Here is a 72,089-nt window from a genome sequence, read left to right on the forward strand (position 1 = left end):
CATTTCCTTTTGGTGTGGAAGTGGACTACATCATGTTAGCTGCTCTATCTGCTGCTTACATTTACCACAATAATAAATAAAATAGATGAAAGGTGTACAAAACCTGTTTGTTAGTGAAGAAGCAAAGAACAGGTAAAAGTAAATGATACATAATTTGCTGGTGTATTTATTCACAGTGAAAATGTTTAAACAATTTACAGCAAAGTAAGTGAAAATGTATTTCAACAGAATTCCAGGCATAACTACCTCACTTCTTCTTAAAGAAGGAAAACCTTAATGGTATATTTAAGGTGTTTTTTGTAGTACTTAGATCCTGAGCTCAGAACAGCAGGTTCTAAACAAAGGCCAGAGCTGCTAGTGGTCTCCTCACTCCTGGCACAAATGGTTTTGCTTTGTGCTTAACAAGCACACTTAAAAGTTATCATCATCTCATTAGAATATTTGGAAGACACCCAGAAAAAGGTATTAAAGCATGAAACAGCAACTACTGAAACACACTAGCAAATGTCAAGCAGGCAAATGTATTTACTTGCATATGATTACCCAGAAACTCAACAAAATCTCCCAAACATCAAGAGGAAGCCTAGAACACAGTTGTTTAAAACAGCTCCCATGATGTATGTACTAATAGATCCCAACCTATGGACAAATAGGTCATGTCTGTGCTTTGGTGATTCCAAAGACAAACCTCTACATTTATTACACATTTTAACAGGAAAATATGATAAGGGGTAGATGCTTTCATAGATTAGCTAGGGACCACCTAACATGGTTTCTGTAGCCACCTTGTTGGGTAGCTCACATCTTACAAAAAACCCACAGAAAGTGGCTATACACTAGTAAATATAAAAGCACAGGGCAATATTCCCAAGTTCGACAACATAAAGTTGTCAGTGCCTATATGACCCATCCCAACTAAAATACTCCCAAACTTTTTGTGAGCAAAACTAAGCAATGCAAAGATGAACCACTTTGTTTTGTCTGGGTGCCAGTTGTCATCCCATGGAAAGACACCAGCAGTGCAGATGGACTCACTCTGTGGCTTAAACAGCTGACAAACTGCTACCTCATTTTTGCATGCACCAGCACAAGACAGCAGAAGCCTGAGGAAGGTGCTTTGAATTCTTTCCTGGAGAAACCCCTGCCTCTGCACTGATTCTATAGTCAATCTAAGGAGATACGGGTCCTAACTTAAGACATCTATGTTTAGAAGTAAATACATGTTCTGCTTCCCTATTGTAATTCTGGCAATTGTAATTTTAGATTTCATGCTGCTCGACTCTACAGAGTCTTCTAACATGTGCAAGGAAAGAAAGGCGATTGAAACACAACATAATGACAGTCAATAAGCCAGGAAGCTTCCATTGTCTTTCCACATCCAGCACCTGCTCCAGTCACAATTCACAGCTTAATGTTTATAAAAAATTAAAATAACACAATGATGGTAATAAAGAGTTTCTCATAGTACTTCAGTGTTTTCCCTCATTTTATGCAGCTGGAGTTTGGATGTGACAAGAGTCACACAATAAAATGATATTAAGAATATGGCTGTTATGATTCAGTTGGAGCCTTAGCTCTAACAAACATCTGTGTCAAGAATGGTTCTGGGTTTCATTTTACTCAAGCCTGATGTGCTTAAAAGGACCATATTTTTTGTATAGAAATTGTCTGATATTACAGAAATTATTTAGCACAGAATTCCTTCTGGGAACAAATCCATTATCTTACAGACTTTCCAAAGCTAGATAATGAAATCAAGCCTCTGTTTAAAGAGGTTCATTGATAATTAGACATAAGCCATCTATGAGATCACACTCCTTTAGGTTCTTGAAATCATATGCCACATAGGGCTCTGAATAATGTTCTTGAGAATGAACAATTCCTGTTGACTTCAAGATTCCCTTGTGCTGTTCTGAAAATCTAATGCATTCAGATTTACGAAGGGAGTTACACTAAATTCTGATATGGCATAGAATGTCTGCCTACTGCTATTCCTTTTCTGCTACACCATGTCTACTCCTGCAGGGAGAGACGCATGTAATAGCTATTATCAGAACCAGTTACCTACTTCAGCTATTATGGTGTTTAGATGTGGACGTCAGCCCTATTGCCTGTAATACTGTGATGAACTGTTGCAGTCTTCAGAATCTGGTAAAGAGACTGACAACCAAATGGACACAGGAATGAAGAACAGATGGAGGGAAATGACCCACCACCTAAAAGGCAACTGATTTGTGGATTTTATTAGTATTCAAAAGGATTCATTCTCCTTTGATATTGTAGGGAACTCTACACCCTACTGACCTTGAGACATGGCTGTTTGAGCGAAAGGTCTTTGACTTTTTCAGCCATTGTGTGATGAGATTTATAGATTTTTATAAAAAAAGAACCAAGAAACTCAATACACTCCCTTTTTCATGATCTCCTGAACTTCCTGAACTGCCATGCTCTAATATTTGCCATGAATTGCCCTCATTGTGCCATTTCCTCTTTTTTGTTTCTATTCTTGTCTTAGAGCAGGAATAAGAAGCTGGTGGAAAATTATCAACATAGTGGTGCAATTTGCCTATTTTGGTATTATTTCTAGTAATTTCTTTCCTTTTCTCTTCTTCCCCTTTACACTTAATTTTCAAGGTCACAAGAAGGAGTACTAACAGTTAAAGGTGATCCCTCCATTTAATCTCTTCTCCCTTTAGCTTGTGGCTAGTTCCCTTTTCTAAGGGATGTATATTTAATCCTAGCCAAAAAAATGGAGGGACCGTTTTTGAATTTTATTTTTTATTTTTTTTCCTCATTGAAAACAAGCAAAACAATGTTCCCTGGAAGCATGGAAGCCAAACAGAAACTCCTTGCCAAAGAGTGGCTGTTAAGTGCAATTGCTGGAAACAGTCATGCTGCTTTTTTTTTTTTTTTTTTTTCCTGAAAAGTAAATGGAACACTTTCAGGTAGAAATCTATCCAAAAGACAGATGTGACTATGAAAACTACAAGATACAGCACACACTTGGTTTCCCTTAGGGGTCTCCAAGCTTTTGTGTTTCACAATTTCACATAATTACTTAATCACAAAGAACCTGGAAGGAATTAAAGGGAAGAGGGGAAAGTGGTCGGCCTGCCTGATTTTATATCATATCAGTGCTGCGTGGGAAGAGAGGTCACTTGTACTGTGACTGTATTTTCTGTCTTGGAGCCAGATCTGATTTACTCAGAAATGTTTTAGCATTGTTCAAGGAGTGAAAGAAGAACCAAATCATATTCCTATCTGGCTTCACAGTGTTTTGTGTTGTCATGGTAGCGTAAAATGTTGTGATACTAGGGAGTGGACGCTAGGACTTTCATGTCTGCTATAACAGATCTGATATCAGCTCTGTCTGATCATTAGCTAGGCATGGGAGGGAATCTCAAACACTTATTTCAATCTGTAATAGCTAGAAAGGTCTATGAGGTGCTAATCTGACACACTGCCCTTGTGTCCCAGCAGCACTAACCCATCTGGTGGGGAACCCTGGAAAGTCCTGACAGCTGTGTGCATTACACAGTGAGACTCTGATTTCTGTATGTCTTATTCCTTGCTAATCCATGTTAGTCCTTTTCTGTCAATCTTCAAAGTGTACTTCAATAAGCCTTTCTTTGTATAGGTTATTGGTGAAAGAGACAGGATCTGACAGACTGAGATTTATTTGCCTAGGTTGTTCCAAACATGTGGTTTGAACAAAGCCACCTTAAACTGGGAAGAGCAGACTTGTATTGTGACAAATCATATCATACTACTTGCTTTTAGGCCTAGCAGACAGTCACTGGATAATTTTATTTACTAATACAAACATCCTGAAATAACTAAGTATGCCTTGGTGACATTTTTAGGATGGAGGTACTTGCTCTCAGTTTTCACCTATTTCTGTCCAGTGAATGCACAGAAATGAGCTTTCAGAAAACTGAAAGCAAACAAGGCGATGGACATCTTTGGTAAGACTCATGTCCTCTTGATCTGGATTGAGTGCAATACAGAAATAACTATTTCCAGAGAACTTGGAGAAATTGCTGATTTCTGACTCCTGGCAGGGGTGAAACTGTGGAACTGTTCAGAACTTGAACTTTGGTCTTTGAGGGACTTTAAACACAACTTAGGCTCTGTGTAGACATCTAAGTGATAGGGACTTAAGTTTTACACTTTCGAATTCTGTTCCAGCTCTCTGTCAAGCACTTTGGCCTGTCACATGAGGACTTCTCACGTGACTTTTCAAGCACTTTGTGCTTCCATTGAATCTGACCTTTTGTCAAAGCTAAGAGTGGTTAATTATTATGCTAGGGTTTTCACTGTATGGACAATAACCTCTTTCTTTCCTTAAGGGATTGTTTGTCCAATTATTCGGTTTTGCCCAATATTGTTAAGAAGCCTTGACTTTGGCTTCTTGAAAAATAATAGCTGTTTCCTGAGCCCATTCAAACACTAAAATCATTGTTAAATTTTAATAATGGTCTCAGAAAAAACTGTAGGGTTTCACCAGTACACATTTATTCCAAATATAAATCAGCATAAATGGTTTCAATGGTACGCAGTCCTATGAGCTTAGCTTAATAAATTCACTGGAATGTTTTGCACTCATAAAGAAAATGGAATAGAAATGAAGGAAATGCAAGGTCTAGAGATTTAATTAGTTGGCAATGTATGGGATTCAATGATAGCTGAGGAAAACAGTCTGATCACACACTCTGCTGTGGTAGGTGAACTGTGCCAAGAAAATTTCTCTGACTAGTGTGTATAACTTGCATATGACTCAGTAAAAAGTGAGTATGTGTAGGTGTACAAACTTTTGTGCATGTAGTCTTACGTACAGAAAAGCATGTATGTGGGGCAGAGTTACTTAAAATTACTAATGAGTCTGTGTAGAACACACTTTCCCAACTCCTATTATTCCAGCGAATATGTAACACAGTTCTTGGGTGACTTTCGATGAAGATTCAGATTGCAGTTCATATTATATTCATAGGAATGATTTGGACAGATCTGTTTTACTGCTTTGATTTGGGATATTTTTGTTTTGTTTGGGTTTGGGGGGGGGGGTTAATTCTTGCGCTTTTATGGGGGGCAACATCTTTTCATATTTTATCCTGCAATGTTTTGAATCACATTATTATTTTTAATAATATTGAGATTCAGTTTAATTCTGTTATTCCAGACAAAATTTGTTTTGCCTTGTAAGCCAAGCCATCTAAATTTAAATCCATGTGTAAGACAATTTTCTAAGCACCCATTGAAGTCACTGCAGGTCTACTGAATTCAGTTAGCAAAACATAAAAAGTTATTTAGATGACAAAAAAATTAAGATTACTTGAACAACTGGAAACTTCCCTGACAATACTGATGAGGCCTTGTTTGAGTTTAATAAAGAGTAGACTCTTTTGTATATGCCTATACATACATAAACAAAGAGAACACCAAGACAGGACCTGTAGTTTTATATAAAATAAAAAAAAAAGAATCACTTTTTGGATAAAAATAAAAGCCTTTGCAATGCTTGACATTAATCTTTACTGTCCAGTTTTGAATTTACAACTTAGTTTAACATCCAAATGGTAAATACATAAATTACAAAAATTAAATATAACTCCTTGCCAGCATTAATGTCAATCACCAGAGAAGACGTACTATGTAGTCTTGTCAAGAAAGCCTGTCTGATGAAAAATAAAGGCTTTTATATTCAAATGCATCAACTGCCTCCCAATTGCATCTAGATTTAGATAGATACTATTTACTTATACTGTAATAGAAATCCAGAAAAAGGCTAACATTTTAGATAATAGGCTGTCTGATTAACCTGTCCCTTAGGTTGGTGGAAGCAGTTGATTGCTCTGTAAAGATTTTCAAGATCTGCCTTTCATGTAACATGGGACAGAACAGACGAGGCAAACTTGGGCATTTCCTGGGAATGCTTGGAGCCAAAATCTGCTCTAGTGGAGACGCAAATAGGAAGGGCAGACAGTATAATGGCTCTACTATAGCAGAAACCTTGAACTTTCTGAATAGACAGCTTTCTCTGTCTATGTCTATAGTCTTCAACAACTACCTAAAGCCAAGAAATCTTTCTCTGAAGGTGACACAAAACTTCCTTTTTTCCCACATCTTTCTTACCCAAATTCAGCTGGCAGTTCACGCAGCTGACCTAACTGCTGCCTGGTGGCTATGTATTTAAGTGTGAAGCCTCCCAGCCCCTCTGGAGTTGAGATTTCATAGGAATGGCTCTTAAATTAAACATCCTTATTTGCACAAGATCAGTCCTGCCTTCTTTTCTGCTGCACTTCAATCCCTCAGGATCCCAGGGATGCTAACAGGGGGGCTTGCTACTTTGTGCAGTTCTGTTTAAGGCAATCCTCAGAGGAGTGGTAGCTAAAGAAAACTGTCTGCAACCTGGAGTCTTAAAAATAGTAGCAGATGCCTGGAGCGCTGCAACCAGCTGGGCTGCAGTTAACAAAAGCTCATGAAAGATTTTAAGGTCAGGCCTGTACTGTGGGAACAAGGAGGCTGTGGTACGTTTGAACTGGAGACTGAAAAATGACCCACAGTGGGAACTCTGCTCTGATTCTTTTCAGAGAGTTTTAGAAAGGTTGTTCTGCTTCGCTCCCTTGTTGCCTTCAGTCAAACAGGCTGGAGATGTTTACCACATTCCGAGGAACATCCCTTGTCAAAATGTTACTGCTTTTGCATCTTTTCTTCTTCCCACACCTCATAATATTTCTATTCTTTATTTCGGATCTTCTTCATTAACTTCTACCCCAGTATGATTTGACCTTCTGATTCTTACTGAAATATGTCATTGGACCAGTCCCATTTTTGCTTAGTACCTGGCCCTGATGATGATGTATTTCACAACTTTGTCACTGCCTTAATGGGAATTTGTTTTTCCTGCTCTCCTCACTGACTTTCAGAGCAGGTGTTCGTTGTTCATCAGCACACCATAAAAATGGGAACTGGGCTACTCAGTGTCCATCCATCTTACAGGGCTTCTGGCACACATCAGGATATAGAATCATAGAATCATATAACCATAGAATAGTTAGGGTTGGAAAGGACCTTAAGATCATCTAGTTCCAACCCCCCTGCCATGGGCAGGGACATCTCACACTAAACCATCTCACCCAAGGCTTCGTCCAACCTGGCCTTGAACACCGCCAGGGATGGAGCATTCACAAACCTCCCTGGGCAACCCATTCCAGTGCCTCACCACCCTAACAGGGAAGAATTTTGTCCTTATATCCAGTCTAAACTTCCCCTGTTAAAGTTTTAACCCATTACCCCTTGTCCTGTCACTACAGTCCCTGATGAAGAGTCCCTCCCCAGCATCCATATAGGCCCCCTTCAGGTACTGGAAGGCTGCTATGAGGTCCCCACACAGCCTTCTCTTCTCTGGGCTGAACAGCCCCAACTTCCTCAGCCTGTCTTCATACGGGAGGTGCTCCAGTCCCCTGATCATCCTCGTGGCCCTCCTCTGGACTTGTTCCAACAGTTCCATGTCCTTTTTATGTTGAGGACACCAGAACTGTACACAATACTCTAAGTGAGGTCTCATGAAAGCAGAGTAGAGGAACAGGATCACCTCCTTTGACCTGCTGGTCACGCTCCTTTTGATGCAGACCAGGATATAGTATCTCCCTTGCACACTCTGTATACTCTGGACTTACTCTGTTCTGCATAAAATGCTTTTCTGAAATTGAAGCCTCTTCTCCTTCTTTCTCCTTTTCTTCCAATTCTAATCAAAATAAAAAAAATCTCTGACCATCACAGAGACTGGTAATTCCAGCATACTCCTACTTGGCAAAGAACTGGAATATAAATTGGATTGAAACCTGGACAGCTGAAAAGAGACATCTGGGAGGAGGGAAAATTAGAGGTCAAACATTTGGTAAGTAACTAAAAGGAAGGATAAGGATGAGTAGCACTTCAAGAAGCTTGGCCTGAAATACAGCCGGCCTTCATGAAGCAGCCTGATTAGCATAACAATTCCTAGGTAGCTGGTGACTTGGGGAGACATATACTTTTTTATGTATTTGTTTTATTATTTTTTTTTACCTTTCTTCCAAGCTCTTTCTTTTAATGTTCTTAATTTGCTGGGCATAATGCACCCCCAGGTTTCTGACCCCAAATTCTAACTAATCACCTCTATGAGAGATACACGAAGTGATATAAGGTCCTGAGGAGTCCTGGGAAATGAAAGCCTGGACTCAACAGGAAAGGCAAGCAGCAGATGGAAAAGCAGAGTTTAAATTTGGATTCTGTGGAGGTGTGAAAGAGCAGCATCTGGGACTAACTGGGGTGTAAGGCAGTGCAAATAGTTGTCTTGAATCCAGTCTGGTCTCGTTAGGCTAGTTTATGCTTTTACACAAATAACATATGCTGTCCTTTTTGAGAAACACCAGTTATTGCCGTATAAATGGAAAATGCTTTCACCTTATATTTACCTTGCTGATTTCTTGGGACCATGGTATAATTTTGTGCTATAATATGGCTATTTCAGCATGAAAAATCCCCCCTACTTCCTTCCTTATGGAAAAAAAACAAAGTTTTATAAATGCTATCTGATTACTAAAGGTACAAGATGCAGTGGAGAGACAGTGGAGACGATGCAGAGGAAAGAGAAGTCTGAAAGGAGGAAACTAGACAGACAACCTGCTTTGGAGTCAGGAAGCAAATAACCAAAAGCTTTAATTTGTGAAGGTCATCTCTTAATTTCTCATGTGTTCCAAAGAACACACACTACGTGCCGTCTGAGTCTGCTTTGCTGTAGACATTTTTTGGTGGTCCTATGCATTTATGTGTCCTGGATCAGCCTCCTCTCTCATTTTCAGTACTGAAAAGCCCAGCAGCATTCCCAGATGTACAACTTTGACTGGAACCATAAATAATGTAGGGTTTTTTTAGTTTCTATTATGCTCTTTATCTTGATTTTCTTTACATTGTCTTTTGCCACAGAAGAAAGCAACCTTCCTTAAATATATCGGGTTTGAAAAAGATGCCTTAAAGCATTATATATAGCTGCTTTTCCTTCTTAATTTTTATCTAGGTCTTTTTCACAGCACACTGTAGAAATTACTAGCCGCCTCACAATTGGCTGAAAATATCTGTATGCCCTGTTCCATTTCTTGCTTTTACCCAGATATCGTTAGAAATTGAAGCGCCTATCAAAATTAGGTTGGTAAACAAACAGGGACATAGCAGAGGTTTAAATACCTGAAGGCAAAGTTCACATGTTGTCCACTGAGTGACAAACATTCAATGACATTGCAGTGGTGAAGGACATGCAAGTAAGCCTTTTGCAGATGGAGATCTGCAGAACATTTGTGTGGAACAAGCACAAAGAGAAAACCACATCCCCAGTCTGTCAGGACAGGAATTAAAGCCTGTGATCTTTTTGCAGATTGTTACCAATGTAATCTGTGAGCAGCAGAAAGGCACATTTTAGGGTGAATAGGTTAGTCTGTTGCTTGTAGGCATTATGTGACTGGGGAATACGCCTCGTCTGAGCTAAAGTTTGAGAAGGAAAACTAAACCCAGTATTTACTCCAGCAAATGTAATCTGTGAACATTTTTTCGTTGGACTGAGTCATTTCAAGGCCTTTGGAACCTGGTACAGCTTTGTCAGATAGCTTAAAAAAAGTCTTTGTCTGACATGGGGCCAAAAGAAATGACGACAGCTAGATTAGGTCACAGGTGTGACTGAAAGGTTGACAATGGTTGAAGTGGGAGAAGGAGACTAGGAGAATGAGACCAACAGGGAGGTATTGCTGCCCACACAGGTAAGTCATTCGATGGGAAAACTTCACCAAGCAAAGACTTACTGTAGTGGAAAGTGTATTGTATTCAGACTTCATGGCTGCTGTGTGTCAGAGCTCTGAGAGACAATTGATTTCCTGCATCATGGAGATTTATTACATTAAGTTCCTTTAGGTGCTTCTTGAAAACCATCCTTTTTGCTGTCTGGGGAAGAGGGATGAACAGAACATTCTGTGGTTCAGCAGAGGAGAAATGCTCTTTGAAGACAATAAGAAAGCATACTGAAGATACTGGGAAGGGATAAAACCTGTAAGGCTTGTCAAGATTAATTACTATGATGTTGGCTCAAGTGTGTTGAACACAGGTGATGTTTCTCCCAGGAGTTGTCCCTGTCCTCCCTGACGAAGTCCAATTCTTAATCTCCCAGTGTGACAGAGGCAGTTTGGGGATGGAGATTTCCCTCCTTCCTCTCCCATGGCTGGCTCCGATGAGGTGCAGAGACCCTTTGACAACTTGACAAACTGCTTTCAGTGACATCCAAGAGTATTTCTCAGTTAGGCTTTTCTCTCTCCAAACAGGGAGGACAGCCAATCTGCTTTACAAAGTGGCTCTGTGTTGTCCCTTTGGCATCCGGGGATACAGCTTTTTAATAGTTTGAAGGACTCTGCTCTTCAAAATAAAATAGGTTCTGCAAACAAACAGAATAAGGAGACAGTGAGACTCAAGTGGTTTGCCAGGATATTTAGATGGGTGGGATGTACAATGTGTTTTCTCCACCCCTACTCATAAAAAGTTGGAAAGTGGGGCTGCCTCCCTTAATAAATATTGTCAATGAAGAAAGGAGCTGGGGAAGGAAGACTTGTGGTCAAATAAAAGGAAAAATAATTATTTTAAAATTTATAGATTTGGAGCAGTTCTCTTATATGGTGTCCCTTAATGCTGGTCTCTAAAAGGCTTTGGTTGCCTCATAGCAACAGAGAGTGTGAACTGGAGTTTCAAAGTGGATCAAAGAGGTTTTTACATCTCAAATAAATTTGCAGCTTCCATATGTCCAGAGATTTTCTAGTCTCCTCTGTCACTGTCATATCTTAGTGCTTGAAATAGCATCCGGATGTGCGTGTGAGGGTGTATGCTCATGTGTATATAGGAGTGTTTGTATGTGTACCAATCTACAAATATAATTTCCTAGCCAAGACGTAGAGTGCAGACTGCCAGCTTGGTGTTAAGCCAATATTGTTGTGTTCTGGGAAAACACACGAGAACTTGTATTTGGGTTATGATAAGAGTTCAATTTAATCACAACAGAAGCCAAGTCATCCCAAATTACAGCTTAATGCAGGCTGTGATAGCAGTGAAGTTGCAGCAAAGAACATGAGCTTTTCAAAAAACATGAGCTAATGTCTAGAAAATAGGAGCGAAGGAAGGGCCCTTGGTTTTGATCTGGCCCAGCCATCAATTCCATTTCTGGTATCAGACAAATTGTGTTAGGCAATATTTGCTGTCCAAAAGGAAAAAGAAGCAATGTTCATGTAAGAGCTGGAAAAAAAAAAAAAAAAAAAAAAAAAAAAGGGAGGGGGGGAAAGATGATATTTGCTAACATTCAGAGTACGTTAGTGTCAAACTCTAACACACACCTACATACAGGTGTGGAAGAGCAACATCAAAGTTTGATTTTTCTTCCCCTGAGGAGAGATTTTCAAATTGGACTGAATTAGGAACTCAAATCTCAGCATTATTTTCTGGGGAATTCTGTTCCTAATTCACTCATGTTTCTGAAAACCTCACCTATGATATGTCGTTGCCTCAGTTTCCCTCCCTCTGACTTGGACAGAACTATGCTGAAGCAGAAAGATGTATGTGGAAATCAATTGCCTGTGTTTATCCAGTAATTATGACACTAGCAGCAAGCTCCCTCTGAATATTTTAATATTAAAACTGCAAAATTAACTTTTTATTACAAAGGTTCTGTGAAGTTTAATTACTTACTGACTTGCAAATACTCTGGGGTACAGTTTTCAGATCATTTTTATTCCCATTATATTCTAGACACTATTACACAGGATGAAGTTATAGACAGTATTTCTAGTTTAATACCAGTCTCTGGTTTTCAGAGTTTAAACATGGTCCCTGTTTCACTGTAGTTCTAAGGGTGGTTTTAATATTCTAAAAAAACTATGACAAATATCAAGGCAATGCCTTATCAAGATGTACATCATACGATATAATGTGTAACTCACTGAAAGAATATTCTGGTGTCCTGCTTGTCCTCTTCTTTCCCATCCACATTGTGAAAAACTTATTTTTAAAAAATGTCAGGTATCTATAATTATTTTTTTTCCATTACTCAAAAAGTGTCATGCGTACTGGCTGTAGACAAAAGACCACAACATTTTATTTTCTCAATGTTGCATTAACTCTTCTCATGAGAGCTATTATTGAGGTAGGAAAAAAAAACCCAGTAAAATGTTGCTTTGAAAAAGTATGTAGCTGACTTACTCTAATTTCCTTGTCCAAGCTGGAAAAGAAGGATAGACATCATATATTTGAGTGTGATCAGGCACTTCTTCCTTCTTGAAGCCTTTTGAAGATCTTTTCAACAACTGTCTCATTTTCCTAACGTAACAAGTGCTTCAAAGCAGGTGAAGATACAAGTTATATTGTTTAATTCTTTTAAAATACATTTTTCAAATCAGTTGCTCATTTTTTTCAGCTGTGATGGCACTGCTCTGATCTCAGCAATGGTTTATAATAAACCATGTTGTATAAATAGCTCTCTCTTCTTTCACAGCTGTTCCTCTTCATCCTTTTGAGAATTAAACTCTCGACTTTGGTCAGAAGTCTGCCTTTTTGCCAGGGTTGAGTGGAATGAACTTCTGACCATTTCAAATGCCTACTAAATCCAGTAGTAAGGGACTTAAGCGCAACCAGACATGTTCTTGTGAAATTGGTAGGGTTGCATATTTGTCACCCAACAACTAGTAATTGCCCAAGTATGTACTGTTAGTGTGAATAAGTGAAACACATTGAAGGCTGAGTTACCTTGCATTCATAGCTGGTGAGAACAGAGCTACCAGACTGGATCATGCACCAAAGTCAGCAAGCACAATTAAATTTTACACCATGGACTAGAGCTTGGTATGACAACTGATGTTTCAGAACCTTTTCTGCTAAAAAAAGCATTGGCTTCCTGTTGGTTGGTGGCAATTCAAAAAAACCACTGTGACTGGAATATTCTCAACCCTTATGATAGAGCTGAGAGTCAGTGATATCGACTAAGAGCAAATTTCCACCTTTTTCCATCAGTGAATTGTTACAAAAGCAAGAGGTGTAGCTTATCAGGACAGCAGATGAAAGATCATCTCTTGCTTTCTTTTAGGGCAAAGGAGATTCCAAAAAAAGAGAAAAAAAAAAAAGAAAAAGAAAAATAAAAAAAAAAAGAAAAAAGGTTGTTTATTCTATATCAAGTAATAAATAGACTTGAAAAATGTCAGTGTTATTCGCACAGTCTTTTCAAAAAGGTTTATAAAGTAGTACGGCAAATGTATACTATGATAACACCTCAGGGGAGAAAAAGAAATGTTTCCTTAAAAAAGATAACAAACCAAAATCCAGTCAAGCCCTTTCCGTCCCCTTTGCCCTCAAGAAAAAACTGATTATATATGTACTGGGGAAACGGAGGAGGGAAAAAACCCCTAACACCAAAATCAAACCCCAAACTCTTCATCTGGAAGTTTTTTGAATTCTATATTGCACATTTTACTACCTGGAGACAACTTCTTTCTTTGCTGATATTCAATTAGAACTTGAGTAGCACCAAATGGTCAGAGGCAAGCAGTTGTCTAATAACCATGAGATGCTTGCTGTGAACACCAAGGTCTACAGTTCTGGAGACACTCATTCCAGTTGAGACATTCAAGTGTCCTGTCATTTTAATAAAGCTGTTGCTGACACTTTACCCTCTTACCCTCATCCAAACTTCAGATCATGTAGTCACTTTGGTGTGATAAAAGGACAGGGTGTCAAGACTGATTTCACTGCTTGAAACTTCCCAGGAAATGAGATACACAGTACCATTAAGTGAAATGGTGAATCAGTCTAGAAGGCAGATTTCTGCTTTTTCCTTACTGTTCACATGAGGCGGAAATGTGTGTTTCTTTGCACTCATGAGTAATACATCTCACTGTAACTAGTAGTTGTTCAAAATGCTGTTTATTGTTATTACACAATAAATGCTGAATATTAAATTACCTAATTATCATGTTGATTAGTGCACCTTATTGCTATGTGTCATGTAAGACAGATAAATAAGGAAAATTTTGAGCCTCCTTACTCATCCTCCAAGAACATCCCTGTCGTGGTTTAAACAAAGTCACACAGCTCGTTCACTCACTCCCCCCTTCTTTCCCTCCCTCTTTCCTGGAGGGACGGAGAGGAGAATCAAAAAGAATGCAACTCCCACGGGCTGAGATAAGAACAGTTTAGTAACTAAGGTATAACACAAATCACTACTGCTACCACCAATAATAATAATGATAAAGGAAATAACAAGGGGAGAGAATACAATACCACAGCACTAGCCGACCGATAACTTCCCCCTCCCCCCCGCCGCCCCAACCGAGCACCAACTGATACTTTGTCCAACCCTGCAGGCCCTAGCCCTTCCAGGTCACTCTCCGTTACATCCTGGGCATGACGTGCTGTGGTAAGGAATACCTCTTTGGTCAGTTTGGGTCAGGTGTCCTGTCTCTGCTTCCTCCCAGCTTCCCCTCCTCCCTGGCAGAGCATGAGGCTCAGAAAGTCCTTGGTCAGACTAAAACATTTGAGTGGTAACTAAAAACATCAGTGTTATCAGCACTGTTTCCAGGCCAAAAGTCAAAACACAGCACTGCACCAGCTACCAAGAAGGAGAAAAACGACTGCCACTGCTGAACCCAGGACAACGCCAGAGGAGAATCACATTTGCCACAAGTTCTGCCATCCATATATCCTATGCCAAAAATTTCCCAGAAATGAACTAGATTTATAAATGGTTTCCTGATTCTGACAAGACTTAGATAAGTTTACAACTCCACTTTGTTTGCAGTTTATTTCTTCCTGTACAAGTCTCTGCCCAAACCCTTGTATGAAGTGGTGTTTTGCTAGTGTGCGGGTATCCTGACCTAGTGAGAGAGGAACGACAGAGGGAAATTACTACACTTCCCCCTTTCTGATCAGAGAACGGGAAGTTTGATGACTTTTGCTGTTTCAGAGGTCAGTTGGTTACACTGCCCATTCCTAGTACTATGGTTCAGTCATTCTCTACCTCTCCTTTTGTCTTTATGAGAAACAAAACTCGGAAGACCACAAAATCAAGATAATGCCTGCAGTTTAACTTCCTTCAGGCTTTTGATCAGATAGGAGAAAGTAATGGTAGAGACACTTTCTTTACAAAAAATATATAAAATCTTTCCAGACTACATATTGATCTGGAAATCCTGTAGTTCTACAAATAGTGATCACTTCAGTGAGCAGGAAGGACCAGGAAGTTGCAGAAAAGCAGGAGGCTCAAGTCAGCTGGCGGCCATTATGCTACACGTATGCCCAGCTGATCTGCAGATCTGTTGGCTGTAAGCCCCAGATGTGATAGGGACTGAAATGAGAGAAATTCTTTTTGGTGGAGGATAGAAGCTATAGATCCTACCTAGGCAGGGTCTCTTCAACCACACCTTGCCTAGAGCAGTTAAACCACATCCCAAGTCCCTACTGGCATCGCCGTGGTAGAGTATATGGCTTTAAAAGAAATAAACTGAGGCTGTATCTTACTTCTTTTTTGAGCATTTAGTCACATTTAGGTCCCAATGAAAAAGAAGTTTTTGACATGATACTGGGTCTTACATGGCATTCAAAAGAAATTTTAAAATTCTGTTTTATTTTCTTTGTGTCACAATACATTTATAAACACTGCAAGTTTGCTATTAAATAAGAGTGACCAGAGGGAGCTCAGAGAAAGCTGCTAGAATAAAGAAGTTGGGCAAGCAAGGTCTCAGAGAGAAACCGTAAAGAATAAAGTATGCAATTCCAGAGAGAAAGGGAGATTGGTGGTTAGCTGAGGATGGCTAAAAAAGATGTCACTTAAGCATAATTTATTCCTTATCATCATTATGGGCAGAAGAAATGGCTTTACAGCAGGGAAGAATTAGATTGAATATTAGGAAAAACTTCATAACTAGAATTAAAACTAGGCTGTGGAGCTGGTTGCCAGGGGAGGATGTGAATCACTATCAGTGTGGAACTTTGTAGTTAAACAGCCATCTGTCATAGAATTTAATCTTCATTGCTGTAGCATTAGATTAGGGTTAACATACATAGCTACCTCAGTTGTTATATCTAGAGTCTTGCATAACTGGTATTTGTAGTCATGGATCATCCAAGAGAAACCTGCTTTTTTTTTTTTTTTTTTTTTTTTGAGGTTTTTTATACTGTCTGGGGATTTTTGCTTTTAATTTTGTTTGGTTGGTTTTGTTTTGTTTTTTTTTTTTTTTTTTGTTTTGTCTTTCTGTTGTTATTCCCTACATCTATGAAGGACTGTAATAAAACAACAGGTGTTTTCTGGTTTTCCTCATATTTATCCATCATTCAAAGCCATCAAAATATGGCAAATATAATGGAGTAGATGAAGAATGTATTTTGTCATTGTTTCAGTAAACCTCCAGAATTTGTTTGCACCCCAGTAAGCTAAGTAAGCTGATACTCCCTTGTAAGGAAAAGAGGTGCAGATAGTTCTGGTTTAACCCGTTTACACTCTCATGTATATGTATGTGTATACACTTTTATATGCATGTATTTCTTCTTGTTTTCCTTCAGAAGTTATTAAGCCAGTACTTTCCTAAGGCTAAAAAATTGTCTGAGCTGAGAACTATTTCTACAGTACTTAAATTTGTGAGGAGAGATTACTTCCATGTTATTATGTCATTTCCTCAAATAAGAGTCCATGTTTCAAGATAGAGTAGTTAATTATGGTTCCCTTTTCTCTTTAGTCATTCCTGAATTACCACATTGTGTAATTACTCAGTTACTACTGTGTAATCAAAATAATAACATGTTTCTTGCTTTTCTCATTACTACTGCAACCAGTGTAACCAGAACCCCTACTTTTTGGCCCAGCATTTTACGATGTTAAACTGTCTGCAGAATAACCGCAGGCACAGTCTTATCTGTGGTCTATGGGCCACCAAGAGTGAACACTTAACTCACCTTGTGCTACTGTTAACACTGTATCATCAACACTGTGTCTGCCACTTGAATATCACTGACTTACCTATTTGACTGTGCCCAAGGCTAGCTCTTCTTCCACTTTGAGCTTCCACTCTACTAGGCATTGTATAAATATGATTAAAAATTTCTCAGTCTCTAGAGATTAAGATTTTGGAGCAAGCAGAATAGGTCATTGAAGTCACCCAAGGTTTAGCACTTCTTCTGGAGGTGCAATGCTTTCAACTTATTCTAAAGGCAGCATGCCATAAATAGACTTCTAAGTTGGTATGGTGGGTTGACCCCGGCTGGATGCCAGGTGCCCACCAAAGCTGTTATATTTCTCACTTGTTCAGTGGGACACAGAAGAGAAAATGTAATGAAAGGCTCATGGGCTGACGTAAGAAGAGGGGGAGATCACTCACCATTTACTGTCATGGGCAAAACAGACTTGACTTGAGGAAATGAATTCAATTTATTACCAATCAAATCAGAATAAGATAACCATAGAATGGTTTCGGTTGAAATGGACCTTAAAGATCACCTAGTTCCAACCTCCCTGCCATGGGCAGGGATACTTTCCACTATACAAGGTTGTTCAAAGCCCCGTCCATAATGAGAAATAAAAATTAAATCTTAAAACCCTAACCCAACCCCTCCCTTCTTTCAGAGTTTAACTTCACCTCTTGCTCCTTCACCACAATTGCAATGAAAATTACAGAAATTCCCCACTATCATTTCACTTCTCTCTAGCTGCATTCATTCCATGTTTTGCCCATTACCTCTCCCAATTACTGTCTTTATCTCAAATTCCTCATGCCCCATGTTTGACTGTTCTGAGTTAACCTTGACTGAAGGCCATGTGCCCACCCAGCTGCTCTGTCACTAACCATCCTCAGAAGGACAAGGCAGGAGAAAAGATGGAAGAAACTTGTGGGTCAAAATAAAGCCAGTTTAGTAACACAAAAGAAAAGGCTGTGCACAGAAGCAAAGGAACACAAAATATTTGTTCCCTACTTCCTATCAGCAGGCCATGTCCAGGCACTTCCTGAGAAGGAGGGCTTCAGTACATGTAGCACTTGCTCCAGAATCAAAATGACACTATAAGGAATGCCACCCCCCCCACCCCCTTTTCTTTTAGCTTTTATTGCTGAGCAGACATACGGAATATGCCTTTTGTCAGTTGGGGTCAGCTCTTCTGTCTGTGTCCCCTCCCAAGATCTTGTCTACTGACAGGCTATTCGTGAAAGGGGATGCTGAAGAGACAACTTTGATGCTGTGGAGCACCGCTCAGCAGTAGCCAAAACATTTGGTTGTTCTCAATACCTTTCTAGCTAGCAACACAAAGCACAGCACTATAAGGGCTCCTATGGGCAAAATTAACTCCATCTCAGCCAGATCAAATACACTGAAGGAGAAGATTACAGACCAGTCTCACCTCTGTGCCTGGCAAAATCTTGGAGCAGATTCTCCTGGAAGGCATGCTAAAGCACATGAAAAACAACAAGGTGCTTGGTGACAGCCAGCATGGCTTCACTAAGGGGAAATCCTGCTTGACCAATTTGGTGGCCTTCTATGATGGGGCTACGGAACTGATGGACAGGGGTAGAGAAGTTGATGCCATCTACCTGGACTTGTGCAAAGCGTTCGACACTGTCCCACACAATATCCTTGTCTCTAAATTGGAGAGACATCAATTTGATGGATGGACGACTCGGTGGATAAAGAACTGGCTGGATGGCCGCACACAAAGAGTTGTGATTAGGGCTCAATGTCCGTCTGGAGACCAGTAACAAGTGGTGTCCCTCAGGGGTTGGTGTTGGGACCAGTCTTGCTTAACATCTTTGTCAGTGACATGGAGAATGGGGTTGAGTGCGCCCTCAGCAAGTTTGCCGATGACACCAAGCTGTGTGGTTCGGTTGATACGCTGGAGGGAAGGGATGCGTCCAGAGGGACCTTGACACGGTTGTGAGGTGGGCTGATGCCAACCTTATGAAGTTTTATGAAGTTCAACCATGACAAGTGCAAGGTCCTACACCTGGATCGGAGCAATCCCAGGCACAGCTACAGGTTGGGCAGAGAAGAGATTCAGAGCAGCCCTGCAGAGAAGGATTTGGGGGTGTTGGTCAATGAGAAAATGAACATGAGCCAGCAGTGTGCGCTCACAGCCCAGAAAGCCAACCGTATCCTGGGCTGCATCAAAAGGAGTGTGACCAGCAGGTCAAATGACCAGCAGGTCAAAGGAGATGATCCTGCTCCTCTACTTTGCTCTCATGAGATCCCACTTGGGAGTATTGTGTACAGTTCTGGTGTTCTCAACATAAAAAGGACATGGAACTGTTGGAACAAGTCCAGAGGAGGGCCACGAGGATGCTCAGGGGACTGGAGCACCTCCCGTATGAAGACAGGCTGAGGAAGTTGGGGCTGTTCAGCCTGGAGAAGAGAAGGCTGCATGGAGATCTCATAGCAGCCTTCCAGTATCTGAAGGGGGCCTATAGGGATGCTGGGGAGGGACTCTTCATCAGGGACTGTAGTGACAGGACAAAGGGTAATGGGTTAAAACTTAAACAGGGGAAGTTAGATCGGATATAAGGAGGAAGTTCTTTCCTGTTAGGGTGGTGAGGCACCAGAATGGGTTGCCCAGGGAGGTTGTGAATGCTCCATCCCTGGCAGTATTTAAGGCCAGGTTGGACAGAGCGTTGGGTGGTATGGTTTAGTGTGAGATGTCCCTGCCCACGGCAGGGGGGGTTGGAACTAGATGATCTTAAGGTCCTTTCCAACCCTAACTATTCTATAATTCTGTGATTCTATGATTCTAAGATCCAGACTGAGATTTGGACACCTTATTTTCAGCATCTAAATATATGCATGCAGGAGAATAAATTTCTGACTTCAGTGCTTAATTTAGTTGTCTTAACATGATATCTGTTGACATTTCAAAAATCCCAGAGTACTGAACACACCTATGTTGACAGATCTAGGGAACACCAGTACTATTCCTGCCCAGATGGAAGTAGGATGAGCCAGAACATCTTGGATATCACTAGCCCATCTGTTCAGGTAACTGAATCCCACCCCAGATGTCTGAACTCACATTAAAGTTGATGGAGACCTTTTCAGTGTATCAGGAGGAAACTTTCCATTAGGAAGGGGAAAAAAAATTGCTGCCAAAAAATTATATTCAGCCGTCCCTAACAGGCAAGAGTCCAATCACACTGCTGTTCACTCCAGATCATGAAGCAGCAGTACTTTCTGCAATAAAAAGAGTAAGATTTGTTAATGTGCATAACATAGAGTAAAACAGAACCAGTCTTGCCTTTCCCCGCAGCCATGGTGTCCTGGGTTCAGCAGTAGCAGTCATTTTTCTCCTTCTTAGTAGCTGGTGCAGCGTTGTGTTTTGACTTTTGGCCTGGGAACAGAGCTGATTACACAAATGTTTTAGTCTGACCAAGGACTTTCTGAGCCTCATGCTCTGCCAGGGAGGAGGGAAAGCCAGGAGGAAGCAGAGACAGGACACCTGACCCAAAATAGCCAAAGAGGTGATCCATACCACAGCACGTCACGCCCAGGATGTAATGGAGAGTTACCTGGAAGGGCTAGTGCACTGCAGGGTTGGACTAGGTATCGGTCAGTGCTTGGTCAGATGGGGGTGGGCGAGTTTTGGGTCGGCTGGTGGTGAGGTGTTGTATTCTCTTCTCTAGTTATTTCCCTTATCATTATTATTATTGGTGGTAGCAGTAGTGGTTTGTGTTATACCTTAGTTACTAAACTGTTCTTATCCCAACCCGTGGGAGTTGCATTCTTTTGGATTCTCCTCTCTGTCCCTCTGGGAGTAGGGGGAGGGAGAGAAGTGGGGGAGTGAGAGAGTGACTGCATGATTTATGGCTGACTTTATTTAAACCACGACACATGGTTAACTAAATTTGCTTTTGTATGCATAGTACTGAGGTTCTGTCGTTTTTCACATTTACTGATTATCTTAACCTGTGGCTGACAACACGATAAAAAGAACAGTCAGTGATCTTCCCAAGGCAAAAATAGGCTGTGTAATGGCTCAAATCAAGTTGAAATAATTTTGTAAAAGGATGGGTACTTTACAGTGTAGCTTTATTTACCAAAACTTCTTAATAAACAAGAGTAAACAAAAGCAACAACAACCTTTAACAGTGATTAGAGCCTGGTAATGAAATAACTATTCACCTTTTTAATTAAATGTAAATGTTTCTTCACCAGTGATTTTTGCTTATTGCCTGGTCAGGATACCCACAGTTTATTAGAACATAGTTACGGAAAGAATACCTTAATACTGGCTTGTATGAAAATATAAAGGCAAATAATAGCTGTTTCTGTGGGGTTGTTTGTTATTAACATCTGACTGCTATAATGATTCTCTGTATTGTATGTGACTGTACTAATAAATGTCCTATTCTTTAGTAGGCTTTAGCATTCAGTACCTAGAACATCTTTTGTTGTAGGCTCTTCTGCCATTATTAACCTTAGTTCAAAAAGCCTAATGTAATTATATTTTCTCTAAATCTATCTTAATTTTATAGAAAATTGTCTCATTATTTTTCATGTTTTCTATTAATAATGTATATAAAAGATCAATAAGCCACTTACATTAACACAGAAATTTCTTCATCATAATGTGACATGGTATCTCCTCTACACTTTTCATGTTCACTATTATTCTCACCACTAAAAAGGAGAACAGAAGCAGATATTTGTGATAGCTGCCTGACCCCACCATGTAAAGGTTTATAAGTGTGACTGACATTCTTGTTCCCCCTTACTACCACTTTTTTTTCTTTTAGCTAGGAACTGTTTCATTAATTTAGAAGAGTAGTATCATGTTTATACCTTATCTTGATTCCACTCTTCAGTGAAGATATTTTGTAATTGTTCAAGATTTATAACATTTATACAATGAAGTTCATACTAAAGTTCATCTCAAAGTCATAGGCGGTACTCACAGCTTTTAATATGCTTTCTAGAAAAAAAATAGAAGAAAATTTGCTCTCTCTCCCCATTAGCTTTTGAAATTCTTGGAAAAAAAAAAAAAGGAGAAGAATTAAAATCATTGTTATTGCCAGTTTAATCAGCAAATGAATTAGTGGCATGGGAAAGAAAATATTATGCCTTTATAAATTGTCTGGTTTCTCTCCTCAAATTCTCATTTGTTTCAAAGGCCATTTACTTTGCCCACCCCTGAAGACAACTCTGTTGGCAGTGCACTTTAAGGATCAATGTCCTGTGACTGCTGGAAGTCCATCAAAGTATAAGGCAACAGGATTTGAAGACACTTCAAGGCATCAACCAAGCCAGCCCCAGGGCAGTCTCAGTGATCACTCCCATGGATGTCTGTATGATCTTTTTCAAAAACTCTTCAAAGATGAGGAAACCACATTTTCTTAATTTGATTTCTCAAAGGCTTTACCAGTTTTGCCAGAAAGATTTTTCCTGAAATCCCATCCACAATTTTCCTCTAGGAGCTTTAGCCAGTGTGTTTTTGTCCTATCTGACATGGGCAAAATTATTCCTGCCTCCTTTCCAAAGCTCTTTTTATAATACCAGATGTGTCATATAGCCTCTTCATCTTCTCTTCTGGCCAAATCATTGCTTTCTGTCTGACCTTTCGCCTTATGCTGTAGTTTCCTGGCCTCTCCTCAAACCCTCTCCTTGATTCTAGATTATTTCCAGCAGATCCAAAGCTTTCTTGAAAAATGCTTGAAAAATAGTCCTCATCATAGACTGATCAAGTTGTTCTGGCAATCTGAGTGCTTACCATCATGAAGTATTTTTCCATGGAGGAAATAAGTAGTACTCTCACTAATGAATCCAGTAATTTTGCCTTTCTCCAGTACTATAACATAATTTGATTTTTTCCATCTCAGTATTGCTTTTTGCAGCTGTTTCTGCTATACTGTATCCAGAAATTATTAGTGTGGAAGTGAGTTACTTTCCTTCACTGATGTAAGGCAGTGGTGAAGTATAACCAGCAGATGATGGATCATGAAAGTAAGGACCATTTCTAGATCCTTCAAAGTCTTAATGAGCAACTAATTAAACAAGAATTAAAAAAGAGAGACATTTTGGACCACAGAATCATCAGGTTTCTCTACAAATGGGAAAAGGAATCAATATATGTTAGAAATTAATGTTCTTTTTAGCCCAGACAGACTTTAATTTAAAAAGGAAATAAAATTTCTTCAACTGAAAAATTTCAGAGCATTTAATACTGATTCTAGATAATAAATACATTTGGAAATTAGTATTTGCTACATTCATCTATTGATGTTAATACCAAATAAGAGAAATCAAGAAAAACTAGTAAACAATTGAAGATAGCAGATATCTCACAGAGTATACCAGAAATCTGGAAATTATCATCTGTAAAACTCATAAGATAAATTGAGATGCTTCAAATAATATTCTATTTACCTTTTTGATTAAAACATATTTTTATTACAATTTAAATCAAGCATTTTGATAATTTTTGTGCTATGTTGGATAACCAATGTCATTCTCACCTCAAATCCAAAATAAGACTATTAAAGATGAGCAATGTGTTAATTTCTGTTATTTATCATGGCAAGAAAAACTGAAGTTTTGTTTTATGTTTATGTGCAGGTTTTTTTTTTTTTAATTTAAACACAGTATTTTCATTTTACATGCAACTTAATTTTTGTTTGAGTTTTGGTTTGTTTTGGCATTCATTTTTTTGTTTGTTTTGTAGTGGTGTTTTGGGGTTTCTTTTCTTTCTATTTTGCCTATTCTCTGAAACAGCAAATATCCATCCTACAAAATTTCTGTTGGCTGTATTAAAAAGCATAGAAAACCTTTTCCAGCTGTGGGTGATTGTAGGAATGTTTGATATCTAAATTTTATTAAGTGCGCTTGTGTCAATAAGGACTTTTGTAGACTACCTGGCAAAATAAAAAAATTCTTGTTATGTTACTATATGTATACTAACAGCCCTACCATTGGATTACAGCTTGTTTTTGTAACAAGCAGATGGAAAGGAAATCTTTTTACCTGTAGATAAGGAAATCAAGTCAAATATCAATGATTAAACCTTCGACCATACCAAAGATGAAGTCTGTAAGTGTGCATGAGAGCCCACTTCAATCTATAGTTTTTCAGTAACAGGCTGCCATTAAAAAAAAACTAAACAGCCTATTTCAATCATTCGTACAGATCATCTGCATGAGTTTATGTTTTCCTAGTTCAGCATGCAAAAACTTCTGCTTTTTTTCCTCTTTAAGAGAAGTTTTAAATACAGCACTCAAATGACAAGATACGTGTCTGAAAACATCACCTGATGTTCCGTAGGTAGCCGCAAGATATGGTTTCAGGTTTGTTTCCATGCTGCCTGCCCTCTCCTAAAAATGACTCCAGCTTCTTTACCAGGAGCTGCCTTCTCTGTTACACTGACAGCATTTAGGAAACTTGGTGAGGTGGATGGGGTAACTGACTCTCCTGGGGGGAGAAGAATGTTTATTTCTAGCCTGGATCAACTCCCTGCTCCAATTCCCCACTATGCCCACAAATAACTCTGGCAGGGAGTAAGCATCCCAAAGAAAGTCAAAAGGGAAAGGAAAGAAGTGCTGAAGCTAGCACTGTGGTCAAGTAGCTGTGCCATAGCATTGTTGCCAAGCTAGAAAATTTATCCCAGTAGAGACAAAATCAATCAAGCACATTGGTGCAAACCTGTAATATACAAGTGTTTAAACATTTAACATAAACAAGAGTACATTTTGTGCTATGTTTGAACGGCTTTAATTAAAATTCATCCGCTCATTTCAACGCGGTCAGAACAAAATGGTCACCCTTTTACACTGTGTTACAAAGAAAAATTCATTCTACTGCATAATTATGGCTCTGCATGTTTTCGATCTTCAGTATTTAAACGATAATTCAAGGCCCCCTTTATAAAACTTTTTTAAGATTTGGATTGTCTAAAGTTTCCCTGTTTCAAACATTCAACTTTTCTTCAGAAACTAAACATTTATCTGTCACGTCTGCACAACAAAATTTCCTATTCTTGGAGCTGTGGTTAAATGACTTAGACCCAGCCTTTCTCTCCCCATCCCCTCCCACACCTTTCCTTTAAATTTCAATAGTTTTAAAGAATTGTCATGGCAATAAGAGCCTCTGGGAGACAGCGGTGGGGACTGAAATTTCCCTTTATTCCAGAGCAGATTTGCCTTCAGTATTGCAAAATTCAGACAGTGTGTGCCTGTGCGTCTGATGTTGATAGACCCCATAAGCAGTCCTGACTCCATTTTCAATTTTAACCATGCTGACTGGATTAGCAAGTCCAAGACAAAATGCTAACTGTAGCCCTTTACTCAATGCTGAATCTTAATAAATTTTTCTGGTCATGATCCTTGGGAAATATGGAAATATGAAGCTGTGGTAATGCCATGTCAGAAGCTTTGACTATTTAACTCAAATTGTTTAGTTATAACTTTAGAAACAACTTCTTTTATTTTTGTTTTGTTTTGATTTTATGTCTATGAAATAAGTTGTTATTGTCTTTATTAGGTAATTGGTAAGACTGTGAAATGCTCATTTATAGTATAAAGGTTTCCTCTAGCTTTCCATCATCATAAGACATTATTAATTGCTGCGGAAATGTTCTTCATAAATTTTGGACTATATTGTGATGGTTAGTGTTTCATATCATAGATGAAATTTAACCCTACCACAACCAGCCAGCACCCTGTGTTCTAGGATTTGGTGTCCAGCTGTGCATGTTGCTGGAAGAGACAATTTACTCTCACCTGTTTACCTGTAACTGCATTTACATGGTGGTTAAGGTTAAAGCAGACAGATATAGGCCTGAAACTTGTTTTAGGCAAACCAGGTGTATAAGAGCACTGAGTTCTCAAGGGTATGAAGAGAGCACAAGGGTTGTCTAAAATAATTACACCCTTGCTCTTGTTGCCTGGGGAAATCCGATAACTCTGTTCAGCGAGACCATCTACCTTTGGTAGTTTACATTTATTCTTTTTGTGCTAATTCATTGTATCATAACTTCCAGCAATCAAATCAGATTGTGTCCAAACAATGAAGATTTCCACAGACATTTTCAAGAATGGTTTGAATAAAATAAATAGCGACATTTCATCTGTATGTGATTAAACATCCTTGTAGCAACAATAATGGAGGAGCTCTTCCAGAGAAAGAAAAAGTAATGGAAAAAACCCCAAAAGTTTTAGATAAGTTTTGGGATGCTGTTCTGTGTGTAAGAAGAGTGCAGAAACAGGGCTGGCAGGAGCAACAAGCTGTTGTGAAATTAGACAGTATCTTACAAACTATGTCAGTTGGTAGCACAAACTAAAAGTATTCTGCAAAGAGCAGCCACAGACTCCTTGAGAGAGCTGTGAAAATGTCAGGCTTTTTCCTTTGGGGAGCCCACGGGGAGAAGCACATTTCTACTGAATATTCAATCTCTCCTTTGCATCTCTGCTGTCCTAAGGGCAAGCTGCCATCGCTAGAAACAACTTGGCAGAGGAGCTGCGTGCAACAGGCAGTGCGTTAATCATTGAGGCGATGAGTGGAGAGAAGATGTAGTAATTACTGACCTACCAAGTGCTCAGGTGAAGCGTGGGAGTGGACTTGCAGGGGTGGTGGTATTCAAGACTGAAAAACTAGGATAGAACTGGTAGGAAGTGATAATTTTTTCTGTGCCTGTGGAATACTGGCCTTTCAGATGTACTTTTATGGTGAAACTATGAAGCTCAAAGTTCTGTAAGTTACTGAGGCAACTTTTCAGTTTAATAAAATAAAAAAAAAGACATTTTTTTAAAGGAAAAAAGAAGGACCTATAAGCCCTTTAGACTTGTCTTTTGTCTTAACCACAAACAGCTGGAAATTTACACAAAACAGCGACAGTAGGAAGGAACTCATTCTAATGGAATGTCTGTGCTGCAGATTGGCAGAATAAGGATGAAAATACAGAAAAGCCAAGTCTTCAAAAATGACTTACGATCATCAGAGCTCCTGTATGGTGGCTTTCAGCATGAGACTCCTCTATACCAATGCTCATTCTCCCTGCAAAATAAAAGCCTTCTCAAATGTCTTGCATAGGGCTCTGCATGTGTTCTAGTACATTGAAACATGGTAAGTAATGCCTTCTGTATTTTTTATAAGCATGACTTTAACAGCACTGAATAAACACATATAATGGTTCAGATTGGTGGCTGAAATGGAAAATTCTAGCACATATAGCAAAATCTTACTCATAGGCAACATATTTTTCTAATACATGTACTAAAAAGTGCACCCCCATGAAATGTGAGGTGTTACTCATGATTCATTTTGAAACTCTAGTTGAAATGGCTGCATAATGCATGATTTTTAGACAATTTGTGGGATAGCCTAAAGACTAGTAACCTCAATAACACTGACACATTACAGGAAACTTGATGTGATACATTACAGGAAACCTGATGGATGCTCAGCCAAAGGTTTTGCTTTAATCTGGAATCTCTTTGGAAAGTAAAGGAGAGGAAATATGTCCGAGGGCTGTAACAGCCTCTGTTGGCGCGAACTTGTGATAGCAGCATCAGTCACTATGGCTTTATAAGATTTTCAAGGAATATAACAATATTAAGTATCTGTAAGACAGTTGAAACTCCCTGTTGCAGTCTTACTAGTGAAAGCACTTTGCTTAGTGTTAAGATTCAGGATGTCTACCTCCTCAAATGATAATATGAGGTAATCAGTAAAACACTGGTAAGAACTGAATACTGTTGCCAGACATAATTTTGAAGGCATGTGGTATGGTGAATTGAAACTCTGTAGGTTTAAATTATCTTACCAGTTTTTTTCATAACTTTACCTGCTGAAACAGTAAATTTAACACCATGGGCTGAAATTTTTTCATGCTATACCTCTGTGGGGAGGTATAGCCACCTATCAGTTCTTGGAATTCTGTAGCTTCTGAAAAAAAATGAGAATTTGTCCATGGTAAGTACGCTCATAAGTGTTTATTTACAAGGTCTAGAGCTTCATCCTTCTGAACTAGATGATGAAACTTGGAGGGAACGCAGCTCTAGTTTCATTTTAGACAGCCTCATGAAAGCTGGCTTAATTTATGCAAGGTATAAGGCTTTGGAGAAAAATGAAATAAATTCTTATGCACACACTGAAAGGAAAGATTTCCAGTTTTGTCTCTCCAAAGACACTTTCTTTCATTGCACATACTCAGTTCCATCACAGATCTGATCGACAACCAAGCCATTAATGCTTCATCTCCACAGATATCTCCAAACACAGGAGAGTCCCTTGTTTACTGCAACTCTAGTCTAGGAAGTGGGAGCCCCTTTCCAAAGTTTCAGCATTATCCTACCCAAACTGTGTAGTTAAGCAGTAAGAGGTTGTTTGATATAATTGCAGAAAGATGAGCAGGGAAGATGAAAGAAAAGCAGTGTCAGAGGTGATCACAGGGTTGTAGAATGGACCACTGTGGGAATATGGGAGCTGGCATTCAAAACTGATTTTGAGGAATGGGAAGATATGAAAATAGAAGAGAACAATATTTTAAAATTATTTCATATCTTGTGTCTCTGATTTTCCAATGTTAACATTTGCTTAATGTTAATATGGAATTTGAAGTCATTCAAGGTGGTATAAGTTGATAGACAAGCTTTCATACAGAAACAACAGCTGGAATAGAGCTCTGAGTGAGCCTCGGTATTTCCAGAGTGGGATTCATCTGCCTTGTCCTAAACTTGAGATGAATGAGCTGAGTGAACATATTTCTGATTTTTTGCTAGAGAAGTTGACTAGTTCAGATTTAGACACTAAACTATCAGAAGTCTGAAGCAAAGTAAGAATAGCTTGTAGATTTTGCCTGCAAATCAATGTCCAGCAGGTACAGAGCAGAAATTATGTTCACATGCCTATGAGTAGGTTTTGATTCTGTATTTTAAAATATAGTCCCAAGATCATAATAAGCCATACAAACACACCCACACCTAGATACACTGAAGCCACACTATGAAATGTGCTTTGTTAGAATAAATTGACATTAACATTAGCTGTTAGGAGAGGGTTTCTCTTGTGTCAACTATGTTGTTTTAATACAGGATTATCAACTTTTGGAGCTGTCCCTTCCTCCTAAAATAATAATGTGTTGCAAAGAAAGAAACAGGAGGTTTCTTTGCCAGGAGGGTCAGAATTCCCATAATCTTGGGATCAATCACTGAATTTTCCAGTCCAGTATTTGAGCATGCAGCAAAGTAAAAAAGATGGAAAGCAGGTTAAATGCAGCTTAGAGAATTGTTAATATTTATTTCCCACTTCACTATACTGTTACGTCACTTCTGTGCAAAAAGATAAATGCTTCAAATCAGCAACAGGCAAGACAAGGGGAAGTCAAAAGCAGGTAAAAGATGCTAAGAAAGGCTAAAAAAGTGAAGTCTGACTCTTGATTTGGAACATGAAGTTTAGTGCTTTATACCACTGTGCTCTGTACACCCTGATTCTGGAAGTGCTTGTAAGTAATTGTATGAAAAAAAGCTTTTAATTTATTGTTTTTCAATAATTGCTAGTTTTCTTCTTGGAGCAGATGGTCAGATATTTATTTTTTGCATGAGTCTCTCTTTATTTGCTTTGGATTCCAGTTAAACAAGGCAAGATGCTATGAAAAGTGTGAACAGCGGCAGAAGGGACACACATTGTAGGAACTAAATATCAGTGCATTTCACTGCTTTCTTACCACATGCTCACTAAGGAGAAACAACATAATTGGCAGAATCCCTCCTTTTTGTGTGTAGGCTTTAAAAGATAAGGACAAAGAAGAAAACAGAGAAAAACTGTTATGTAAAAGCAGCTGAGTTTTAAGAGTTTTCTTAAATTTCAGAGTGAGTCTTATTGGTTACAATTTCAGCTGCCTTGTTTATAGCATTAATGTTATTTAATATGTGAGCAGCTGGGATGCTACAGGTAACAAATGAGTTGAATGATCAGGGGTACTTGTGGCAGAATCAGAAATATCCAGATGCACTAAAAAGCATAGAGGTCCTGCTGACATTTTGCTTTGGACAAAGATTAGTAAACCAGCATTCAGGATCACACAGATATCAGGAAAAGTCTGTGAAAAGTGGGGGAAGGATATTTTCTTCGCTTTTGAGAGTAATTCCATTTTAAGCATCTTCCTTTTGTGATCCCTTTGCTATATCCTTTCCTCTTCCCGGGGAATCTTTTCACTGAAGAAGCACTTCATGAGCACAGCAGCTTGGTTTTGTGGGTCAAGAGAAATGAAACACTGCGAAATGACTAAAAATACTTTTTGCTGATGTGAGGCTATGGTTCCTTTGTATCATCTGTGTGACAAACTCCACTTCCCTCTAGTGGAAGCAGATAAGTGTAATTGCTCATAAGTAGAATATCAGGATCCAGTCCTAATAACTATATCACCGAAGGTCTCTGTAAGAACTTGAGCCATTTACCCAAGAGACATAGCACCTTCTATAAAATTGGATTGGTTATAACGTGATTATGCACGGATCAAAAACAAGTTTACGTGTAAATGCATAATAAAATTCTCCTGGAGTGTGTTACATATCTTTTTATAACAGAGGATAGGGAAACAACTCTTATTTGAGTAGAAAATGGTGGAAAAACTGCCATCTGTTTTCATTGTTGGCATATCTTGATAATACACTTTCCCTGGAAAAGCTGAACTTTTGGAGAAGCTTTAAATGCTAAAGAGGCTGACTTGCAGCTTCATAGATCATGATTTTTTTTCTGTCATTGCTTGTATGGTGCCTACTGTAATGTGAAAAGAATGGAAATATTAACCCATTCTGATGTATATGGGAGAAAATGGAGGAAAAGCATAATTTAGATTTTGCATGCCATTATGAAAACATTGAGAATAATTAAAAAAATAAAAGTTTACTTTCTTATGTGTGCATTTCATGTCCCTCTTTAGAGCCTGATGTGGAAGAGGGTTTTCTCTTTTTTTTGTTACTGGTTGTTTCTTTTTTATTGTTATTTTTATCACATTAAGAAGACTTTCAGTAGAAGCCCTCTGACAAGGGCTGATTTTTGGCAGTTATGCTAATCCATGGCTCCATTTAATACATTAACTGATGGATACAACAACTGCAAATTCACATTTTATTTGGAACATATCAGTGTTAATTTTAATTGTAATTTAGTTTTTCTCATTAGCAAGAAAATTTTTATATGTTCAAGAGGACAACCTGGAATATTAGCTATGGGCCTCTCAAAAAGATTTTCTATTTTGGCTCCTGTTGTGCAATTCCTGTAATTTTTTCCATTTTAATATTTTACTGATGTGGCAAACAAAAAGATTTTATGGAGCTTCATTTCTTTATGGATCCTACAAACCAGAAACACTTGTTTTATTATCAGCTGAGCTACAAGGCTAATACTGCTATAATGATCCGTGCAGAAACCTACACAATGTCAGTAGCCATAATAAGTGGTATTCGTCTAACTCAGTTCTGAAGCCCAAATTTAAAAGTAAGCATGAATTTAACAGTCAGGGGAATCCTAATGAATTGAGCTCATTCCATGCAGAACTACATGTATAAAATAATTCAACTGATCTATGCACAAACATACTAGCTTCTCTCCATTATCCTCATGAAAGGAACCTGAGATGACTAGATCAGATAATGATGTCTCTCTAGATGTAGACACCAAAGGGAGCTAAATCACAGACATTTATTCTTGTCTTAAAGAATGTCTCATACCTACATTATTTGATGATTACATAAATGAGCAGAAGGGAAAGAGGTAAAAAATGAGATTAAACAAGTAAGTCTATAGATGTTTTCAGAGTAAGTTGGAACCTGATTATACACCTTGTTTGGCAATACTATTCAAGCTGTTTGGAAAGTGTAAGGGTCTGCTAGATATAGTCAAATACTCTAGGGGGCTGAATATCTCTAGAACACAGCCTAGGAGTGGAATAAATCTTTTTAGTTTATTTTACCTGAGTTTCTGTCATAGCAGATCTTTCACTTGGTGTTTATTCAAGCAGCAGTTCTGACTTGAATATAAACTGAGAGGATCTCTTAAGGTCAGGCCTTCTTGAGGGAAGAGGTAATAATTTAAATACCCGCCACTTCATCAGTTTCATTTTTTCATTTGAGATGCATGTGGTAAAGTGTCCTCACACGTCTGGAGACGTAGAAAGAAGAAAGGGTTTCCTGGACTGGTGAATAAGCCAAACAAGCTTTGCTCTTGCCATGAACATTTCAGTAAGCAAAGAGAGTTTTCATAGGCATAACTTAGTCATTTTTTTTGCCAGGAGAAATAATTTAGGACTGTACAAACGGGTACATTTCCTGCCTACTGAGGTTTTTCTGGGCACAGTTTGCTGAACCAAGGGCACGTTGTAAAATATTTTTTCAGTAAATTGGTTGACCGTTTTTTCTACTGACTAATAAAGCTATTTTTTGCAATAGCTACCGTACATGATAGGTAGCAAGCTTTTCATCATGGATGAATTTCATTGTCCAGGGTGAGTATAAGAGAGAAGAATATGTTTGCATCAGAAGAGATATCAAGTGGTGGATGATATTTAAAACAGATGCTAATATTCTGTCGTCCTGTCTACAATTGCGTATCTTAGCAGAATTGTTGGGCTCCCTATACTACCTGCTTTTACTGATTGGGGCTGACATCACTGAGGCATTCCACACAGCAGATCTCCACCTCCTGGGGCTAAGGCAATGACTGGCCCCTGTTCTATCCATTCATAGTTACCTTCCTCTCAAACACCAAACTTCGTTCAGCCTTGAGCATGAGAAACTCCTTTTCATGAACATGGGACCCTCCTTTTCATTGCTGCCTTAAACTGCAAACTGACTGTCTGTAAGTTTGGCAGAAAAAAACAGATCCTCCTTAAAGTGTATTAAATGGGAAGCACACTATGTCCTTGAAGGGCATACATGTGGATACATGCCGTTTTCAAGTGCGAGGGTCCAAACCCCATAAGGCTGTACAATTAATCCAGTATTCCCCAGAAGCCTGAGAGCCTCGATGTTTCAGATGCAGTCCAAATGCTCTGCAGACCAACATGAGATATGGACATTAACATGTAGGTGAAACACCAGCTTATTGGAATGGATACAATCTGCCCTCTGAATGAACTGAAAGCCAGGTCCTTATTTTTCAAATTCTCTGAATATTAATCTTCCCTAGGTGGAATAAAACTGAGCCATATGCTAGCCACTTGTTCCCAATGCAAGTCTCATCCTGAGCTTATTTTTGGCTGTGTGTATCTATGTCTCTATATCCATATTCACACATACAGAGCACACTGGCACCAATGGCCAAGGTGCAGAGCTAAGATGAGAGTGTGTCTGATGACAACCGGCCTTCAGAGGCTGGGAACAATGGCTATGGTTGTACAAAGCATATACTGCTTTCTTTGTGAAAAATAGATGTATCTACTTCTGCATACTGAGTACATCAATTGTGGTGTGCATCAGCCCACTGCAAAATTTGTTCTTTGGTCAAAGTATTTTGGTGGCCAAGGTACTCTGGATGCCTCCTAAGTCTACTGTGGTGTCCATCTAAGCACAAGTCTGAATAAGGACTAAAGCAGCTAAAAGGTTCCTACTGTTAAAACACTGAGTGCCAATTTTTTCTTTATACCAGCATACCAAACCAACAAAGGCTTTGGTGGAGAGGTTTCTTCCAAAAGAAGGAATTTTGCCTCCCACCATATGTAAAGAAAAACAGATGGCAGAAGGGAGAGAACAGATTCCCCCCTTTTGGGATGAAGAGCTCATTTAGAAGACAATTTTGCAGTAATTGTGTGTGGTTCCAAGATGTTTCTTCAAAAGTTGGAAGGGGCATGTCTGTGCTGAGGACCAGGTGGGCTCTGCAGTATGCCCTGCAGCACCAGGCTTTTCACTGTTAAGAAAAGGAGCCTCCCCAAGTGCATACTGTCTCCCTGGGCCCAGATTTATCAGGGCTAAAGTTAGGGTGCAAACAAATCCTACATTCAAATCCAGGCCCAAGAAAAGATTCCTTTCCTTATAACATAGCCAGAGAATCTTATAAACTTCCAAGTTCAGAGCTGTAGCTGCCATCTTCTGACAGCTATACTACCAAATAATTTACTCTGATGTAAAGTAGCACAGCTCAACTGCCTTTGACAGAGCTCAGCTGGGTTCATCTGCAAAACCATTGCAATCTTTACAGAGACGGTGCCACCCTTTCACTGCTGAACTCAAAGCTAGTGTCCTATGTCCATAACACAGCCCTGTTACTCGCAAAATTTGGTCCAGAGTTAAAGGCTGGGCCCAATCCCTTCTTATTAATCATCTGAAACTCCTCTCCTTGTAGGTTGCTGGGAATGTCCACCCAGAATGTGATTTTATGACAGAGCTGAAGAAAAAGGAGGCTGAATGTCTAGAGGACACAGAAGAGCATGGAAATGCAACACCAGCAGGTATCCATGTGTGAGAGATTAAAAGACAGAGAGAAACAACACTTTACCAGAGTCAGAAGACAGCCATGCTGCCAATGTGTTTGTCCAAGTGTTTTACTTCTTGTCCCATATCCTTGTTCTCTGGTCAGCTTTCTTCTGTCTACTCCCAGTCATCATTCACTTTCAAATCTTTTTTTCAACATTTTTTTTCAAAATAAAAAATGGATGGTCAATCCATCTGAGTGAATCCTTGCACCCTTGTCCTATTCCTTCCCCAACTGGATGCTATCATGGCATCACACTTGTTCTGTGAGGGCAAGTCGGTCTTTAAAACCAGTGTAACCCCTTAACAAATACTGTCACGTGGCCTTTCTTCCAGCAACTTTTGTCCCACAATACATTTTCACTTGTTGCATTATGTCTGAAAACCCACCACATTCTTACAAAAGGGGTCTAACTAAAGCAGATTAAATAGTCCCCTGGAGGTGTTTGTTTCTCAATATAAAATAAAAATTGTGGCTAAATAATTTTTATAAAATATGTAAGGGGTGGAATGTCAAAGTTTAAAAAGTTTTGGGTTTTTATTATACTCAAATATAATTATGCTTAAAAATAAGTTTTGCTTTCTACCCGAGGTTGCAAGAGAGCCTGGGACAAATTAATGTGCTGGCCAGAGGCAGATGCTGGAGACACTCTTGCCTTACCATGTCCAAACATCCTCTTTCACTTCATGAAGGAGTCAGGTGATGTACTATCATGGTTGCACTCCTAATATTGTGTTGCATGCCTGGCAAAAGCATTTCTGAGAATGGGGGCTGAAGACAGAGTATTGCAAGTTCCTGCTATTTGGATCAGAACATTACTGCAAAGATTTCAGTAGGATCTGAAGGAGCTTATCAGTTCTTTTCCTATTTTAAATGTATACATAACTGTATATAATCACAGTCTGTGATGAGGTTGTGAGCCAAAGAACACTGAAATCAATAAAGTGATTTCTATTGGTTTCCATAGACTTTGGGATCAGATTGTTGCATGAGTTCTCCATACAGCTTGTACGGCGGTAGTTTAAGTCAGAACTTAAGCATAGGTCTTTATGAAATTTATGTTGTGATTAGTGTGAGATGAAATGAAAGGCAGAAGAAAGAATAATGTGATTGTTCTTTAAAACCAAGCAGATACAAAGCAGAATTTTGTCATTGAAATAGCATATGTGTTAGGTCAAATGCAAGACTGCAAACTAATGCTCTTGTGACTGCTTACTGTCTGGGTAAATACGGCTAGGAACAAATTGAAAGCCCATAAGGAGGAAACCATCTTCCAGGAAAGACTTAGATCTGGCAATTCCACAAGAAAAAGAAACTGCAAAATCCAACCTCTTCCTCACTCACACATGCTAGTTATAAAAGAGGGATAAGGAAAATCCCTTTCATCTGTACAGATTCATTTCCTGCCCTGAGATTCTTTGACTTACCCTGCATCTGACTCATTAATCTTTTTATGGAAACATGCTATCCTCATAGAACAAACTGCTTATTCCAGCCTCTCATCTGCAAAGAAAGGGTAAGCCCCAAGATTGAGAAAGGATACATTAAAAGGTGAGTGCTGAAAAAAGCAGAATTCTGATGGAGCAGTGCTTCCCAATCTTCTTCAGTAGACAGCCTTGCCTCTGATGTGATTTCTTCTTCATTCCTTCCAACTTCTACCTCTGCTACCTCATTTCTCTCTCTTTTTCCCATTGCTTGTCTCTAGATAAATCAATTTCTTTCTGACTACCCGGATGTACACATGCAAAATGTCCTATCAACTCAGTGAGATACTAATGGAGACGATCCTTTCCTCCTGATATAATCTTCATAAGAGCAAAAATCTTCTCACATTTTTTATTTTCTGTGTTATGGGGCTCTTCATCAGAAAAAAATAAGTGTTTCTGTTTCAGTTGGGATAGTAAAAAGGAACTGCACAAAGAAAGGCTGGTCTGATCCATTCCCTCCCTATCATATTGCTTGTCCAGTAGAAGATGAGATTCCACTTGACGAAGTAAGTTTAATTAAATAAATATATGTGAATGGTGTGCTGATGTTAAAGGATTACTTTATATTCCTGAAGACCACTGTGGAAAGAAATTTAGCCAAAGCTGAAATTTCTTATTAAGCGTGGAATGCAATTATAATTTTTCTCTAGTTACTTTTTTTGGAGAATTACTAAGGATATTTTATTATTCAGGAGTACTACTGTAACAAAAATAAAGCCAGCTGCAAATCCTATGCCATCATGCAGTACTATTGAACTTGCTTGCAGCTATAACAGCTAGAGGCATATCACAAAATGAAAATATGAATTCAGACATTTCAATAATATCAGTCAGCAAGATCATTTTGTGGCATCACAAGATCAGTACAGCAAAGGTGCTGTTATAACACCACTATTTAAAACCCAGAAATATCTCAGGATGAAAGCGATTTCTGGTTTCTCATCCTGCCTAGCATAAAATATCTAATTCAACAAGCGAAAAAAACCTACATCTCTGTAATGCATTCAGAATTTGACATATTTCTTCAGCTAGGTTTGCACAATTGTTGATATTTAGAGGTTGTATGTACAGGGAAATATTGTGCTTGATCTCTCATAAGGATACAAACATATTGTATAGATGTACTTAGCTTCCTGTAACTCCTCTTCCAGAGAATAGACTAGGGCTAGTCAGAAATGCACACAACATGAATGTAGGATCCTCAGCTCCAAAGGTCTTGCTCTGCTAAACCAGACCTATCAACCTGCACTTGTAAGTGTGGTGTGGTGATAGAACCTTTTTCTTGCTGGCAGAAAGTGATAAGGTGTCATTTTACAATGAGTTGTATTGTCTTCTGTGGGTGCTTGTCTGCATTCATTAACTAGAAAAGAAACAAAATAAGAAGAAACAGGTTTGTGTTAACAATTGAACAGCACAGTTCTGTGGCCATGCTCTCAGCCAGCCTGTTTTACTATAAACTCATCTGCTCATATTCGGGCAGCTAACTTTTAATCACCTAAGATAAATGAAATAAATCCTACATAATATCAGACTTATAATGCCTTAAGTTATACTTATGGCTCAAAGTAAGTATCTGCCCTTCCCCACAGAGAACTGTACCAACACACTGCATAGCTGCACAGATTTTAGGATATAAAAACATTGAAACAGGACCTAAGAGAGAGACCATGTTAGGTTTAAGGAAAATAGTTTCAGCCTAAAGCTTATTCCTTCTATTTTCTTCTTCAATGTGTGATAATTGAAGTCAGCGTATTTTCACTCAGAGATCATGTCTGATAGAGGTGCCAGTTAAATGGAAATGGATTTTGATTGACATTGTGGCTGAGTAACAATTGAGTTTGGCAGCAAGAAAAAAGAGGAAAAAAAATGACCAACACCATGAAAAAAAAAAAAAAAACAGCTCACAACACACACACAGAAAAAAAAAAAAAAAAGGAAAGGAAGAATAAAAAATAAAAAAAGGAAAGGAAGCAGAGTGAAGAAATTTGGAGACACATAAGGAAAGGCTGAAAGAATTTTGTATTCATCATGTAGACAGCTGCCAGCAGGATTGTCCTGTTACTGCTGGGGAGAAAACATGGTATAAAATGCAGTGCTTATAAAAATGCACTAGAGTTTTTACAATGCCTTCTTGCTTTTTTTATGGTTTGATGAATGAGCTTCAAACCATCCTGATTAATACGTTTCTTTATCAGACTGGGCTATAGGATGAGTCTTCAGAAAAGAAACAATGAGTAATTTCAGTTGAATTGTGCTGTGGGGTTAAAAGGGGAAAAAAAAGGGGAGTCAGGGATGTGAACAGATTGGAAGCACTGAACAAAGCAAAACTACCAGAACCTGTGAAACAGCTGTCATTTGGCTGCAAGCTATGTGACAAATAATTCTATTCTTTTCTAGAAATCCTACTTTTCTACTATAAAGATCATCTACACTGTAGGGTACAGTGTATCGATCACCTCACTCATTATTGCCGTGACAGTTCTTATTGCATTCAGGTATGTATGGTTATTCTCTAGCCTCGATTCTTTTAACAGTTCTTAGTATCCTGGGCTGTGTGAGACAGCATTAGATATAATAAAAAAAGAATATAGATATTCAGAAGAATAAAAATAAAATATTCTGTACATATTGATTCAATAATATTAAATTGAGGCTAGAAACAAAAAGCTACCAGGCATAAGAAGAAGAACTGGGAAATAAACCCCGACTGTCTATTGTTGACTCAGTTTAATACTAAATGACCAGTAGTTAATTTTTCTTGCTTTAGTGGAATGAACGTTTTGTAAGTTTGTATGTATGTTTGCTTTTTATAGTTTCAATGAATTTTATATTAAGAAGAATAATACACACAAATAACTTGATTCTGAATAATGTTCCTACAGCACTGCATGCGCTGAAACATTTACAACTAAAGACATATTTTGAAAGTTAGACACTCTACATTTGGAAAGTTTCTTTCCAGCTACTAGATATTTTCAGATATAATTAGATTGTCTAGAGTAAAATAAATTGATTATTTTCTCATTTAATGTAGATTTGTTATTTACTGCCATATAGGATTTATTTTATTAATCTGTTTATTTCTTGTATATCCTCAAAACAAAAAAGAACAGTGTTTGTATTATGCTGTGAGAGTCATGTTTCTCTGGGGAAAGTTTCTTGACCTCTGCTGATTCCTAGTTCATGTCTGGAAGGCAACAGATACGTTTATTGACATCCACTCTGACCTCAGGGAAACAAACCAGCCTAAATGAGGGGAAAGAAAGAAACAATGGGCATAAAGAGACTTATCAATAGGGAGGAAAAAGTTATAGTTAACAATGGGGTTGGCATTTGAGTTCAGTAATAAAATTCTGCTCACTCTAAGTGAGCTTTAAGATTAAGTGATTACTGGATCTGGGTGTAATTCAGCTTTTAATGGAACTCTTTGCTTATGAGGTAAAATCTTCAGCTTCAAAGGAAAATATAAAGTTGATGCTTTATAACTCCTCCAAAAGCTTGTATTTGATAACAGTAAAAATTTAATCTGACTGAATTGAGAATTTAAAGTAGATGTGACAAATTGTGTTAAAGCTCTCATCTGCATTAATTTATTTTATAAGAGGAACTTTGGAGAACTAAGGAAGACTTTTTTATTTCTGAATATAAGGCTGTCTACACAGGGGTTTAATGCACTTTAACTCACCCGCAGCTTAAGGTATAGAAAATCTTGCTGAATTTTATTCTGTTAATTGAGAAAACTGTTTAGCTAGTTTGGGATTTCTCTGCATGCTTGTTCTTGGGAGTGGTTTAGAAATAGTCAGAACTGTAGCTGTTAAGATCATTCCTTAAATGCAGGTTTCTCTTGGCCCAAAATCAATGCTGACGAGAGGCCTGGCTCAGGGATACTAAACACAAACTAAAACTGAGATTCCTGAAATTTGGCAGCAACATCACCAGGTCACCATCTAATAGCAAAGGTGGTTAAGGTGTAAGACTGTGAGTGAATTGCTTTACATGAGGAAGGTTTCTAACTCTGCCTGCATGCAAAGACAGCTTAGTAAATGAACGTGTACTTTCTATATGTGCTTGCAAGTAACTGAGATTAAACAAGAGCTTATTGCACATTTTAATTACTGCCAACACAAGTCAGTTAATTGCCTCAGAAGGACCTCTCCTTTTCTTGCAGGAGGCTTCGCTGTCCCAGAAATTATATCCATGTACAGCTCTTTTTCACTTTTATCTTGAAAGCTATTGCTATCTTCATTAAGGATGCTGTTCTTTTCCAAGAGGAAGATATTGATCATTGCAGCTTCTCTACAGTAAGCATATGAAAAGCAGGATACTGTGGTACTTGATGTTTTTGCGTACTATCTATACATGGTTTCACTTTTCATGGCTTTTTCTACTTACCCTTTTTTTCCTTCTAATCAGATAATGAAAATAATATAATTCTTTTATTCAGTATGTTTTACCTCCATAAGTGTGCACCTCATGTCCTTCAGTGTTCTGAATGCATAAATTTGTAATCCTAAAGTTCTCTACATCAGGCACAGATTTTGCCATAGAAAAAAGCAGTATCATTACACTGTTACAGTTCCATGATTTAAAGGTTAAAATTTGCTATCTCTGAGTACCTCATAGTACAAGTTTTAAGAGCTGATGCTTCTGGAAATGTTTGATTTCATGTTCTGACTAAAAACTGAATTATACACTGAAAAACATGCAAGGTACTAGGCTATCAACTTAGCTTTGATCCAGCCACAAATACTGGCAAGATGGCAATGGTTTTCAAGCAAAGGTTTATGGGATGATTATTCTACATTCACAAAAATGTAGAACTGAGTGTAAGTAAGAAAGTGGGTGAAGAACATTTGTTGGAGGCCCATGGAGCATTTCTCTCTACTGACATGAGGTACACTGGAGGCAGTGCATTCATGGGAGAAATCACATGCTATATTTCTAACATAGAAACACAAAGCAAAGTGGGGATTCATAGGTATTATTATGGTTAAAGCCTTACTTTTCAGAAAATCATTTTACATTTTAAGCTCTCCCTTTAAACATGCATGTAATTGTGAGATCTTGTTCTTTGTAGATCTCAACCAAAATTACAGATGACTACTACAAATCAAACACATGTATCCACGATTAATGCTTATATTATAAATTTCCTGTTCCTTAGACTGAATGCAAGATCTCAGTTGTTTTCTGTCACTACTTCATGATGACCAATTTCATGTGGCTGCTAGTAGAGGCTCTTTACCTAAACTGTCTACTACTCTCATCCCTTTCTCATGGAAGAAGATATTTTTGGTGGCTTGTTCTCTTTGGTTGGGGTAAGTAAAGCTTTTTCACGAGATTAATAAAAGGCAAGATGTTAAGTAAAGTTCCCATTAAAAATACTGGATGTGGAATCAAATCTGCCCAACTGAAGTGCCTACCTTGGCCATTACTTTGAATTTACTTTCACATGTGTGCTAGTGAGGAGCAATCAAGATTTTTAAAGTATGTCATTAAAGTTCCTATGAGATAAGTGGAAAATCAAGTACACTCAAGAACCCACAGAGGGTGATCCAGTCCACTTAAACGTCTCCCAGTTGAAAACAAAGGTATCTAAGGAGCTATCACAAACACCAGTTAGGAACACATTGTACCTATTCATGCAAAGTATAGTTACACAGTCTTCATGTGAGAATGGGTCCCTCTGGAGTCATAGCAGGCATTTGTGTAGTCTTAATATTGCTATAGCCCATTTTTTATATTGAGCAGTTTTATGAATAAAGGAGCTCTATCCACCTAATAACAGTGCAGGTACATCCCCACTCATTTTTGTTGTAGTCTGCAATAAATATAATTGTTTAGACCTTTTTGGTGACTTAGAAATCAGAAACTAAGTGGCTGCCCACATAGAGTTGCTGTGTCAAGCTAAAACCAGAAAACATGGCAGATGAATGTACTTGCCCAGGTGAGTTTTTTTTCTCAGTTCAGGGAGGCAATCATGCATTTTGCCACCAAAGGCTAAGGTAGGCCTCACAAATAAGGAAACTGAATAATTTTGGGTATTTTAGGGAGACCTCAAGTGCCGTTTGAGGAAGGGTTAAGGTAGACTGCATTATATTCTGTGTTTGTAAAGTGCTAATATTACTATTATTTTAAGATTTGGTAAATGCTATTCCCCAATATTTTGTCATGCAAAAAACACCTTTATTAAATAAACCCTGGGTTTAATGTGCTATCTGCATGCAAGTTCTAACTTCATGTGAGATCATACAGGTGAATTGTGTTAGTAAGAGGTTGTAAATTCAGGCCTCTGGCAGAAATACATAATGTACAAAGCGGCTTCTATATCCCTTTGTATCTTCACAGTGATACATGATCACCAAACAGTTATGTTGTAACTCGTTTTATTCCATCATGGATATCAGGAGATTTCTTTCTAGCTTTGTACTAGAGGTTTAAAGTAATTCCCATTACATGAACAGGCCACAAAAGGCAATTCCAGTTCTGAAAAAGAATTACCTATGTCATCACAGCAGAATTTCAGTGGAAAAGATTTGGATTGATTGATAAAACTAGACAATCACAGTTTTTGTTTAAATGTCTGACAGGCTTTCCAATGCTTTTCACCCTTATATGGATATTAGCAAAATTCTACTTTGAAGACACAGCGTAAGTCGTTGTTTCCTACATTATTCTGTACTCTTGAGTTATATTTCTAATTTATCTCAGTGATTACATGCACATCTTTTTCTAAACTTATTGTTGTTTTCTCAGATGCTGGGATATTAATCAAGGCTCTCCTTACTGGTGGTTAATCAAAGGACCTATTATAATTTCCGTTGGGGTAGGTACTTCTGAGTTTGCCAACATTAATTAGAAGAAAAAAGACTGTTAAAATCTGATTAGTGTTTGCTGAAGTGTCGTTTAAAACGAGGAAAAGGAATGGTAAAATTTCTACTCTAAACTTGCCTATGTCAGATGCAAACTAAAAAGAGGCAGAGAACTGACAACCCTACAAAACAAATATCCTACAAAAAATTAAAGCTTTCATAGAATTGTTACTATCCTACAAAAAAATAAAAATTTGCATAGAATTGTTACTATGGTTGAAATTAATAGTAGGTGTATGGCTAAACCATCCTCATAATATTTCAAAACAAAATTTTAGCCTAAAAGTCCAGAATCAACCATGAATTTTAATGTGAACTTTCAAAGTCAGTATGTTTCTGCTCATAGGTTGTAACAATGATAATAACTCTTGAGCCTGACATTTATTGAATAAACTAATGGGCTTTAAATGATTATCATGTATGATTACTTCCACATGTCTTTAAATCCAAGCAGTGTTTAAGGAAGCAGGTAATGGATGATCTTAAGGCAATATATTAAAAGCTCAATTTAAGTGAAGGACAGATGTATACAAATAAGGCATATATACACAAACAAGGTAAATGAAGAATCTCAAGTCGAATTCTGGTCATAGTGTGCCATATTTTAATAAAATATTATATTCCCTTCTATTACCATTATTTTTTTCACTATTAGTGCTCATCTGACATCCGCATCTGAAGTGAAGAGATTCAGGGTTTTGCACTGATGATTTTTCTGCTGGAGTGTGCTTGAGGCACCACTGATGGATAAAAAGAGATTGGACTTTCTGGTAAAATGTGGACATTGCTAGGCAAAACTAAGCATTCAGCCTCAGCTAAAAAGAGCTGATGTGTACAGACACAAAAATGCATGGCGAGAAACTCTCCAATTGTGGAAAACTGAGCAGTTTCGCAGACTTTAGTAAAGCTGTGCCAAATTGCAGTTGTAGAAAATCTGCAAGTTAGGATTAACCATACCTAGCTCTGGAGCTAAACTAATGCTCCTCAGTTCTCTTCAGAGTCAATAAAGAGAAACATGCACTCTTGGTATGTGATTTGTCTGACTTATAATAGGCGCTGCCTTCAGAGGAGGTGATTCATCCCAAATCCCACCTGGGGCTGCATTGACTGTGCTGGCTGACTCTCCATTGACTACAAAGAGAGAACAGGGTGATCAGCTCAGATGCAGACTATCTGTATTTAGTCAGATGAATTCTATTAATAATATCTAAAGATACTACCCAGAATTTAATACAGTAGTCATCTCAAAAGAGATTCAAAATTATATGAGCTACAGAAAATTAAAAAAAAAAAATCACACAAGCTATTGACAAAAATAATTTCCTTAACAAAGTCACATTCTCAAGTTTTCATCTTCAGCTGTTTCTCTAAGAAGGAATGTAAACTATTCAGACATTTGAATGCTTTCAACAGGAATTACATTGATAATTTTACATAGATCTCATGAAACTGCACAAATTGCATAATAACTGAAATTAAATGCCCAGAATTTTGTTGCAAAGTTTTACATTGGAAAGTAATCTTTTATTTTCTTTCTCTCTTTTTTTTCTTTTTCTTTTTTTCCCAAAACATTGTGAACAGGTCAATTTTGTCCTTTTTATTAACATCATCAGAATTTTGCTGAAAAAACTAGACCCTAGACAAATCAACTTCAATAACTCTTCTCAGTACAGGTAGTGTATGGAAAAATAATTAAAAAGCCAATTATTTTATTAATAAAAGCTTGTATCATCTTTTCTAAACAGAGAAGCACTTGTGCAGTGCCACAGGCTTAGTTTGGTTAGCATTAAATTTTAGAAATTTCCAATCTTATCCCATTCCCAAGAAAACTAGTCAAAGGATGAAACTCATCTTAATATTTGCCATCTAAGCATGATGTGCTCAGATATCTACCTTCCAATTACACTTAATGGGGACACTCGGAAACCAATCATCAAATCCACATTAGACCTCTGATTTAGGGCAGGATAAATTACCCTCTGTAGATCTCCTTTCCTGTACTTGGACTGTAAATGGAGGCTGCATGTTACTTTATTTGTAACTATTTAGTTACAAATAAACATCAAATTTTCAGTGGAATTGATAAGCCAAAATATGTTCTAGTTCTTTGTGTTTTCCTGAATAGTAATCTCATTCAGAAAGACAGAATGCCAAAATACCATAAAAAAAGCCATGAACATGGTATTGCCGATAAGGGAATGAGCACCAGAAATCTATTTCTAGCTCATTTCTCATTATGCTTTCTGCTCAGCACTATATTTCCAAGAGATATGAACTTCATTTCTAAATATTCAGCTCCTCTTTTTAGCTTCTGCTCATTACTGTGGCATATCACATGCCTCAATTTTTACTCAGGGAAATAATATTACCTTACTTCTTCTCATGCCCCAAGCTAGACGTCTCTCAAGGTCAACCCTGCTTCTAATTCCATTATTTGGAACCCATTATATTGTCTTCAACTTTCTTCCGGAATACACCAGCCCAGGGGTTCGGCTTTACTTAGAGCTCTGCATTGGATCTTTTCAGGTAAAATGACTTCAGAGGCTTCCTTAGTAGATTTTCTAAGTTAATCTTGTAATACTAGTACCCACATGACAACTAGTATTGCACAAAAATATACTGGATCCTGAAGCTAGTGTCTCCTCACAGAGTTAGTGGTTCTTCGCTGAGTTATGATATCTGAAGATGTGACCTATGTTCTATCCGGCTGTAGGCTAGAATATATATTTACAAATTTCACAAATACAAGGCCAAATCTTTCAGATGCATGTGTAAATTGGGTGGTGGGTCGAAGTCGAGCACGTAAAACCTTTTTTGCTACCAGTGACAATTCACATACCTTCTCCGACTTCAATAATAAGATCAAGATGATTTGGGCTGGTGTTAAACTATCCAGGGGCAACAGAAGCTGTAGGTACAGCCTCCTTGCTAATTCTTTGTCAAGTCAGTAAATAGATAGTGTCAGTAAATAGATAGGCAAACATATGAAAATCGAATAGTGCCTGGTATGCACATCAACCCTTGTACAAACTACTGCCCCTAGGAATGCTCCGTGAGTTTTCCTCCTGGGTAACCAAAATATTTGGTGTACTTTGAATGCCCCCACCTGGTCTGAGCTGGCACACAGAGCATGGACAGATTGAGAAGCTTGGTGCCATCTAGAACAGCTACTGGGGCTGGTCTGACAGACCATCCAAGTGGCTGTGCTACCTGAGGTACGAGGAAGGCGTCACTTAGTTGTCCCTTGCTTTCCTCCCTTTCCCTGTGCTGTACCTCAGAGTCTTCAAGAAGCAGCTGTGGACAATCCTACCAAACTTCAAAGAAGCATACCTCCCTCTGAATGGTTTGGATGGCATCATTTGCCAGAATTCATCACCAAAAATCCAGCAGTTATGCTGGTATCATCTTCTTGAAGATTTAATCCATTTTGACAATCATGTCCAAAAAACCCTGAACATCTCAATGCTGACCCTCTGTACCTGGAGCTGGCCTTCATTTTGTTAATTAACATTGTAAGAAATAAGTTAACTGAATAAAAAGGTGAGGTGTCTAGCTGATATCTGATCATATAGGTCCATTGACCTCCTACTATTTTCCTGGGTTTATCTCAGTTCAAAATCTGAACAAAAGTATTCAGTAGGCCATAATTTGATCTCATACTGCAAAGACACAGAAGTTGACTGAAAGCTGTATGAGCTCCATACGTGGACCTCCTTATGAACTCTGTTTCCTTATTGATTTACACCATGTAGAGAATTAGCTTGCAGTGTGTTTGGCCATAGAATGGACCATACTTTTATAAGCATAATGTGGGAGAATGTCAATTGCTGTGTTATCTGTTACTGTGAATTCATATCTTACTTCAGTGAAATGCCAGTAACTAGCTGATTGTCTGGCTGAGCGGATTTACTGGAGATAAAGATTGAGCAGATTTACTGGAGCAGATTTACTGGAGATAAAGAATTTTAGAATTTATAACAATTCTCCAACATATAGTGATAATCATCATGAAGTCAGCTAGTGCAGGATGCTTTTTTAAACTGTGCTAATATTCAACACTTCTGTGTTTTGGTGTTTTTTTTTTCTTTTTCAGGGGTTTATTGTAGCAGTTCTTTACTGTTTCCTGAACCAAGAGGTAAGGATAAGGAAACTATATTATTTACAATGTTGCTTTTGCTGGCAGACACATACAGTTAATAATCAGTTTCATACAAGCAGATAATCAAATCTTTTCGTTCTTAGGATTGTCTGTTAACATGGGAATCAACGAAGGTGAATGTCAACTATCTTCATGGGAATGAAGCCATCTAGTGGAGAAATGAGCTTTTACTACTTTGCTATTCCATCAAGCTTTTTTTTTTTAGCATTTTTTTAGCATTTCTGCACATTTCTATACTATAGCAGGGCTTGGAAAACCCATGCTAGGTCTGGATCTGAAAGCACAAGCTGCTGCAGTAATGCAAAGAGATCTCCATTTACTAAAAGTCTATGACTAAATTGGAAAGAATTTAAATTTATACTGATTGCCCAATACTGAAATATTAGTTGGTTTTTTTTTTTTTTTAATGCTCATGAAGCTTCCCAGTATTACTTCATGTTGATAAGTCTGATTTTACATTTAGAATATGTAGGTCAGAATTTTACTGTTAATGGGAGAGGACTGATTTAATTTAGCTTAGTCTCCAGATCCAATTATATAGTCTAGATGTTATGGTAAGAATGCATCTTAAATGAATTAGATAGGAAAAAACAGTTTATCCTCCATATTTTAGAATGGGTTGAAACCCTGAAATTTCCCTCTCTTTTCTGACTACAGGGTAGCTGAGATGATTATTTTAGAGTATGACTGGGATTCAGTTTCAGGCTACACTAAAAGTCTGCTGGTTTCTACCTGCAGCTCCTAAATAAGGAGAGTTCTGATTCATATATACCATTGTACAGGGCATCCCCTAGTGTCAAAGGTATGTTTAAGTTGTGAATCCTACTCCTAGTCATCACAGTCAGTGAAATTCAAATGACCAAGTGCAGTTGTTTATGTTAGAGTTAGCTGGCCCATTTTAGACACCATGGGCTGTGTTGGCTAAATCTCTATTTTCTAAGTTTAAAGTCTAGGGCTGATTAAGGTTTCAAACAGCATTTAATTGTCTACTTGTGCCGCGGTCCACATTTTACTTAATTTTGTCAGGAATTTCTGAAATACTAAAAATATCATCTTCAAATATAATAACCTTTCTTAACCTTTTGGATTAGTTTATGGGTATGAATTGCTGATGTCTCTAATGATGCTTGTGTTCAGTTAATACTCCTGTTAGTTAGTCTATTAACAATCCTAATCTCTCCTGATGGTAGACCGTAGCTTTACTTACGTTCAGCTTGATACCTCAGATATACAGCATTTCATAGAGAAATTTCCTTCATATTGAACATCTGGGAAGGCACATTTCTAATAGGAATCAGATATGAATGCAGATCTTAGGGCTTGTCTGGACCCACTGTGTGTTTCTGTGAACATACCAATGAGCAGTATATCATAGCATAGTCATAGAATGGTTAGGATTTGAAGGCACCTTAAGATCATACAGTTCCAACCACCCAAGCCATGGGCAGGGACACCTCGCACTAGACCATGTCACCCAAGGTTCTCTCTAACCTGGCCTTGAACACTGCCAGGGATGGAGCGTTTACCACTTCTTTGGACAACCTGTTCCAGTTTATTTTATATATGTGTGTATATATATATACATCTTATATCTTATATATATACATATATATACACACATGTATATTTTATATATGTGTGTATATATATATGTATCTGTCAACAACAGAAAAAAAATGTCTTCTGATTGCTAAGGGCTTTCCACTCACCATCTTAAACACCAAAGTAGTATTATTTCTCAGCCACAAATTGGTGAATGTTGGTTAAGAAACTTGCAGATTATACTTTTCTAGAAGCAGGTGGAAACAAGACAAACATCCCTTAGCAACTGAGGAAGAGCAAGCAACGTGGAGTGAATGTGTTTAATTGTGTAAGCAATGTTAGTGAGATCATTACTAGAATATATTTTCAAAGGGATATTTAAAATAAATGGGAGAAGATATAAAAAAACCCTGAGAAAATATTCTAGTGGTGGAGAAAATACTTTAGAGTGATAGAGGTAGAAATCTCAAACTCTTCCCATTTCTCAGAAGAAGATTGAGGTGATGTGACTATGCATAAATATATCAAAATGAAACTGATGGAAGAAAGTTTCTTAGTGTTAATAGACTTTTCAGTTCAGCAGAGGAAGGGGAACTGAGGACTACAAGGTAGAAATCGAAAGCAAGTATGTTAAAAATGGAAGTGAGACTGTCTTCATCTATTTAACTATGCGACAGGTCTAATAATTAACTTCAGTTGTTGGGCCCATGCTCACTAACTAGGAACACAGAAATCGTCAGACCCATATAAAGTATGTCCTTACTTCTTATAAGGAGGAATGGAGTTTATTTAATCTTTTCAACATTGGAGGCTAACTCTGAGCTAGCCACACTTGATGTTTTCATCAGTGCAGAGGGATCGTCACATTAAGACAGGTCAGATGAAGCATACTCTGGAGGATCCTATTTTTCTCTGCTAGCTAGAAAGAGAGCCCAATGGACTGAGATGTCTAAATTTGACCAATTTTTTCTTTTTTAGCCCCTGTTTTTGTCTTTCCTCTTTCCCATCAGTCTATTCCCAAGCAGTATTTGACCACAAAATCACATTCCTTTTTCCTTTTGAGGTGCAAACGGAAATTGGACGGAGGTGGCATGGTAAGAAATACGGACTTATGCCAGTGTGGAGAAGGACGAGATGGACTGTACCATCCAGTTCTGGAGTAAAAATGACCACGTCTGTGTGCTGAAGTTGTCCTCAGGATCTGGAGTAATCACATATAAAAACTTAATTAGGAAAAACCGTACCCAACCAACCAACCAAACCAAAGAACCTGCCAAACATAATAATTGCAGTTTATACTGAGCAAGTGAGAGGAAGGTCCCCTTCCACAGCAGTTTTTTCCACTGGACAAGCATTTCAGTGAGTAAACACTGACAGCCTTCTAAACAGCATCAATATATTATGCCTCACAGCAAACACAAATATCAACTCTTCTTGGTTCACTTCCTGCACACTTTCACTGATGAACCATATATAATATAATGGCATAATGTGTCTAGAGAGTTGACACCAATAGTACCCTACGATGACACCACAGATGACCAGCTCTGATAACTGGAATTCAATCCTCATGCAGTGGAATATGTAGTCTACACAGCTTGTTCAAACTTTGTCCCTTGTTTTGATTCAGTAGAAATGCAAATAAGAAACCAAATGCCCTATTAAACAGTAGCACATTGACTAAGAAGTCCTCTGATATTGTCTTTTTTTATTGTCTCTTTAAAAGTTTCAAAGTTCACAATAAAACACAATGCACTTTCATGTTCTAATATTATTTCAGTAGCTGCGTGTTAGAGAATTTCTGATACCCAAGTAGCAGTAAGTAGAAGTGTTGGGAAGGACAAGGCTCTGTAAGACAATAATTGAGGAATTACTGCCTTTTGCAAGTAAGTTAAAAAGAAAAACAAACTTTTGCACAGAAAGAGAATGAGACCCATGGTAGACGGAATAGGCCATTGCTAGGAATACTGTTAAGTACTTTCTTATGTGTGAATGTTTTTGCTCTCCAGTGCTGTAAAACATGCAGGAGCTTAAAATAAACTCTAGTTCCCAGTGTTTGTGTGTGAAAGCTTTTGTTTATTTGGTTTGCTTTTGTTTGCTTTTTCCCCAATGGTTGTTGTGACCTGCAGATTAATAGTTTGATAAACCTTTCTGATGAAAACATCTGGGCTTGGAAGGGGGTAAAGTTAAACTGAACCAAACAGCAAGGACCATTACACCGATACACTTTCATCCTGCCTTTCTGGACATTTCAGTGAGCTGGAAAATCCTATTAAATAACAGAAATTATAACATACAGAAGTGGACTTCCCTTCCTTTTTCTTTTGCTGTTGTAATTGCAGCTAACCTGAAGAAGTGGAATGTTATGTCATCTAGTTTTCATGTAAAGGAGATTAAGGTCTCTATCAACTAGAGTGGAGTCCAGAGTAATAGCTTAACTAATATGTCTAAATTTTACTCATTTCTACCCATAAATGCTTAGATAGAAAATTTCCTATAGCTGCTGCATTTCTGTTATATAATTAGGGTTATTAATAATTTGTGAAGTGACAAATTTACTCTGGAGACCATCATGCTCCGGAACTGGAAGATAAAAGAAGAAGCAATACGAAAGAAATATTTTTTTTCCTTCTGTTGAACAGATCAGCTGCACTGTAGGTAGCTAAAATCAGAAGATGTGACTCTCATCACTATATCAATAGCAGTTATGACTAGGCATGGTGTGGATATTAAGGTCACATTATGTTTTTAGCAAATTCACTCTTGAATATAAAGTGTTAAGCACAATTTAAAAACTTAAGTAATTCAGTTTTTCAGGAAGTGAATTGCATTGAATCAGATAATTTTTACTGAGCTCAAGACTAACTTAACAGCATGTGCACACTTATTTCATAAGATCATGTTTCTGCAAGTTCTTGCCTGTCACATGCAAAGTTTGATAAAAACAAGTATGAAAAGTGTGAGTAACAGAAACTCCTTAACCTTTGAAGAATAAATTTTGCTAAGTATGATTTACTTTCGCTTGGAGCAGGGCCAAAGCAATGGAAAACTGACCTGATGATAAAGAATCATTCCCAGGGTGTGCAAATTGCTGAAGGGTTTACACCGCAATAAGTCAAGACAGAAGTAAAATATAGCTTCCATGTGTGACGGCTGTGATTCTTGATGATCAGGACAACCAGCTAGAACAGCACCATCAAATTATGAGTAGGATTCACCTCTAGCTGTTGTAGGTAAACAAGGTTAGGAAATTACGAAAGTGTGAGACGGTACCTCCCCTGTTCTGCCCAAGCACAAGCTTTATTTTTATAGCTCAGATTGATTTCCAGCCAGAAGAAGTTCCTTTATCCAATGGACTGTATCTGCATGAGTGCTGGTATATATGAGTGTGGTACCACCACACAGGAATTTTTAGAAACACCTTTTTTGGTAATAGCATTAATTTTAAGAGATTTTAGAAACTATATGAGCATCCACACCTAATCCACACTGAGTGCATTAACACGTTAAGGATTTCCTCCATCTCCTTACTGAACTGGTAACAATAATGTGTAAGCCAGAACACTGAGTCCAAATCAACTTGATGGGAAAAAACACGATATTCTCTTTATATTGCGTTAGCTGTGCTTTTCTATTCAGTAGGTTCTGAAGTAACAAGGTAAAATTTTTTAATGCAACATGAAAAGCTTTTTAAAGGAAAATGAGCAATGCCAGTCTGGAGGCTGGAGGTTTTTCCTTAGAAAGTTCCATCACTCCATACACGATACTGAAAGCCTTGACAGGTGTGCAAAGTTTGCATTGGTTTAAGACAAGATCAAAGAAATAACTGAAAATTTGGAGACTGACAGAGACACAAGTAGGTTGGAATCCAGGAGGTTCTCAGGGAAGCAGAGTATACATCTATCCTATGCCTGCACTCTTCCCAAGGTGTGAGTTTTGGCCACCATCATTGATGATGGCATAGGCTGCTCTGGTGGATGAACAAACTGCTTGTCAGAAAGTTGCAAAGTGAACTTTGAAAGAAAATATCTGCCACCATTTCCAGCAAAAAAAGTTGTGTTGCAAAGCTCACCTGCTAGAAAATAAGCTGGGGAAGGGGGATGTTGGGAATGAAATCCCTTGTGTGGTTTTCCACTGAGGTGAGAGTGAAGACACAAACTGCTTAAGAAACAATGGGCAAGACAACCTCAGTATTATTTTATCCCGCTTCTTGTGAGGACATTGTAGTTCTGTCCTTAGTTTCATTCCTCTCTAGGCTGCTTTATTTCTTATGACCTTTTATCCAGTAATGAGGCTATTTAACCTACAGATTACAGGTTAGTTCTCTGTTATCCCCATATGTACTCTTTACATATTTATTTTGGTCTAAAGACACATCACTACTCCACTAGATGGCAGCCGGGATCTTCACAGATTTCCCACTGGAACCGGATTATGTTTTTGATGGATTCCCTTGACACGTACCAATTAAGATGTTCCATTCAGTGGATGACTTATTTCACCGTCTTTCCAGTGACGCAGCATTCAGAATATCACCAATGGACTTCACTACTCATCCTATAGCCAGGACATGGTATGTTTCTTTCCCTTTCAGCTTGCCTAATATTGCTGAAATGACCATAAAGGCACCTGGTGGCCTCTCTGCAGAGTATTTATGTGTGTTTACACTGGACATCCTAAGGCTAAGAAGCCCTTGAAGCCAGCCTGTCAAGGCTTTTATAAGTTGTGAGACTGTAAGTGTGGATTCAGGCATAGATGTAGCTAATACTCATCTCTGAGCATAGTCTACAGGCTCCTGGACCACCAAACATGACTGAAGAACAGCTTGCAAGCTGTTGGGAAGGCTACTGTTGACTGGAAGCTAAGTGGGATATGTATCATTTCACTTTTGCAGCCATGCTGGTGGAAGCATCTGGGAGGATATGAACTTCTGTGGGGCTATTCCCTCCCATTTGGACAGATGACGGAGAAGCAGGCAGATGGCAAAGTTGACAAAGCAAAGGCTGACTCATTTGGCTTTATTAATCAGTGCATTGGAACTAGTGTCTGAGTGAAACCAAATCCTGCCAGAAGCTGGGCTCTTTCAAGCTATAACCCATCAAGCAGCAAATGTGGATTCGGTACAAAAGCCTGCATTAGAGGTACAGGCAGCAGTATTGCTCCAGTTACATAAAGCTCAAATCAAGATTTAAAATCCACCTGAGATACCAAGAAAAAAAATGCATCAAGTGCTGATATAGGCTTAGTGCTACAGCTGCTTGGCTATTTACAGTTCTAGAAAACTCGTTTGTGGGTGTTCCCATGGTGGTTCAGTCACTTGGTTGTGACAGTTCTCAATACAGTTGTACTCAGCTCAAAAATTATATAGGGGACCTTTTTCTAGTATTGTGACAAAATATCAATAGTTTCCTGCCTTTATTTCTTTTTACTATAGCATTTATGGTATTTTAATACTTTATAATGGATTTTAGAAAGAAAACCTTGCAGGCTTGTAGTGACCTCTGTGAGAATCAGTTTTGGTAAAAGAGCTAGACCTGAAATGCAGATGGATTCTGATTCTGGTAGGTGGTTGTATAGCTGTAAGGTTCTTTTAAAAATAGTGCTTTTATTGAGTGTTTGTGGATAAGTGAAAGAGGAAGAATGAATAAAAAGAAAATTTTACAGCTAAATGAATGTTAATAGAATTATTTCCCACATACCACCATCACAGATTACAGAGTTGTCATATTTTATGTGAGGAATTAAAACATGCCATTCTACTTCTGACTGAAAATAGCTTTTTCACTTCTGATAAAGAAAAGGCTGCAAAATGAAGGCACTGGAAACATCAGCTTTCTTTTCATTTCATAACCAGGGATGGATGGAATATTTTAGAACATAAACATTTTGTTGAAATATTAACATTTTAATACAGATTTTACAGTCTCTCTAATGTTTCCGGAAAGTCATGGCATTCTCAGATAAATGTCTAAGCCAGCTGTGCAAACGAGCTCAACCTACTCACATGGTTAATGCTGCACACATACTTAAGTCTCTTCCTGGAATAGACTAACCATACTAATACAAAGCGTGGGATATTTTTGTATCTTTGTTGATATAAAATTTGCTGTAGTATCTTTAAGCAGGAAATGCAGACAACTGCCACCATTAAAAAACACTTTATTGGCAACCTATGATGTTTCCATTTGTTGACCATCTCTTTTATTTTCTTTTCCTGCTGAAGAGGTATCTGCTGTAGAAGCTCTGTGTCTTATGGTCTTCGTAATAGAAGAATAAAGCTTTCACCATTAGAGATGCAGTCTCAGAGGGATCATCTGGCCAGCTGCAAACAGATGGGATTCATCTGACATTATTTGGTCTTCTAAAATGTAGGTGCCTAAATTCAGGCCTGGCTGTCTTTACAGTCAAAAGAGAGGAATACGTAATTTTGAGACGTGATTTACCTGATCCATTTTACACATTCTGTATTAAGATGAGATTAACTGCACTGCAGACTCCTCTTGGTAGCTCTCCAGAGCTTATAAAGGAAGCCCACTTAGGTCAGCTGTAGATGCATTGACGTTTAATGAGGTGAACCACTCCCAGCATGTTCTTCTACTTACAGATAAGCAACAGAAAGTTATGAGCATTCCCTGCACTCCGTGTGGTGACACTGTACAAAATTACATTGTTCAAGACCATCCTGGAGACTCCTCAAAGCTGGTTGCTACCAGACCCCAAGGCACAATGCTATTTTATCTGCCCTGGTGTAATTCCTCTGGCTTTTCCAACAGAAATGCCCGCAGGTGCTGGATCCATTGATGCTCAAGAAACATTGCCTGTGGCAGTTCCAACAGCAAAGTGATAGCTCAGCTCTCTCTATAGTCTGCTCCTTGTGTTGAAGAAGGTTTTTTTGATCATGTTAAAAAAGAAGCCCAGCCTTGGTCACCAGTGCAATTTTAGGTTTGTTAGCAGAGTAAATGTACCCAATCCATTTTCATATCCTGATTTCTCTGGCTGAACTACCCAGAGAAAATCAAAGTTTCATCAGTACCTAAGGAGATGATTATTTAATTTGCTAGCATGTGGCATTTGCTTTTTTTTTTTTTTCTGGCATTTGCATGGGAACATGACAAAATACACGAAAACAACCAGGTAAGTGCTATCTACCCTCATCCCTCAGCTTTTAATGCATCTGTTTTCCTGAGTGTCCTTTCAGAAGCTCGGTAACAAAAGGAAAGTAGCTTTTAAGTACTGGTTAGATTTTAATATTGGTCTGGCTCTGCTTTAAAAGCTTTGGAAAAAAATAGAGTGGCTTTTAATAAAGTAGCAATGACTGGAATGCCAGTAATTTTCTCTCCTCCCAGATACACAGAGGAGAATATAATTTAATTTTATTAATTCCCAGCTCACATTTAAAATGTTGGGTTTTTTTTTTTTTTCTCTCCTTTTCAATTTTTTTTTTCTTTTCCCTTTTTCTTCTTCCCCTGCTTTCCCTTTGGAATTTGTATTTATCAGCTATTTGAAAACAATTTGGATGCTTTTAGCAGGAAGTGGTTACCTCTGTACCCAGCAAAAAAACTGCCAGAACACTGGTACCTCGACTTCTAATATGTAATGGAGAGGAACATTTGGTGAGTCATATAATGACACACTGAGACAAAAGGAAGCTAAATTCCTCTAATTTTTCTGCTTTTTTTGCCTCACAGGTGACTACTCAGGATTTGACCATGTACTACATTTTTATTAGTATACCACCTGGCTTTCTTTATGGCCACACATTTGAGCAATGAAATATTAAAGTTACAGTTCCACAAATGTGGAACACTCTTTTAATGATTTGGTTGGTTTTGGTGGCCAGTATGTGTATCAAAAACACTTTCTCAATGACAACAAGATGCTTTGCATATGTTATTGATTTTGAAGAAGGATTATCAAGTTCATGCTGAAATGTTTGATCTATTTGGAAAAGTAAAGGCAAAACCAAATATGAGACCTGACTGTTTCAACAAAAATTAATTCCATTAAATAATTTTGAATGTTTTACTTTTGCATTTTCCTCAGGGCCTCTATGAGCTATTGAAATATGCATTTGCATAATATTACTTTTGTTTATGACATAATGACAATTCACAAAGACAGGTTATTCTTAAACTATTGAAACTATTTGAAAACATTGATCTGCAGAGTAATTTCAGGGAGACTTTTGGAGAAATGTTAAACTCTCAATTTTCTTTTTCTTCAGGAAAAAAGAAAACAAAGGGGCTTTTTCTTCTTAGCAGTAAAAATAGTCCAGAATGCACACAGCCCCACAAAAACATCACCACACAGACACACACGTACTTTTTCCCGAATTGTCTTGCTCAGTGTTGTTTTTCCATTTATAGAGATGTTGGGGGTATTTCCTTTATATTTACCCAGCTCCACCTCTTCCAAATTACTGTTCCTCTGCATCTGTTTACCTGAGCACTTATAAAATAGTTCCAAAAAGCATAACCACTGGAAACATCTCGATAAAGAGATTGTATCCAGAATCTGTCACAGCATGTGGCAGAAGCAAGAGGGGATATAGGCAACACTGAAATGCTGTCTGATAAAAGAGTCTCATAAAAAACATGTCCCCTCTAACAGGCTTTTGAGATTTGGAGTGCTGAAAAGCTTTTTTGATGAGCCAAACAAGGCTTTTAGCAGCAAAATTGGACAAACACCAAGTAGCTGATTTCACATTGCGTAAACATGTGCAGAGGAAAAGGCAGCAGGGGAGCACATAGCCTTTGTGGCTAGTCTGTGTTTACCCTGTAAGTGAAGGAGTTGCACGAATTGACATGTGCAGGGTGAAAACAAAATGTGAGAGCCTATTGCTAAGGGTGTATGCAATAGGGCAGCCCAAATAATAACCAAACACAGTGAGTAGTCACAGACAGCTTTGCTGTAAATGCTCAGCTGGAGAGTGGGTATGCGGCATCTGCAGCAGGGGAGCAAAAAGGATTTTGGCAGAGGAGGCGTGGGGGCTAGACTCAGACATAGGGAAATGGTTAGTGCTGGTGAGGAGCTCCATTCTGCAAGGGGTGCTACTGTCAAGTCAAATTATGTCTGAGATATGTCACCAAAACCTCTAGGAAAAAAAAAAATAAAATCCAAGTCTGAAGAAAACTACCTTCACATTTTCAGTACAGGTGCATCAGAAATCACATGAATTAATCTCTTAAGTTTCAGCTTTGAGCTTTGAGCCAGTGTATGAAATATAAATGAGATCAAGCCTAAGAAGTAGAATGCAACTTGACCTTTTCCTGGTAAAAATCAGCCTGATAAGGTAGCTGAAAAGTACATGCCATTCTTCCCTTTGTAGTGGTGTAAAGTCTAAAAGTTTTCACCCAAGACCTCCTGACTCATGCATTCCCTTTACTGGTTCTCTTGTCAAAACTAAATAAAAATGGCTAAACTTTGATAACCTTTAATAATAATTGTCTTCAAACAGAAATACTGTTCTATATGGCTGGTTTCATCTGATCCAAACCAAGGTGTATGTCATAGCTTCTGCAGTCAACAGTCTATACAGGAACCTGCAGGCAATGGATATTTTTTCCCAAGCAAAACATGTAAGAGAGTGAGATGAAGCACACTGCAGGCATGGTATCACTCAGCAGTATCTTTAAAAGGTTTCTATGTCTAATATAAAGTTTAATCTTTATGTATCTAAGTGTCTAAATTACAGCATATGAATCCCAGTTCTAAAATAAAAGCTGAATTCTGTCCCTATTGCATGGATTTGTAAACATGCTTTGGTTTTTAACCAAATTTCATCTGAAAGTGGGCTGAATCTTTTCGATATCACACTGCTTTCAAAAAAAAAAACAAAGCATGTAAGATACCAAGACTGAGAAAGGAAGACAAAGGAGAAACAGAATGAAAAGCAGGGGTGCCCTGTGAGATGTTGCAGGCACAGGAGATGGAAAAAAAGATAGCAAATGGAGTTGCGCACAAAAGAAAAGCAGAAGAGGCAGATCCTACATATTAGACAGAAATTCAGGGCAATTGCTCTGCAGCAGATGAAACAAAGTGAACTTGCTGAAATGTGTCAAAGCCTGTTCAATTGCCCCTCTTGTTTTCTACTTCACAGTCATCTGCAGGAGACTCAGGAGACAACCCTGGACACTTCCAACAGGTAAAATGTTCAGCTTATTCCTCTCACTTCTTAAATGTTAGGGCTTTGAAGAGGAGAACCCTGCTGCTGCATGTTCTGATTTTTTCCAGAGAGCAAACTGAAACTGCCAAATAGATCTGCAATATGGTCCTTAGAACTGATTTTTCCTATCTACTTTTCTATATAACTCTGCTTGGTCAGTGTTCATGTAATGGAGTTTACATAAAACAAACAAACAGACAAATAAAATCTTATTACCTGCTTTATTATGTCTTCAGGAGTTTCATTTTCAAAATTAGACATGGGAAAGTGTCAGATTTGCAGCTGTATGATTTCTGTTATGCTCTACGCTGAACTTGCCTTAGGGAAAGATTTTTCATACTAGCTTTCCTATATATTTCAAGTATGAACTGCGTTGACCCATACTCAAGTAATTGCCATATAAAATTGTAATAGGTTTGCATGGCCCCATGGAGAGAGGAGCCCAGGCTGGGACAGGTTTGCCATCAGGACTTGCAGCCCACTGGGGACCCACACTGGAGCAGTCTGTTCCTGAAAGGCTGCACCCTGTGAAAGGGAACCACACTGCAGCAGTTTGTGAAAAACTGCAGCCTGTGGGAAGTACTCATGTTGGAGAAGTTCATGGAGGACTGTCTCCTGTGGGAGGGAACCCACACTGGAGCAGGGAAAGAGTGTGAAGAGTCCTCCCCTGAGGAGGAGGGAGCAGCAGGGACAACATCTGATGAACTGACCACAACCCTCTCTGCTGCTGCTGGAGAGGAGGTTGAGAATTCAGGAGTGAAATTGAGCCTGGGAAGAAGGGAGGGGTGGGGTGAAGGTGTTTTTTGAGATTTGGGTTAATTTCTCACTCTGATTTGATTGGTAATAAATTAAATTCATTTCCCTAAGTCAAATCCATTTTGTGTGTGATAGTAATTGCTGAGTGATATCTTCCTGTCCTTATCTCAACCCATGAGTCTTTCATTATATTTTCTCTCCCCTGTCCTGTTGAGGAGGGATGATAGAGTGGCTTTGATGGGTGTCTGGTATCTGACCAGGGTCTACTCACCACAGTAATTCAAATAATTTGTGTAGGACTTATTTACCTTAACATCAGAGTTTTACATCTCCACTAGTCAAACACGGCTTCCCTCGATAATGGAGAGAAGTAGGTATCTTTCAGAGAGCAGTACCTTAAGTGCAGTATCCTGAAATTAAATAAGTAGTCCTCTGGTGATACCTCTCTAAATCTGTAAAGGCAGGCGAGTGGACACTTACGTCAGACTGAAACAGCAGCCTTTCAGTACTATGTTAAAGGAGACAAATTCTGTCCTGCATTCTGAGATTAAAAGAATTTTCTTCTTACTAATTAATTATTAATAATATGTTATAATTAGCACTTATACCTAGATTCAGAAAAGAATGTAGGTGTTAGATGTTAACAAAAGCTGGGACTGGTATTAGTTAAATCTAACCTTGTAAAAAACAGCTAGATTAAATTGTTCACAAATGCCTCCTGCTGTTTCAGATGTCCTGAAATGCCTCACACACCTACATGATGCTGGCAACTATAATGTAGGAGCTGCATGAAACATATGGCCTTCTGACAAGAAGGGGAAGTGGAGGTATATCTGATGACAGCTAATTAGGTAGTGTCTTAAGATGTTATTCAGTTGCCCATAGTCATCTATAACAATGAACATTATATGAGATACTCATATGAGTTAATACAGTGTTTGCAGGACACTTGAATGGGACTGACAGATGGGATCCAGGTCAGAAAACTGACATCTGAGAACAGATAAAATTCTTCACTTCTACTCAAGCATTACTTATATTCCATATACACTTACATTTAAATGCCTGTATTTAAAGCTAAATCCCACCACTGAAAGTAAGAACATTAATATCAAGAACTTGATCCACTTGTCCATACACAGGACTCGTGTTGTTTGAGATGCTTTGGATTACTCAAGGCGGCAGATATGACTGAGGTTCTACAGGAGACCTTTGTTCTTCTAACCATCTGCTATAGGCCTTGTGGGATAAGAATTTCAGGGAACATGAAGAACGAGTGCACAAGTTTCTTGAGCTGCCGGATTGTGTGATAACTTAAACTGTGGATCATACTGACTTCAGCTTGAAGCATAGGTATAATTATCATTATTTTTTGCTAATTTAGGTCTTAGGTTTTTTTTGGTGTCCTGTTTATTTTTTTAAACAGTACCCTAAGATAGACTGAGATTGCTGATTGGGACTACTGTCCCTTGCTGTATAAAAAAGTAGTTTTAACCTCCAGCCGTGCTATATGTTAAGGCAAGGCTCCACCAACCAAACTGAATGGATTCTGTGAAGACTGATCATAGCTTTTATCCAGTGGCATTGTTGTTACCATGGCAACATGGTTTTGGTGTTGCAGTTTAGCGAAAAATTATTTTATTTTTAACGTCTGTCTGGAGGTTAGAAGCTACAGGCAAAACTTCATTCTAGTCTCTCCCTGTAGTGTGTTCTCAAGAGAATAGAAAAGGAAGTATGAAGACTTCAAGCATTTCAGAGTCTCAGGAAGAATAACGACTGAAATACTGAGAACAGCACAAGTTGAAGAAGCAGCACCTTCTTTTATGAAATATTTCTTTTAAAATTTATGCAAAGAATATACAGCAAAGGGAATTGAACATAATCCCAAACACTGATGGCAGTGATCAGACAATGAAGGCAAGTTGTTTAATTAGGTATTCAAATTGCAGAAGAATTAATCAAAATTCATGGTCCTATAGAGCATCATTGTACAGTTTAGTCCTCTTAGACAACAGAAGGCCTGAAAGCAGAAGACAGTCTTTGCGTATACTGTTGCATAGGTGGAGGGAGAAATTTTCAAAGGTACATAATGGATTTAAATGCATAAATCTGACTACCTGGCAATTAAACCTCATGGCTAATTACTGTGCGCAAGCTTAAAATCCTCAATTTAGATTGCATTGCAACTTCTAGATATTGCCCCAAGGGACACTCTGGGAAATTGGGGCAGAAAGAGTATGTGCAGGAAGCCTTCATAAAAATATAAGAAGACTTAGAAAGTGTTGAAAATAAATTTGTCTGAACAAAACAAGTAAGCAGGTGAAGTTCTTTTACCTTCTATTAGATATTCAGAAGTTAGAAATCAAGTCTAAGCTGGTTATGTAGACCACCTCTATAGTCAATAAAATGAAATAAAATGAAATCCACAGTTTCCCACCTCTAATTTATCTAACCTCTGTTAGCCACACCTGAAGGGAGACTGAATTAACATTTGGAAGTGTCAGTGCATCTCCACTGACTGCCTACACACTTAGCTTGGAAAATAAAGTAGAATGTTTTCCTTTGGAAGAGACCTACAATGATCATCTAGCTCAACTACCTGACCAGTTCAGTACAAGACACTTGGCTTTTTGGTAAGATATATTCAGGTTCATCTGTCTGCCAAAACAAGAAGGTGTTTTGTTCCAAAATTATTGTTCATCGACGTGTGCAATTTGTAGTGCATGGGAGTGGCACACACAGAGTGTCTGATTCTTTCTAGGTACCAGAAAGTACGAATGCAGAAATGAACAGATGACTTCAAGTTTATGGACTGCTTTCACCTTCAGTTGATTGACATTTTGTTTCTCAGCTTTCACAGACCTTATATTTCTATTTTTCTTAATAAAGAAACCCTTACACTTTATGTAGATTGAGACTTCTTTAAAAGCTGGGAAATTCTGCCTGCAAAGGACAACCAAAGGAAGATATATACATAATTTATTTTCCCCTGGGTAAGTGTATGAACCAGATTAATTACATTTCATGAGCAACCATTGGCAGACTGACCCCAGCTATTATTATAGCCATTAAGTATCTAGGAGGAAAGTAATTGATCAGTTAGTCTGTTAGACTTGTAATCTTGGCATCTGAAACAATCACGGAGCAGCAGATCTATTCATCTGCCTGCCTGTCTGTACATTTTTCTACCTATTCATATCTTCTAGATTGCAATATCTATCTATCTATCTATCTATCTATCTATCTATCTATCTATCTATCTATCTATTTATCTATCACCTAATAGTCACTATTTTGTAAGACACATTCTCAGCTGGTAGCAATGTAGAATTGTTCAAATCAGCTGAGCACCAGCAGTTTCCTCTCCCTGATGGGTGAGCCCAATATTATTTCCTCTTTGTAGAGTGAAATTTGGATGAAAATTAAAGCAATTAACATTCAGATAAACTGAATCAGGGACAGTTGGATCAAAGAAGCATAACAGAAACTCAGCACAGGAGAAGTGCTCCCTCTCTTTCCATCTCCAGAAGATTTCAGATATTAAAGATAAGCACTTTATTTTGCATTGTGATCAGATCTTAATTACAGATGCAGTTACTAATAAATATCATTGCCAGCAGCTGTTTCTGTTAATATATTGCATAAACCATCTCTCTACACATTAATCAAGTGGATGCAGTTCTTCTCAGAAGGGACCCTTTCTATCACCTTTCTTTCGCCGCTCCTGTTAGACCTATTGTCTTTAAGGATGCCTTTTGTGGAATAAGACAGCCTTCAGTAGTAAGGGTGGCCAAAGAACAGAGAGAAAACCTCAATGATTGTTCACATTGTTGAATGCCAAAAAAGCTTTTGCAAGTGCTATTAATTCAAGAGAGAATGGAGCCATTTACATGCATGTTTATCTATAACACATACTGCTTCTGTAAATCAAGCAGTTCTCTGTCAAAGATCTTCCAAGTCGCCTAAAAAGAGCCAATTTATTTGTTCTGTGCTGTTAAATAATTGAAGAGACTAACAGAGGAATAATAACATGAGTTTGGTAGCCCATATAAACATGAAATTTCAATCTGTAATGATCCTCCAAAATTGTTATTGTGCATTTTGAATCATGTATCAATAACAAGTAGTTCAGCTGGCTCTGTTTTGAAGCTTTCTGTGCAGCCTGTGTCCCAATTTTCTTCAATTTTCTCTCAATGAAATTCATGTCCTGATAGACATGCTCTCTAGTTTTTCACTGTAGATAAGCACAAAATCTAAAGATCATTGAAAATACAGCTGGAAGAACAAGAGGTTGCCTAGCCTATATTCTTTTTCCAAAGGAGACCCTGCTTACCTAAAAATTATTTGAGCTATTTATACAGTTTGTTCCTAATGAAATCCAGAAATGAGAATATTGCAATTTGTCTGGAGATACTTTTTGCTAGAATGCTTTATTAACTAATGTCTTTATAATTACGTGAAACACTTCTTGCTGAGATTTAAGTCTTTTTTATTTATTTGTTTTAGCCACAGTAGATTGAGACATAAATGTACAACTTTAATTTTGACAGACACATATCTTTAAAAGACTAATGTGGAAATTGTAGTTGAAAAGAAGTAAGTATTATTTCCTTTGCTTTACACAGGCTTCCTACCCAGAACGTAACAGATAGAAAGAGTTAGAAAATCCTGCAGATTAAGATACCAAATGCCAGAGAGAGAAACAGCTGAGACACACACACACACGCAAAAAACCATAATAAAACCCAGCAAAAACCAACCAAAACAAATAAAAATACTTCTCTATTATACTGTTATTTTTAAGTGACTGAATAACTGATGGAAAATAAAGTTCACAAAACCCAAGGGTTTCACATTTCTTTTTTTTTTTTTTCTGTTTTTTTCTCAGTTTTGCTGCTGAACATAAATCACAATTTACTATGCTTCCTCAAGCTATGTAGAATGATTTAGGTTGATATGTTAATTGACCATAACATTAGCATGAGAGGTCTCAATTCAGGCCACTTTAGTAAGCAACCTACTTATTTCAAGCATTTTTGCCTGAGGTCATACTTATAAAACATGAAATTCACCTCACATAATGACAAATATTTAAAATTTACATCTCTGTTTATACTAGTCTCCCATCTTTTATAGTCACTGGAAAGAAATAGGCCCCTAAGGAGGTAATTTTTTTCTTAGAATTAGACAGATCCTCCTATTGCAGTTTTTATTTCTCTCCAGTGAAGAATGACTAGCTCAGGCTATGACAGTCAACCTGCATAGCTGGCATAAATAAAACTCACCTAAGAGTAGAGAAAGAAATATGAACACAAAGTAAATTAAATTTAATGAGACTCTTCAACCAACCAAGATGGAATCAAAAAGGGATCTACTGAAAACTATGTCAGAGGCAAGAATCAAACCCAGTTCTCCAGAGAGACATAGTATTGTAATACAGAGACATCACGAACTGTAAATCCCAGGCAGTATGATTGGTTGTTTCTCCACAGTAAAAAAGTGAGGCAGGATGAACTGAGAATTAGATGCTAGTGTTTGTTAGGTATAAAATTGCAGGAGCTGTTGCCAAAAAACCCTCCACTTAAACCAGAAAGTGAAAAACAAAAAGTGACTAGAAGAGTAGGGGAAATGTTCTCTAAGAATCTTATTTTTCTCAAGTACTTTTATATCTATCACATTGCCTTCCTTCCTTCACTACTCATTAGAGAAATCTTGTAGCCCTCACTGTTACAGATTCTCCGAATAATGTACCATCTGAAAGTTATGGTCTGGAATACACAAAGCAAGACCTTCAATGCTCACATCCTACCCCTCTTGTAGATAACAGCAGCCATTATCTCAAAATCAGAGTGACTTTTTCTTGGTGTTTTATTGGAGAAGGAAATTGTTCATTTCAACTCCAAAGAGGCTAATGGTCTGAGAATATTTTCCCAGTTGAAAGAAGACAGGTTGAATTTCTGGAATCTTTGTAAATAAACAGTATCTTGTCTACAAGTGTGTTCTGTGTCCAGGCCCCTGCCCCCATTATTGATTCAGTTGTGATAACAGAGGTGTTAGGTCATACTAGAGGTACCCTAGAATGTCTGAGTCATCTGTGCCGTGACTCACTGGTAGCCCCAAGGGACCAACAGAAAACAAAAACCAACTTGCCGTATTATGGGCTGGAAGGTACATCCTCATGTATGGTCCTCCATCTGAGTGGAACAGCTCTTTAGGCTCCACAGTATTGAGCAGACCTTCATTGACCCTAATGACCACTTAGATACTTTGCATACATATAGCTATCTATATTTAGATAATTATATTGGTCTGTTTTAATCTACACATTGAGGTCTAACTCTAAGGAGTAACTCAACTTCTAAGTATATAGAAATGACCTAGGATGCCAGCATGCAGAAGATGAATGAACATTTATGTTTTTAACAGGAATATCCCTGATTGCTTGAAAGAGACAGATCTCTATTTGACCAAATAAAGTTTTTTAAAATAAGGCTCACTGCAAATAGCATTCACATAATCTCTTGGTAGATGTATTGCACTTAATCACTGACCAGACAATTTAATTGCCACCCAGACTCAGATCATTCCTCTTTGAAGCAGTGTATCAAATATCTGAGAGGTTTCTGAGATAACTCATACTGATTTTTCACCAACAGTTTCCCACTTTAGTAGAAAAAGAGATATAAGGAAAGGGACACAAAAATTTTACTTCTTAACATTTCTTACCTGATCCTTCTGGCAATGGAATTGTTTGGTTTTCCTTTGTTTCTAAGTGAGCATTCCAGGATCTAATATTTTAATCTTTATTTATTGAAATTATTTGAGGATTTAATCCTTTGGATAGAGAGAATTCTGGCAAGATTTTTCCTACTAGTTAATGATTCTTTAAGAGCTGGATTTCTTAAGATAAATGTATGTATCTGTAAGTTAGACTTTCGTCACAGGTAGTGTTCAATTTAAATTAGTCAAGGCTCGCTCTCAATTCAATACACATTTTTCAATTTCTACATAGACACCAAATTCACGGAAATATGATCAGGAAGTTAATTAATATGAGTCAGTGACAATATCACTCACTGTATCATTTAATAATATAAGTTGATGAACAGTGTACATATGTGTAAAACTAAAACCTTAGCAAGAGTTTCAGATTTTTGACTGAAAAAATATGACCATAGGGTAGTCCTAGAGGAGTGAGAGGAGCAAATAACACTTGTATGTGATATAGCTTATTGGGACTGGTCACCGTACCCAATGGCAGCACTGCTACATGTATTTCTGTCTTATAGGACCCTAAAAAGTTGACTACTCTTCTTTCCCCCTCTCCCCTCCCTTTTTTTTTTTTTTTTTTTTTTTTGTTTTTATTATATTCACATTCACAGTTTTCTTTCTGCCTTTCTACAGGTAAAATCCTATAGACTATAATTATTATTAGTGTGAAGACTGCATAAGGGAAAGAGCCTGCCTGCTGCTCTTCTTAAAATAGATACCAAATCACTGTCATTGGCATCCCTTTTGTTTGTGCAGTAGCTACAGGGCTATAATATTCTCTTCGTGTTGGCAGTTCTTGAGCAGTACACAAGAGAGGAAGATTCCAGTTTACACAGAGAATGGCATAAACATCTGCTGACAGTCTGATGTGTGCAGGGGGAATGATGGAGACAAAGAAGGGATTTAGCTTGCTGTAAGAACAGCAAAGACTGATTTAATTTCCTGGAGAATTAGGGCACATTAGGAATTCAACTGCTGTTTTTTTGCATATTCAGTAAGGAAGAGATGGCAGTTCAGTTAAAAAAACCCTTCAAATTTATCCTGAGGTTGTTTCTTATTCTAAAATAAATGTTCAGAAATTTTTGCAGATATTTCTGTTGAGTCAGGTTTGCATTGGTGTTTAGTTTTGTTGAGATGGAAACTGCACTTACTAGGATTTATGGGAGTGATGATGTGTGGTCCAAAAGAGATCTTAGTGCAGGAAAGTCAAGCATTGGTTGACAGTAGGAAGACAAAGACAAAGATAAATTCAATTTAAGTTTCAATAATGAGGGGAAACAATCTGTGAGCTACTTATTATCTTCCCTAACACCAGATTTCCGCTGAATACCACAGTGGTTTTTCCAGGTTTTGAAGACACCCTTCAAAGCAGAGCCCATTCCAAGACTTGAGGAGCTTTTTGCCCCCTCAGAAAAGTAATTGAATGAAATTATGAGGCTAAGTGGAAGTGTACAAATGAGACCGACATTTTATCTTTCCTATCCTTAAACCTTTATAAATCATGGTTTTGGATTTAGGTGTAAACAAACTCTCCTTCTGTAAGTCCTTAATTTTTCACTGGCAGCAACATGACTGAATTAATTTTCCAGGGGCTTTCTGAAAACACCAGCTTAAGCCCCTGCCCAGAAATCTGGAAGCTAAATCCAACTCCCTGAGTACTTAAAGAGCTCTATTCCTAACTGCCTTGATAAAACAATTCTTTGAGGGAGATGGGACAAAAGAAGGAGGGATAACAAAGAGCATACAGGAGGGAATGACCCTTTTGCCAGGATACAGCAGCAATAATTTCAAACTCTTTCATTTTCTGATGAAGTGCCTGTAAGAGAAAGTGAGTAATCTCCATTTCCTTTGTAACACCTTTTGCAGGTTGATTGCAACAAGTTATGGAGGTCTCTCACTGATCTATAGATGAACAGCATCTTAGTGAGCTGCATCCGACCTTGTATGTAGAGCTGCCTACTATCCCACCGCAGTTAGCCATTCCTCTTAGTAAGCTTTCTCGGTAGCTACAGATTGCTATCATCTGCCTCTTTATCACCTTTGCTGCTTACCATAAATACAACAGACTGTACCTTAGAAGAGTAGCTCACTTTCCCCTGCCTCCAATTTAGTGTTTTGGAACATTAACGTTACAAACTCTGCAATACAGTTAGTTTGAACAGGTCCTTGCAGGGCTAATTTGTTTCTTCAGAGTGATAATGATAATCACGCTATTTTGTTAAGAACAGAGTGCCCCTGAGTTTTAAGGACTGAATTCTCCTACATATAATAAAATATAAAACAGAAATAAACTATATTTTTTTTTAGGCATTCTAAATAGTCCTACTCAGCTACCTTTATTTCCATTGAGGGCCAACAAGCGCTACTGCTATTCAAATTTACTTTCTAACGAGCTTTGTGGGAGGTAAGACTCCTCTCTTTTAAGCCTCAGTAACCAGAATGACATTTCTCTTGCATGTTATGTTTAAAAAACAAGAAAAAGAAGGGTAAAAAAAGATAAATAATTCCTTTTTTTTTTTTTAAGAAAATAAAAATCTTTTCAAATCAAAATAGGAAAGAAATCATCAATGCATCAACCAGGATAGTTAAGTTACATTTCACATTACAAAATGGCTATCCATAAAGTATAAAATGAAGAATAATTGTCTTTCATCTGACAAATCAGAATTTGACTTGGGCAATATGTGCATGACTGAGGCATTAAAATGTAACTGAAGAGCACCTGGTTGTCAAGATTTTCCAAAGTTAAACCTTCAGAGAAAGCATAATTTAGTAGATAAGATATTGCAGTTACAGGTACTTCAGGTACCAGGCTGCTGAGGACAATTCAGAGGCATCCAAATTAGACTATAAGGAGGAGAGCTGAAACAGCCAGTTTTGTCCGTAGAAAACTACAGGCTGGCTGCACATTAAGTGATGCAAAAGAGGGGATTGTGTCTTGAATTATGCACTTCCAGAAGATGGCAGTATTTTATTCTGAACTGTGGGGAGCTGCCTTTTCTTCATAGGGAATTTGCAGCTTTATGCACACTCCTGGAATTAAATAGCTTAGACTGTTATTTACATTTATAAGAAAAAATAATAATGTACAGGAAACTCTTCTTCCATGAAAGAAATGCTGCCACCTTTTACCTGGGAGGATGCTCAGCAGAACCTCCCCCTGAACAGTAAGAAACCTAGGTCTACTTCCAGCAGTTAAACCTACATGTTTGCACAAGGTACTCAGCCAAAAGGCTATCAGATGCTCTTCTCTAGTACAGGGGAACTAGATATTTTCACTCTCTCCTTAAGAGCTCCACTTTGCATGAAATAATTCAGTATGAATTGGACCACTGATAGAGAGATAAGTAAATGTGATTTTGAACCCTAGAGGGTAGCCACTTACTGGAGGGAAGGGATCTAGACTTCAGTCCCACTTCCAATTAATATAAGTAATGTATGCATTCATCAGAGCATGGTGTAAATCCAGCTCCCCATCTCCTGGGTACATCAGCTAACCACAAATCCTATTCCTTTCCCAAACTCAGGTAACATAATTAGCATGCATAGTCAAAATCAAAAATAAAAATGTAGGATTATAGAACCCCACCAGACTGCAGCCTAATAGATAGGACTGGTTTATGAGGATTAGCTCTCCTTGGCTGAGAGACAGACTTAAAATCTCTAACCACGGGTTACTAGGTAAAGAGGAAAACCCAAAATATTTCAATTTGCTGAGCCTGCAATTGGTGACAAAGCTTTCTCTATGTCTTTTAACTGGATTCAGAGAAAAGATTGGTTTCTAAATCCCGACAGCATATGAATTACACGCTTAGCTGCTCAGTGCCATCAAAATGAGTATGGTTCTGGGCATGCCCCAGAGGAAACATTTATCTGCACATGGAAGTTGACTGGTGGAAATGCAATCACTCAAGGAAGCATTTCTGTTAATGTGAAGGCTGCTGTTGATTGCTGCTTGCTGCTTTTTTCCTCCTGTAAAGCTTGTCTGTTTGGGAATCAAATGACTGGCTGATTTTGAATGTGAAGTGTGGGTTTTATATGACAAAGTGAAGGCGTTTATAATGTACATATCTATATATGACCCAGTATCTTTGACTCCCTCTATGGATGGTGGGAATTTAGTCAAAACCATCAGTGGATTTTATGACCAATTCGCTCCTTACTAAATAAATGTCTAAAATATATTAAATAAAACAATCCTAAGATAACTAGCTCTCTGCATTAGCTATTAAGGAAGCCAAACAGATATTTTAGAAGAGTAAACACAATTTTCACAGGAGTTTTGACCCCCAGGTCCCTTAGTCCTTCTCCATATTTTGGCATGTGGTGCTGTCATCCGCATCTCAGCACAGAAGCTGCATAACGCTGATTCAAACTTGTCAGCCTATTATAGAATCACCAGGTGGTTGCTGCTAATGAGTTTGGGTATTATGAAGAGCTACCACCAATTGGAAGCAGCTGCTGCTTCTCAGGGGAAAACTGCAAGGGGCTCTGTAACTTTATTAACTCATCTGTTTCACTGTACATCACAACTGATAAGAAGTTTATGCATTGTCAACCACCACTTCTTGGCTAAAGGGCAATATTGTATTCTCACTCATCTTCACATGGCAGTCAGGGAAAAAAAAAAAAACCTTCAGAAAGGATCAGGGGAACACAATTTCAGCTTCCATCCTAGAAATTAAGAACATTAATTTAGCTAAATCTATTTCTTCTTTGTTATATGGTTCTGTAGCATATCAAAGGTGGTTTATAGATGAGTCTAATGAGTATTAAGTCATCATATGATGGTCCAATGCTTTTAGGTGTCAGGAAAATTAATATGGCCTTGTGGTTACTGTCAGACAGCTTTTTAAAATAGCCCAGATACTGCTGCCAAAGAGCTATTACATGTCATTCATTTTAAGAGTGATGGAGCTCAATTAAAGACCTTGATATATCCCTGCTCCTTTTCACACGGTATGTTATCAGCATGTTCCTCCACACCCATTTGCTTTATTTTTAGTGTTTTGTGTTTTTTGAAGAGAGATCTTACCTTTCTGATTCTAAGTGAATATGGAAATGTTCCACTGTCTGGCTTCAAACAACCTTCACAGACAAAAACTGTAATGGAAGATGTTGAGTGGCTAGAAATTCCAAAGCACTTTATTAAATAAACACAATATGCAGTGTAGGTTTGACCATTTGTTTGCAGTAACTGCTCATTTAAATTATTATCTCTCAGTTTTATTGAATGTAAGAACTTTTAGGTGAAATCCTCCAATCTATAGTTTTCTTACTTTAGTCTAAAAGGAAATGTCTTCCTGGAAAAAGAGGGACTAATTGAAGAAGCTATAGTATCTATTTTTAGGTATGAAATTCATGTCCTTACTTACAGTTCCCAAATCAGACACCTAAATTTAGGTGTTGTGGTCTAGACCTCCATACATGAGTTAGTTAGGTACCTGAACTCCTGTCGAGGCGTCTATATAGAGACACCTATTGCAATGTAAGTTGTCACAGGGCATTCAAAACATCTATATGCAGTTGGCAAATATAGCAGAGAACCTATGTGCAACCTGTTGTCTTCTGGAAGGGAAAACCCTTTAGGGCATCTCCAACTTCTGTGTGAGCAACTGAGATGTTTAGGGAAGTTATTGTCCCCCCGTATTTGGCACTAGTGAGGTCAAACCTTGAATACTGTGTTCAGTTTTGAGCCCCTCATTACGACAAAAACATTGAGGTTCTGGGGCACATCCAGAAAAAGGCAACAAAACTGAGGAAGGGTCTGGAGCACAATTACAAGGAGCAGCTGAGGGAACTGGGGTTGTTTAGCCTGAAGAAAAGGAGACTCAGAGGAGACCTTATTACTCTCTACAAGTACC

The 72,089-nt window shown here is 38.1% G+C and overlaps 1 protein-coding gene across 2 annotated transcripts; it reads left to right on the plus strand.

The window, feature by feature from the left end:
* Positions 1 to 9,718: 9,718 nt before the first annotated feature.
* GHRHR (growth hormone releasing hormone receptor) lies at positions 9,719 to 50,470 on the plus strand. 2 transcript variants are annotated; one of them, XM_065666905.1, is made up of 13 exons: positions 9,719 to 9,791; positions 34,345 to 34,450; positions 35,065 to 35,172; positions 36,366 to 36,466; positions 38,358 to 38,455; positions 40,129 to 40,261; positions 41,125 to 41,278; positions 42,551 to 42,611; positions 42,717 to 42,786; positions 44,414 to 44,505; positions 45,229 to 45,358; positions 46,926 to 46,967; positions 49,597 to 50,470. In XM_065666905.1, the coding sequence occupies exons 2-13, from the start codon at positions 34,378 to 34,380 to the stop codon at positions 49,717 to 49,719; spliced, it is 1,185 nt and encodes a 394-aa protein (XP_065522977.1). In that variant the 5' UTR covers positions 9,719 to 9,791; positions 34,345 to 34,377; the 3' UTR covers positions 49,720 to 50,470. The 2 variants fall into 2 exon arrangements, with proteins under 2 accessions (XP_065522977.1, XP_065522978.1); XM_065666906.1 differs by lacking the exons at positions 46,926 to 46,967; positions 49,597 to 50,470 and adding an exon at positions 46,111 to 46,317.
* The last annotated feature ends 21,619 nt before the right edge of the window (positions 50,471 to 72,089 follow it).

The sequence above is a fragment of the Lathamus discolor genome, chromosome 2 (assembly GCF_037157495.1).
Source record: "Lathamus discolor isolate bLatDis1 chromosome 2, bLatDis1.hap1, whole genome shotgun sequence".
Classification (NCBI taxonomy): Eukaryota; Metazoa; Chordata; class Aves; order Psittaciformes; family Psittacidae; genus Lathamus; species Lathamus discolor.

Excerpts from the sequence above, each read along its gene's own strand:
- GHRHR (XM_065666905.1), top strand. The coding sequence starts at position 34,378 with ATGACAGAGCTGAAGAAAAAGGAGGCTGAATGTCTAGAGGACACAGAA. Across the intron at positions 36,467-38,357 it reads ATGAGATTCCACTTGACGAA|AAATCCTACTTTTCTACTAT; the intron begins GTAAGTTTAATT and ends ATTCTTTTCTAG. Across the intron at positions 42,787-44,413 it reads CTATTATAATTTCCGTTGGG|GTCAATTTTGTCCTTTTTAT; the intron begins GTAGGTACTTCT and ends CATTGTGAACAG.